The 72,089-nt window shown below is 33.7% G+C and overlaps 1 protein-coding gene across 1 annotated transcript; it reads right to left on the bottom strand.

Annotated features, from left to right (window-relative positions):
- Positions 1–17,107: 17,107 nt before the first annotated feature.
- On the bottom strand, positions 17,108–65,899 carry LOC127702793 (uncharacterized). Its single transcript, XM_052207097.1, has 5 exons — positions 65,710–65,899; positions 65,313–65,417; positions 58,206–58,418; positions 57,183–57,590; positions 17,108–19,154 (listed from the first exon to the last, which is right to left on the bottom strand). Exons 1-5 carry the CDS (start codon positions 65,897–65,899, stop codon positions 17,167–17,169), a joined length of 2,904 nt encoding a protein of 967 aa, XP_052063057.1. The 3' UTR covers positions 17,108–17,166.
- Positions 65,900–72,089: the final 6,190 nt, after the last annotated feature.

Here is a 72,089-nt window from a genome sequence, read left to right as displayed (position 1 = left end):
GTTTTTCATAGAAAATATCATGAGGCAATATATATCATTATGATAGGTATTCATTTCAAAATATCGAATTATTGATATTTAGTCAGCGTTTATATATCTGAATATCTATGCATGATCAAACATCAATTTATATTATCAGAAAAACTACATATAAATGGTTTGTTAATTAAAGCTTTCTGGCACGCAGAACTCATTTTTCTTTTTCTTTCTGCCTAAAAACGGGTCACGTATAATCCAAAGGCGACTTTAAATTAACGCATTTTCCAGTACATGACCGATACCACAATGCCTATGTCACACCAAGTATCGATTGTTCGGTTATTTCATGTGTTTTCAAATCTACAGTATTTCCGGAAATGCTATCTAAATTTTACATGTACATATAAGTATATTTCATACCTCAAAATTATACTGAAACGCAGAAATACGAATTTATGTACTCATTGGTGGCCCTTTTTGTTCACGATGAGTTGAAAAAAATGTGAAAATACCAAATAGTTATCATTCTTGATTAAAAGAGTATGAGGGTTATATCTCAGTGAGAAAAAACTACCCAACGACACAAAAAAGACATCTTAAGGCATATCTTTAATCATATTTACAATAGTTCCACAGATTGAACTGGAAAAGTTATGTCTGCAGTCTACAGACGTCCATCCGTTGAAAGAATATAAGGAATTTTAAAATGGCTGTTATATGTTCAACACATATGTTTGTATCAGCCGGCTGTGTTATAAACATATTTGTAGCTATAGGCGCTGCGAAAAGCTAAGTTTTCCGTTCCTCAAAAGTAAAAAAAAGATGCAAATCAAAAGAAAAAAATAGACACTCGAAAATTTTAAAGCACATACAAACTTTTTAAATATACTCTTTCCACACCAATAGTCAAGAAGATCCCAGACCTTAGAAAAAGACATACTTCTTTAATAACATAACCGATACTAATTTTTATGCACCGGATGGGCGTTTCGAAAATTAATTTCTTTTCAGTGATGCTCGAGGTCAAAATTTATGAATATCCAATATCTAAAACAAATGTTACGGAACACAAGACGCTTCAGAATTGAAACCGGGGCTAATCACGCATTATTTACGCCCATATACATTTGTCCATTAAAAAGAATAAGTCCCTGAAATTATCGACTTTGTTTTAGCTAGAATCGAGTTATGCTCCCGTACAAGACAAGACGGTGGTCCAAAATCAAGAGAAGCTGTTTAAGAGTACAGGTGACAGTGCGTTCCTGAACCAAACAATATAATCCACTATGCGCATGGGATTAGAGTATCTTGCTGCACAGAAAGATTATAGACAGTTAAGCCTTGAAGATAAACTTGATGACGAAGATTACATGACATTAACATTGCATGCATTACCAAGCATGGATTTGATGTCATGTCATACATTAAATCTTCAAAGTCAATAGTCCAGGAAATATCAGAAAAACCCTGCACAATATGGTAAAAGCATGAAACTTGGTATATAAGCTCCTAATACCATTCTAAGCAAAATAAGATATGGAGCCAACCTGAAAAAATCAACTTCCGGTTTTTTCCTAGATGGCGGATAAAATTGCAAAAATTCTAAGCTAAATATCAAAGAAATCATACACAAGGTGGTAAAACAAATAAACTTTATATATTATCTCTTTAGACCCTTCTTAACAAATAAAATTATGAAACCAATATGAAAAACTATCAACTTCCGGTTTTTTCCAAGATGGCGGCTGAAATAACAAAAAAAATAAAACAGGTCAATATGACGTTGCAATATTTACAATAAAAATATATCAGATGAGTACAATTGAAAGTAATATATATACAGTAGCTGTTATATGCAATAACACGTTCATTCATCTTGTTTGTGTCGGTAAACCCTATACTCTGCAGTCCATCAGGCACAATCCCCACCACACTTGCCTAAAGCTGTATTCGGAAGGGCGGATTTGAAACCCTTGCATTGTCCTCGACAACCTTTCTTGCATCCACAGTGAACATGTACCTGTAGTGAAGAGGTTGCCTCTGTCAATATTGTCCAGAACGGGTTCTTACATGCCGTTGTTTTGCTTCTTCCAACCATACAAGTCTGGGGATGGAAGAACAGGCTGTAAAAGCAAACACTGTATCCATATCAATCCAGAACGTTTGGCATGTTGGTAAAGCGCCTCTCTTGTTGGTGGTACAGACTCGATTGATCTACCTTTATGTGCAAAGAGTACTTTTCTAGCTTCATTTACACGGTTGGATTCACTTGTCCGATGGTACAAAAAAACAACATATCGCTCCAGCAATGGTAGAATTAAATCACGGTATATTGAACTTGGTTGGTCTGTCATCTGTCTAAAAGCAGCTGATACCTCGGGGAAAGTATTCCATGTATCCCATGCTGTTTTCTTTCCTCGTCCTGCAAATGAAGATACAGTGTCACAACCTGTAAAGGCGTGGAATATTGGTAAAAGCATGGATTCAAGAGGACCCAAAGATTGTGCAATATCATGAATAGGAATGTAACGGAAATGTTTCCCAGTTACAAATGCTATCCATATCTCATCAGCTTCTGTGTCCTTAAATACAGATATAGCGATCTCAATTACGTCTGTATCCACAGTTTTAATGCTGATCTTTTTAAAAACCATCCCTGACTGCATCTGCAACGTGAATCATGACTATCGTATCTGCTTCTTCGTGTTTGTACGGTTGCAGTTTTGACTTGTCTATGTGTGCCTGGTTTGAAATCCTATTCTCTCCAACTGTACAGATAACATTCTTTTCAGTATTTGCTACTTCTACCAACTTTTCCGATAGAAACTGAAACAGCTCCATTTTATTCTCATCAACCCGTAGAAAGTCATGCCAATTCTAAGGGATATTTGTTTGAGCTTGAACTCGCCTTCGAATTCCCTTCCCTTTATTTTGTCTGGTTGCACTTTTGAGGCTGTTTTCTACATATGTGTCCCATACTACATCAACGCGACCAACATCGCTATTTCGGTTTACTATGTAGGGAACAAACACTTTTACCGCATAAAAGAAATAGCATTGGTCCAACCTGACGCTTCCAGCCTATCGCCAATAGTTTTTTTTAAATGTCCATCGCGATATGGGGACCTCCAAACAAAATGAATAGTTTATCTTCGCCGTAACCAGAAGAATCCGCCATCATGAGTCAAAATGGGACCATACGTCAGTGTGATAAGTCAGATCTATCAAGAAAATGTCTTGAGCCGTTAATATCTAAAACAATAGTTAACCCTCAAGTGAATGCAACAATAATTGAATGTGCAGCAGTAGTCAATATGCTCAAGTCTGGTGCAGCATATCATTTCATGATTATGCGGTAAAAATGTTCTTCACTACTTAGTAAACCGAAATAGCGATGTTGGACGCGTTGATGTAGTATGGGACACATATGTAGAAAACAGCCTCAAAAGTGCAATCAGAGAAAAAAGAGGGAAGGGAATTCGAAGGCGAGTTTAAGCTCAAACAAATATCCCTAAGAACTGGCATGGCTTTCTACGGGTTGATGAGAATAAAAGGGAGTTGTTTCAGTTTCTATCAAAAAAGGTTGGCAGAAGCAGCAAATACTGAAAAGAATGTTATCTGTACAGTAAGAGAGAATATGATTTCAAACCAGGCACACATAGATATGTCAAAACTAAAACCGTGCAAACACGAAGAAACTGTTACGAGAGTTATGCTTCACGTTGCAGATGCATTTAGGGAAGGTTTTAAAAAGATCAGCATTAAAACTGTGGATACAGACGTAATTGTGATCGCTATATCTGTATTTAAGGACATAGAAGCTGATGAGATATGGATAACATTTGCAATCGGGAAACATTTCCGTTACATTCCTATTCATGATATTGCACAATCTTTGGGTTCTCTTAAATATAGGCTTTTACCAATATTCAATGCCTTTACAGGTTGCGACATTTTATCTTCATTTGCAGGACGAAGAAAGAAACAGCATGGGATACATGGAATACTTTCCTCGAGATATCAGCTGCTTTTAGACAGATGGCAGACCAACCAAGGACAATATGCCGTGATTCAATTCTACCATTGCTGGAGCGAAATGTTGTTCTTTTGTACCATCGGATAAGTGAATCAAACAGTGTAAATGAAGCTAGAAAAGTGCTCTTTGTACATAAAGGTAGATCAATCGAGTCTGTACCACCAAAAAAGGGGCACTTTTCCAACATGCCAAACGTTCTGTGTACCAAGCTGGATTGATTTGGATACAGTGTTATCTTTTACAGCCTGTTCTTCCATCCCCAGACTTGTATGGTTGGAAAAAGCAAGACAACGGCATGTAAGAACCCGTTCTGGACAATATTGGCAGAGGCAACCTCTTCACTACAGGAGCTTGTTCACTGTTGATGCAAGAAAGGTTGTCGAGGACAATGCAAGGGTTTCAAATCCGCCCTTCCGAATACAGCTTTAGGCAAGTGTGGTGGAGATTGTGCCTGATGGACTGCAGCGAGTATAGGGTTTACCGACACAAACAAGATGAATGAACGTATTATTGCATATAACAGCTACTGTATATATATTACTTTCAATTGTACTCATCTGATATAATTTTTTGGTATATATATATAATTAATTATCTAATTACTACCACAATTTGATATTAATAGTATTGTAATTTTCATTGTTATTAATGAATGTAATGTCAGTATTACAAATCTAATCTTGAATCAATCCTAATTCTATCTTATTTCTGGGAAATATTTTTACAAATTCAAATGTGACGTCACTTTATGTGTTTTTTTTTAGAATTTCAAATGTGACGTCACTTTGTGCGTTGAGGCTTTGGCTAACTCGGCTGTGTATTTTTATGTGTTGGATTAAGTTGTTTTATGTAATGTATCCGTTTTTATTCTGTAGTTAGTCCCCACTTCGGTTTTATCATGTATATCTATTATATAGTCATTTTATAAAATTTACTGTTTGCAAAAGTATAAATTATTCTAAATTATAAAGATGTTCTTGTCCCAGGCAGAAAACTCTAGCCGTGTTAGGCGCAACTTTTTGGAAGTTTTGGTCCTCGGTGCTCTTCAGCTTTGTACTTGTTTTGGCTTTCAAACTTTTTTCATCTGAGCGTCACTAGTTAGTCTTGTGTGGACGAGACGCACGTCTGGCGTATTAAATTTTAAACCTAGTACCTTTTGTTAGCTATTATTCATGTGTTTCTTTGTCCTATATGTTCTCCCATTTATATGTATTGTAGTCATGTCATGTAATGTTGTCATGTTAATGTTATATTTAACATTGCCATAAAAGCGGGAGGTTTGGCATGCCACAAAACCAGGTTCAACCCACCATTTTTCTTAAAATGTCCTGTACCAAGTCAGGAAAATGGCCATTGTTACATCATAGTTCGTTTCTGTGTGTGTTACATTTTAATGTTGTGTTTTTGTTGTGTCGTTGTTCTCCTCTTATATTTGATGCGTTTCCCTCAGTTTTAGTCTGTAACCCGGATTTGTTTTTATCTCTATCGATTTAAGAGTTTCGAACAGCGGTATACTACTGTTGCCTTTATTTGCAACTTCCTTTTGACTTGTTTTAACATTTTTGTTATTTCGGCCGCCATCTTGGAAAAAACGGAAGTTGATAGTTTTTTATATTGGTTTCATATCTTTATTTGTTAAGAAGGGTCTAAAGAGATAATATATAAAGTTTCATTGTTTTACCACCTTGTGTACGGTTTCTTTGATATTTAGTTGAGAATTTTTGCAATTTTGTCCGCCATCTTGGAAAAAAACCGGAAGTATATTTTTTTCAGGTTGGCTCCATATCTTCTTTTGCCTAGAATGGTGCTAGGAGCTTATATACCAAGTTTGATGCTTTTACCACATTTTGCAGAATTCTGATGAAAAATTGGACTTAGCTGCTTGACTACAAAGAATGTACGGGATTACATCGGAATTTTGTTGGTGAAGCCAAGATTTGGAACGATTAACAGAGATGAGTAAGAAAATATGTACGAAGATCAATTATTTTTACTTTTTTTTCCAAATATTTATCAAAACCAAACAAAGCCCAAGGACCCCTAAATGGGCATTGGCAAATTTAGAAATATAAAAAAGAAAAAGATGTGAATTTGTTGATTAAACATATAACCTCCAAAATAAAATCCGAGATAATTAAAGTATATATTTTGTATTAAAACGTACTTTTAAATAGCCTACTCCAACCAGTTCAGCCGCTAATCGTTTTGTCTTGAAAACTCTATTAGACAAACACACACAAAAAGGCTCAAAACCATAATATTCATGTTTTGTTGACTTTAGAAGAGCTTTTGATACTGTTAATCATACAGGACTGTTTTATAAACTTAATAAAATTGGAGAAGGAACCCATTTTTATTATATAATCAAAAGTATGTATTCTAATAACATACTATGTATAAAAACACGAAACATGTTAACAGCTGACTTTAGATCATGTATTGAAGTAAGACAAGGTGATAATCTGAGCCCGAGTCTCTTTAAAACATTTATTAATGATTTTAAATCTTTATTAGATGAAACCTGTGACCCAGTATTGCTATCAAATATTTCATTAAATTGTCTTCTTTATGCTGATGATCTTGTACTGCTTTCTGAATCTAAAAAAGGCTTTCAGACTGCATTAAATAAGCTGGAAATCCATTGTGAAAATTGGGGTTTAGAAGTTAATTTAAAAAAAACGAAATCTATAATTTTTAATACATCTGGCCGTATTAAAGATGCACAGCTTTCATATAAAGACACATACATCCAAAATACCCAACATTATACTTATCTTGGCATAACTTTTAGTGCATCTGGCAGCTTTTCAGAAGCCAAAAATATGTTATATAAAAAAGATTTAAAAGCTTTCTTTAAATATACTAAATATTTTACTAATTATAAACCTAATATCTCAACTCTAATGCACATTTCTGATCACACAGTGAAACCCGTATTATTATATGGTTCAGAAATATGGGGTTGTTTTAATTCAAAGAAGTTAAAAAATGACACAGAACTAAATTATTTCTATAGACTTCGTAAAGATCTAAAAATCTAGAAAGTGCATCTAAATTCTGCAGATTTACATTAGGAGTGAATAAGCATGCAACAAATTTGGCCATATTTGGTGAATTAGGTCGTTATCCTCTAATGTTAGATATTTTAACAAACATGATCAAATATTGGAAAAGAATTCATATTACAAATAATATTTTATTAACAAATGCATACTCTCTCTCAATACATGATCGAAAGCTGGGAAGAATTCTTGGACTAGTTGTTTTCATGCTATCCTGAAATTGCTTGATTTACAAGAGTATCAAGTACTCTCATCTAAGACAAACATTAAGAATATGGTGAAAAAGAAATTATATTTAAAATATTGTAACTTATGGAAGAAAGAATTATTCAATGATAACAGACAAAATAAGACCTCTGGAAATAAACTTCGAACTTATCGATTATTCAAACCAAACTTTAATTTTGAGCCATACTTATTGAAATTACCATATCTTCACAGAGGTGTCTTAACAAGATTTAGAATTGGAGCTAACAAACTTGAAATAGAAAAAGGTCGTTACTTTAATATAAAATTAGAAAATAGAATATGCAAACTCTGTAATGAGGAAGTAGAAGATGAGATGCATTTTATTTTAACATGTAAAGCTTTGGTTAATGTTAGAAATCCCTATCTTAGCAAAATATTTAGTAAAAATAAAAATATTTCAAAACTTGATAACAAATCTCTGTATATTTGGTTAATGGGAAATGAAGATAAAAATATTTTGATAATAATTTGTCAATTATTAGAGGTTTTAAATAAAAACAGGAATACAATACTAAATTAGAATACTTTATATAGAGTTATAGATATATATGATCATATATGCATTTACAATAGTTACTATTTACATTTAATTAATAATTGGTATGCTGTGAGGTGTACTGTCCAATAAAGGGTGGAGAATAACAAACAATGGGTCATATTATATATTTTTATTATAACAAATTACTGATTTCAGTTACTTTGATATTATATATTAATCAATTAAATCAAAATTAATCATGTTATGTACTTTGTTTAACCTATTTTTAATTTACTTTTATATTATGTTTGAAATTATATTGTAATTATTCTGCTCATTTTGGGCGCCGTGATTGGCAAATAAAAGATTTGTTTGTTTGTTTGTTTGTTTGTGTGAATAAATAAAAATCGTAACGAATTCACTGCTATTGCTGCTGTACATAAAATGTAAAAACTAATTCCGTTTAACAGTACATAACGGGGGGCAGAGCTAACTGCACTCTTCTATAGATGTTATTTCTTAATCTTGAATCAGCTTCTGCCTAAGTTTCATAACATTCCTTCAAGATTGACTAAGTTGTTGGATGTCTAAAAACTTAAAAACAAGACTGTATCTTCATGTTATCTACAAAAAGCTAAGTTCATTTATCTGTAATAAAAGGAAAATTACCAAAAAAATATCTTTTAAAATTGTGCAATGCCAAAATAAAAGTATCGACAGGCAGAAAGGATAGTAAGGATTTAACCTTTTATGATAAATATGTATCATGTTATATATAGATAAAGCCCATTAATCAGTTAAAGACAAGAAATGGGAAAAAGAAATTTGTTTTTTTGCTGTTGATGCTGTGTTTTGATAATGAAATTACGTCTGTTCAAGTTTTTCAAAATTCCGTTAAGGTTTGACAAAGTCATTTATGTTTGAAAATAAACAGCTGCGCCAATAGTGCATGATACGCCCTTATTGTGCATATTAAAATTGTTGCAAAAATGAAATTGGACATTTAATGGGATATTTAAGAAGCAAATAAAGTGGCTCTGTTGAAAAACATGCATGATGATACCATTACGCATGTAAGTATTGTGTCAATTATTTCTATTAAAAGTCTGGAGAACAAACCAGAACATTTTTAAAATCAGAAGGGTGTATTCACTTATCGCAACAAAAGTGTTAAGCTTGTTGTATTTTGATCTGAGCATACTATAACTACTGCATGACATTTAGAAAATTTATTTTATTTCATCTAAGGCCACACCAAATTAATTTCTAGTTCTTCGGACACTTTCCGTAAAAAGGGGTAGCGAGAGAGCGAAATTTTTTTATTTTGTTTTTTTTTTCGAAGTTTGATTTTTGGCAGGCGAACGTATTTTTTTTACTAGCGAGCGATATCTTTTTTGAAATATTAAAAAAGTAAAATTCATGAAAAGCATTTTATGCAAGCGAGCGATCAGAAATTTACACAGTTTTGGTGCTTTATATTTTATATATCTCGTATCCTACTTCTTATATTACCATAATTTGCTTCTTAATATGTTCTCAGACACCTTGTTTTCAGTACAAAAATGGTTAACTAGTAGCAAAGCCTACAACTTCGTGTAGTCTGCTCAAATAAAGATCCATGTGAAAATTTTACTTGTAGAGGAGAGGTGAAAGATTCAAAAGTGAAATTCAAACTTCAAAGTCGAAAATAAACTGACAAAAGCCATGGCAAAAAAGCTGAAGATCAAAAGACAAGCAACAGTAAAGAAATCACAACATAGAAATCCAGAGACTGACCAACACGAACCCCACGAAAAACTGGGTGTGATCTTAGGTGCTCCGGAAGGGTAAGCAGATCATGTTCCACATTAGGCTTTCGTCGATTGAATCTGACGATTCAAGTCCGGTACAAAAAAATAAAAAGAATTCAACGGAAGCTTTTTTTTATCAATCCCAATAATAATGTAAAGTTCTGAGAAGAAATGCGATCTTTGAAAAACTGCCTTGATTCAAACGCTTAAAGTCCCGTCACTCTGGTAATACAAAAATCAAAATTTTTAAAAATGGAATCCTTATGTTATGTTGAAATTACATGAAAATTTGGTAAAGCAAATTGAAGTAAACGTATGAAGTGTTGACGGACGGACAGACGGACGGACATTAGTATACAACAATACGTCCCGTCTTCGACCGGCTTATAAAAAATTGAACCACAGACTAAACCTAAATGTTGACACCATCGACGCCGACGACGACAGAATGTTTGATCGCTATGTCTCGCTTTCGCGACAAAATGTCGCAGGTTCAACAAAAAAGACATTTATATATATATATATATATATATATATATATATATATATATATATCAACAAATGTATTCATATTTCGTTACAAATTTTCAAATATCTATACATATCTACATAAAAGAGAAGCGAAAGATACCAAAGGGATATTCAAACTCATAAGTCGAAAATAAACTGACAATGCCATAGCAAAAAAGCAAATAAAGATCATCAAACAAACAACTACGGAAGCGTATTAGGGTCATCCTTTTTTTATTTTTTTTTAAATTGTCGACTTTAATCTTGGAATAATCATCTTTAATCTGGGAATTATCAACTTTAATCTTGAAATTTCCAACTTTTATCTTGTAACTATCAACTTTAATTTTGGAATTAATTTTGGGATTATCAACATTAGACTTGGAAATTCCAACTTTAATCTTGGAATCATCCCCTTTAATCTTGGAATTATCTACTTTAATCTTAAAATTCCAACATTAAACTTGGGAATTCAAATTTTAATCTGAGAATTATCAACTTTAAACTTGGAATTATCAACATTAAACTTGGAAATTCCAATTTTCATCTTGAAGTTCGAATATTAAACTTGGAAATTCCAACTTTAATCTTGGAATTATCAACTTTAAACTTTCAAAGTATATCTAAAGTCTTGTATAGCTTCGCGTAGACTAATATTCATGAAAAGGGAAGGCACTTCCTATTGATGGGTATACATAGATATGCCAAATATATGGGTCATTATTTTGCGAGATTTTATATAAATATGCCACTACTTTGTAATGACATTCTGCATTGTTCTTTCATAACTTTATATTGATTTGGGGCATGTTCTACATATATCGTATATAAATATGTTATCGGAAATCTTATATTAATTTTTGTGGTATTTGAATCAACAATCGACTTTATATTTATGTAGATATAAAGTCCCTGAATTTATGCATTTTAAAGTTCACCTTTGAAAATTTCCAAATAAACTCCGGAAATTATGAGTGATGATATACATTTAGTGCTTATATAAGCATGGGTCATAATTAAAATAATGACCGTACTTTGACCTATAGTGGTTTACTTTTAGAAATTGTGACTTGGATGGAGAGTTATCTCATTGGCACTCATATCACATCTTCTTATATATATATACATGTATAAGTAAAGGTCATTCTTTGTATATATTTACACCCCTACCAAAAATATCGAAGTTACCCCCCTCCCCCTACCCGATGCTTATGTCAAAATTGAAATATCCATTTGTAATTATGTTTGCAGTACATGCATTTAACATATCATATTGCTGAATAGGCGGATGTGCATCAATGTTTGCAAAAAGTAAAGTAATGCACATCAAACAGAGGAGCACTGTTTGGCAGAGGCGAGATTCAAGTGAGCCAAAATTCACAATGATCTCAATTCAGAAATTCACTTGATTAATGAAGTCAGAAAAAATCAGTGTCGGGGTAATAAGGGTCGGACTATAGAGTGTCGGACCAATGAGTGTCGGGCCGATAAGTGTCGGACTTATAAGTTTCGGACAATTGGGGCGACCCCTGCGTGGGACATTATGCAGAGTTATGGTCCTTTGATTTAGTAAATGTTTAATAATAATAGATTTTCATCATGCTTGAAGATATTGATTCGTTATCTGGTTTATTGTTTTATTCCGAAAAGTCATAGACTAAGCATGAATTTTGACAGTAATCGTTCTAATCGTAGTCATGTTTATTGACCATAACAACGATGAAAGCACATCATATAAGATTAAAGTTGATAATTCCAAGACTAAAGTTGAAGTTTCCAAGTTTAATGCTGATATTTCCAAGATGAAAGCTGGAATTTTCAAGATTAAAGTCGGAAATTCCAAGATTAAAGTTGGAAACCAAGATTAAAGTTGGAAATTCCAAGATTAAGGTTGGAAATTCAAAGATTAAAGTTGACAATTTAAAGATCAAAGTTGATAATTCTAAGATTAAAGTCGACAATTCCAAGATCAAAATTGATAATTCAAAGATTAAAGTTGACAATTTAAAGATCAAAGTTGATAATTCTAAGATTAAAGTCGACAATTCCAAGATCAAAATTGATAATTCAAAGATTAAAGTCAACAATTCCAAGGTGAAAGTTGATAATTCAAAGATTAAAGTTGGAAATTTCAAGATTAAAGTTGACAATTCCAAGATTAAAGTCGACAATTCTTCCTTAGAAGTTCCTGTCTAAAGTCAGCCTCATATAAATAAAGGAACAAGTCGGCAAGAAGAGGAGCACAGTTGGTTCCCATTGGAATACCGATTGTTTGTTGAAAAACACGTCCACCAAACGTAACAAATATGTTGTGAATAAAACAATCAAGCATCTTGATAATGTCAGTTTCAGAGAATTTTTTGTTTCAATCAGAGTGATTTTTTACAAGGTCAGATTATCTGTTTTCTTTCTTTGTCGTAAATTCCTCCGCTTTTTGGGGCACAACAGAATGTATGTATCTGTATAGCTGTATGCAACGGAATATATAAATATTTTGACAACATATTTGGTACGTTTGGAAGACATGTTTTTCAACAATCATTCAGCATCCCATGGGAACCAACTATTTGCTCCTCTTCTTGCTGCCTTGTTCCTTTACTCATATGAGGCTGACTTTATACAGGAACTTCTGAGGAAGAAAGAAAAGAAGTTAGCAGTATTCTTTAACTTTACTTTCCGCTATATAGAGGATGTTCGCTCACTAAATAATTCAAAATTTGGTGACTATATTGAACGTATCTATCCCATCGAACTTGAGATAAAGGATACAACAGATACAGTTAAGTCAGCCTCATATTTTGACTTACATCTAGAAATTGACAATGAGGGTCGGTTGAAAACAAAACTTTACGACAAAAGCGATAATAATTTAGCTTCCCAATTGTGAACAGGGGCGAATGCAGTATTTTGTCACGGGGAGGTCACCGTACGAACCCTTATAAAAAACAAATTTTGTTTTATTGATATTAATGTCAAGAAAATAGTAACAATAATGCATATGGTTAAACAGGACTAATAAAATTGATTCCAATTTCATTTTTTGTGGATTTCTGCGTACAAACGTGTCAACGATCATGTCAAGTTGTAAATGCAAATTATAATGCACGTGCATCCGCCAATTTCTATTAAACAGTCTGTTCTTTCCTGCGTATTTCTTTACGGGAAAGTTAGTTTGTTCCTGGCTGAAAATCATTCCATGTCAAATAAATTTTTTGTTCAATTGTTATTTGATGTGTTGATTGCTTCACAAGGCTAATGTCGGGGGTTGTTTCATCACAACAATCGCCATTATTGCTCGTATCAATGCTAGGTCTATTACGAGTCGTTGGTACTTCAGAAAGGGCTGATTTGTGGCGTTTCCTGAAGGACAGAGTGTAAAAGTTACAAAAAATGTAAAATGCCCGAATTTGTAGGATTAAGAATGTTAAAAGACTAAAAAAATCGGGTCTAGTGTAACATATCCAACACTCGCCATAAGATTCTAAAGAGGGTTTTTTCTTGAAGGGGCTTGGTTTTTTGGGGGGTATTTGAAGTAACTAAAACTTGCATAGGTGATTTATGTAAAAAATTGACCCAAAAACTAGTGTTTTCTTATCCAAAGAATGTTTGATTCCGGCTAGTGTACTTTATCCGAACTTGAAGGATGAAAATTCCTAGTGTTTAATATCCACAAACAAAAATTAAATTTTGAGTTTTGGCATCACAGTAGAAACCATCAATGGTCAGGAAAGTTGCCATACAAATTTTAAACTTTTAAAATTTAGATAAACGTAATATAAATAAAATTAATAATTACTTACTGAAAACATCTAAGATCTCTTCAGTTTCACTCCTACACATCAAAGGAACCGAAGAAATTAACGTTCGTTAAACCTGTATACAAGTACAAGGAACATATAATCAGCAATTAAGATGTCAACATACATGCAGATCTGAAATGTTATTCCCAGTGATAGACAAATTAATAACTTAATCAACATATAGTAATAAAGTATACATGTGCACCATTGTTGTACATGGTGCACCATTTTTGTCAGTTTAAGGGTATATATATACACATCCACGTTCATTTTTTCTATATAGAGGTTAACTCCTAACTATCTATTGCCTGTCGATACTTTTATTTTTGGCATTGCACAAGTCATGTCTCCTTTGAATACCCATGACGTTAAAATACTAAATCCCTGGGATGCGTTTTAGTTGATTTTAGTCTCTGATGCATGATTTTTTATTATTAATTGTTTTTGGCTTTTAACTAGCTTTCAGTAACTGCTAGAAATTATAAAATTATAACTATAAATTTTCACTTCTGTTCTCGTACTATGAACAACAAAATTATTTATTTTGTAAAAAATATTTCCGTTCTCCCATGTATACTGTATAACTCACAACAAAATTATTTTCATTAACCTGTGTTCATTATTCTATTTGGCGGCATTTTGTTCAAGGTTATGGTTGTTTTTCTGAAATTGTTTAACATCTAACCCCTTATTTTATTGATTTTATATTTACATTGTGTCATAGATCAAATTTATTCGTTCAGTGTATGTTCACTTGTGTTAATATGTCTTTTGGTTGAGTTGAGCCATTTCAATTGATATTTTATAATGTGTCTTCCTATGTTGTGATGTTACACTATTGTTTCAGAAAAAGGTGAAGGTTGGTACCTATTAAAACGTTTAAACCCGCTCCATTTGTTTGCACTTATCCTAAGTCAGGAATCTGATGTTCAGTAGTTGTCGTTTGTTGATGTGGTTCATAAGTGTTTCTCGTTTCCCGTTTTTTATATAGATTAGACCGTTGGTTTTCCCGTTTGAATGGTTTTACACTAGTCATTTTGGGGGCCCTTTATAGCTTGCTGTTCGGTGTGAGCCAAGGCTCCGTGTTGAAGACCGTACTTTGACCTATAATGGTTTACGTTTACAAATTGTGACTTGGATGGAGAGTTGTCTCATTGGCACTCATACCACATCTTCTTATATCTATAATGGGATCATGTGCACCGGGTGACTACCTCCTGGATTCGCCTTTAGTGAACTTTCGATTTCTATATACCAACATTCCAGCAGCGCCTGCATACGGAGTATATATCTCCCAGTAAATACGATATTCCAGCGCTTGTATTTCCTATCATGATTTCCTAGATATTCATATATATATACATTGCCTAAATTTTAATAATTCAATAATTTAAAATGAATAGCTATTATTATAACAAATGTTTCATCATAATATTTTCTATGAAATACGACTTCTTTTACAAGATTCGTTTAAATAATATGAATCTGCCTTTGTAACACATGTTGTATCTTAAATGTTAAGTATCTTGATATAAACAACTTAACCTCTGCAATATGTATTATGTCACTCAAACGTTCCATTTTCTTCAACGGCCATCTCCAGAAGTCGGCTGCCAAATTTTTAAGTAAGTTTTATGTCATATTTTGTGAAATACATAGTCATGGTGCTGTCTATTCATTTTGTTTTGTGGAGTAATCAATGGTCAGTCGAATGCTTTCAAAATTTCTGACTTTAAACTTGGTCAAGCGTCCTTGAAAGAGGGTTGCTGCTCACAAGGAAGCTATTAAACTAAGAGTTCCAAATTGTGAAGCTGAAATCATTCCTTCGTAAATTTTACGGACGCCATGACGAGTTGGTTGACCATTATGGAATATCCGTTACACAGATGACGACGAAAATTTTCCAATTGTCGTAATTATTTCCCCGGTCCCTTTTCCCCGAATTTGACCTACCGAATTAAGACTTATCATCGGGTTTGTACTTACATTTGCAACACGACGGTTGCCACATGTGGAGCAGGATCTGCTTACCCTTCCGGAGCACCTGAGATAAGTTTTTGATGGGGTTTGTGTTACTTAGTCTTTAGATTTCTATGTTGTGTTTTGTGTACTGTTTGTCTGTTTGTCTGTTTGTCTTTTTCTTTTTTAGCCATTGCGTTGTCAGTTTGTTTTCGACTTATGAGTTTGAATGTCCCTTTGGTCTCTTTCGCCTCTCTTGTACATATCTATAAGAAAAATTCAAATGAGTCAAATAAGTTACTTTAATCATCAAAGATGGCTTCCAATGTTATTGATTTTGTAACTCTCACTTAATCAGAAACATAACAATCTATTTTCTTTTCAGATGGTTGATTTTAGGTAAGGGTTGATAGAAGGGCGATATATTTTATAGACAGTTGCCTTTTAGACATGAGCAAAATCGCGAAATCATTGATCTGATTTAACACTGATTTATCATATGCATTAGCTGTTATGCATAAAGAAACACTTATATTATACAAAAACGAATTTTAAATGTAAGATAGTAGTCTGTGTTAATGAGATTTGATTCGTGGTTAAGTTCATAGTAAAACAAATATTCTAATAGAATCCTCTTTTTGTTACCTGTTAATTATTGTTGATGGATTTTTCTTATGGATTGGATGCATTTGCATTTCCGGTTCGATGTTTACTGTGTTTCAATTTTTGTTTTTATTTTATTTTAGCCTTCCATCGTGCAAATGGGAAGAGTTTAAATCCAACAAAACTTTCTAACCCTACTGCATTTTATTTGCGTTTTATTTGCACCTCTCCCAAGTCAGGAAACATGGTCACAGGTATGTGGTTGTCTCCTTACATTTTTTAGTTCCTCGACTATATCTTTAATTATTATATAAAGTATTATGTCCGCTATTTGTCATCTTGGTTATTCTGTCGGGATCATTTAGGGCTTGCTGTATGGTATGGGATTTCCTACTTTGATAAAGATCGTGTGGCGCCCCCTAGATGTGAAATTTAGGGCTGTTCAGTTTGGAAATGGGATGTTGTCTCCTTTACATGTACTCCATATCCGTTCTTTTTCATTCTCATTTGGCAGATTTGCCATATATCTACAGTTATTGAAAACCAAAGACCTTAAAAGGCTTAAAGGCCACACTCTGAAATAAAAGGGAAGTTGAGAATATAATTTCAAATCACTCTACAACAACGACGATTAGTAAATGTAAACTAGCATTAAAAATTTATACTAATAAACATGACACATGCATTCACCGTATGGTATTTATAATTTTTTTAAATCTTGGACAGATGACAGAGTCTTTTCCCAAGCTTGTATAAAGAGCAGGTCACCTATATCTATATATTTTCTGACATATAACTGTTCATACACTTCTCTGATCGTATTTAAATTCTTAGCCTCAGAACTGCTAAGAAACTCAATCAGCTGATTGCTTTTTTCGTATAAATCCATCTCAGCATTAAAATCTTTGAGTATGTTATGTGGATTTCGTTCCTGGAAAACACAAGGAGGTAAAAAGGCTAGATAAATATTTGTCTTATGAAGGAAAAACTGCGCAATGTAGCTTCTCCAAATATCACTAACACGTCCATTTACGCTTACTGGAAGAGGCATCAGATGAAATGATGATGAGAACCACAACGTAGCCTGTGCATTAAATGGTGTATACGAGTGTCTTGGAATTAACAGTGCCCTTTCATTGTTGTTTGTAATACTGAAATTAAAAGGAACTTTCCTTGTAAGTCTATAAATAGCATCGACATCTGGCTGTTCGTTTGCAAGTGCTTGCATTATTCCAACTTGTTGTTGTTTTTCTACATTACATTCTTTTGGTATTGTTCTGTAGTCTTTAATAAATTGCAATGGAAATCCTCTAGGCCACGAATATGTCTCGTTTACTCCAAAATATGGATATGGATTAACAATCTTAGTCACATATTTAGTGCATACCTCAGCATAATCGGTGGCAGTGCTGATGGAATTAAACTTTATTGTGTCTACTATTCCAATGTTATCGTCATCAAAATCCCATATAATTTTTGCTTTGTGCTGAATGGCATAGATATAACCAATATTCTTTCTACTAAAGTGATTAAATGGAATTGCATCGGCTAACATTGGGTAACGTTGTTTCTGCTCGACTATTGTTAAATATTTTGTGTTCTGATTTGACAAATGTTTAAGATAAATGTTTTTTGTTGGTGTTTTAATATCAGCAACAACTAGGAGACACCAATTACGTAGTTTATCTATAAATTGTACAGCTTTTGATGGAGGATATATCGTTGTGACTACTGCCCAGTTATCACATGGTTTCTCTTTCGGGTTAGGTGCCATGGACCAATAGTTTTTCAGAGGAACTACTGGTAAACTTCTGATCACATTGCCAGAAAAGAGGGAACCAGTAACAGCACCAGCTATCGTACCATTAAAATCATAGACTCTTGTCTTATGCGAGTCTTTTGTTTCAATGTAACTCGTTGGACCTATATTCTGTTGGAATTTTACTGGACTGGTTTGCTCTTGCAATTTGTACATTTCTAACGGGAGAGCTTTGTGAAGGAGCACATTATCTACACAAGAATCTTTATTAATATATTTTGCAAAAACGTGTTCTCGATCTTTACGTCTCCATACCATTACAATTCTTTTATCATCAGCATGTGTGTCAACGTCATTGTATATGGAAAGCCAATTATACAGCGCTACGTGGGCAAAGTTGTGGTCAACTAAATCGTTATGACTGTTGCATTCCGATTCACCGCAATATTTCCTTTCCACAATTCTTTTTATTAAGTCCATTCCAAGAACTACAAACATTTCATCAATTTCAGGTGCATTCGACGTTGTTCGTCTCCAACCATAGTATAATGTTGGTGATAAGAGTTCGTATAACCTCGCTGTCAGTTGCGGAATGCATAAAAACACATCATCATCCATCTTTGCTGCTATTAAAGCATCTGGGAAGTTTGTATGAAGATATTTCAACCATTTGAACAGTTTCTCACCGAATTTAACAGCCCATCCATGGTGAGTCACGTTCAGATACACAATATCGTTATATAAATAATTTTCATGAATTGAGGCATTAGACGGACGATCAAAAACAAACTTGTAAGCAATACGGAAAGGAAGCTTGTCTGCATATTGGACCATTGTCGAAATCCATGTCTTCCTTTGTGCCGCCCTCCGGTCAGCAGTGTAATCAGAGGTTAAAATTCCAATTACAAAAAGAGGCTTATGTTCTGTTTCTATATTGTACACAATTTGTTTTCTAACGGATATTCCTACTTTCCAACTTATTTGAAATAAAAACAAGATTACAAATAGAACGATGACACATTTGATATATATTAATTTCGTCCTCGTCTTGTGCAACATGGTCCCTGAAAAAGCAAAAAATATATATATCTTGATATGAGAATTTTGCAACGGAAAGATTGATAAATATTGTGTTGATTTAGCAGAAGATTAGTTTTAGCTATAGTTTGGTGCCACCACCAGCATATTAAGTTGAACGTTGAGTGCACCTCTAGGTGAAGATATTAATTTGCACGTAAACATTAAGCTCATACTCAGAAAAGGGATGCAGATCTAATGATAATTATTTAAACAGCCACAGTGTAGTTGTATGTTGGGACAGCAATATCTGGCGTTAACTGGGCTTACTACTGAGTATCTGACAATTATGTTAAACGAGTTAACCTTACTGTCCTGAGCAAAGGACGGTTCGCTTTTAGAGTTTTTTGGGGGTTTTTCTTTGCAACATGCTTTTTAACGAGATAGTCTTTGAATTGTTAGAGATAAATTTGTATTTCCATTTTGATTGATCTTATATATGATGAAATTTCTGCGAATGTGATCACATTACAAAATTCCACATTTTTTGTTATCATAAATTCTCTAGATCTTCTCTATTACGTATTAACATCTTATCATAACAATTGTTATCATTATATATTAAATTTTTGCTATATATTTTTTTATTGATTTAAACGTCACACACCTACTAGTCCTCACAAAAAAAATGAAATGGAATATATATACTGATAAAAACGTTCTTTTTTCTATAAATGAGAATCTTCTTATAACATTATGGCCTCGTCCCATGGAGTCAACTGCATTTAAGTTACCACCGATGCTACCTTTTATGATTATCATACAGATAGGAGAGAGACATTGCCACATATATATTTGGCCTGTCAGCCAGTCCCAAAGTGTAAAACTTCATGTCCGCCTCAATTTTTAATATCGTGAGCGGCTTAAAGATTAACTTAAGAATTAAAAACAAAATGGTTAAAATCACTGGGTTTTATAAAAGTGGCATTAGCTACGATTTAGACAAAAAGATGAAATATGATTTTTTTTTTGTTTCAACCTTATAATAAAGCGGTTTATTGAAATAATATTTCGTTATTAGCCGGCAGTTTGGTACGAAAACCTATTAGGGTCACACAAAAAAATATATTTATCTCGTAATAACGAGATAAATATCTCGTAATTTCGAGAAAACTATCGCGTAATTACGAGATAATTATCGCGTAATTACAAGAAAACAATCGCGTAATTACGAGATAAGAAGTTTTTTATCTCGTAATTACGAGATAATTGTCGCGTAATTATCGCGTTATTACGAGAAAACTATCTCGTAATTACGAGATAATCATTTTTTTATCTCGTCATTACGAGATAATCATCGCGTAATTACGAGAAAACTATCGCGTAATTACGAGATAAAATAAACTGCTTCGCTGAGTGCAGCTGGATACGCCCGCAGAGGTCCAACCCTGAACAGTTGGGGCAAAAATGGACACAATATTCAAGCTTGATACAGGTCTGAATTTGGATTGTAATTAAATATTTGATATACTATAGGTTTCTGAATAAATGTAGTCAAAGAACTTGAAATTGGTTATATGAATTGAATTTATATTCAATTGAAGATTTCTTGATGTTGTGCAATACACTGTGCTGTTGCGCAATACTTAGCAAATCTGTTGTCAGACTATAAACAAATAAAGTTCAATTAATTCTCAATGTCATATTAGAAATTTATGAAAACTGGAAAACCACCCCTTTTTTAATGAATAAAACCCAATAACTCAGAAATGATAAATGAAAAATTTTTAAAATTCTAAACAGATCTTACATCAGTAAATATAAACAATTCACAAAAGTTTTATAAGAACTGCTGAAAGCATTTTTAATTTTTGTCCGAAAACTGGAAAATCCCCCTTTTTTATGAATAAAACCCCATAACTCGGAAACGTAAAATCTCAAATTTATAAAAAACGAAAGGGAGCTCACGTCAATAGACATAAACAATTCACCAAAGTTTTATGCAAATTAGTTAAATGTCCGACCTGTTGACGACGGACGGACAGACAGACAGACGGACAACGGTATACCATAATCAACCCGTAAACAGGCGTATAAAAATGATTATCTCGTAAATAAAAAAAATGATTATCTCGTAATTACGCGATAGTTTTCTCGTAATTACGCGATGATTATCTCGTAATTACGAGATAAAAAAAATGATTATCTCGTAATTACGCGATAGTTTTCTCGAAATTACGCGATAATTATCTCGTAATTACGAGATAAAAAAGGATTATCTCGTAATTACGCGATAGTTTTCTCGTAATTACGCGATAATTATCTCGTAATTACGCGATAAATATTTTTTTTTTGTGACCCTAATAGGCTTTCGTAGTTTGATTCAATTTTGTCAAAATAAACTAAAAAAAATGTAAATGCTTGCAAGTCAATAATTTAACATCATTTGAATCCGTATTCATGCAATTTTTAATTTGACCCTGGGTTACGCATGAAAATGAAACACACAGCCATTTAAACATTTTCCACACTTTCCACACAGCCGAAATGTTCAATTTGGTTCTTAAGATTTGTTAGACGTAACAAAACAAAGTATGTCGTATGTCGTATGTCCTATCTTGGTCTGAAGGAACTTCATAACTGGTATACACTCAAAACAATTAAAGAGTTTGCCATATTTTTGAAAGTCACTGTTTAATGAATTCAAAACTTTTCTAGACGCGAGTAATTAAGAGATTGACACATTGAAATGGCAAGTATCTATCGTTGATTTTCGTTAATTATGAGGTACGGAAGGGAGTAGGAACTGAAATGTTTATCTGGCAACGACATTTTTATTTTAAGACTGCATGCTAATCTCTATTTTTTTTATGTTTTTGTGTTGTTGGGTTGTAGTCTCAATAGAAGTAAATTAAGAAAACAATAAATGTTTTCCATCAAATGTTTTTGCCAAGAGAATGAATAGCAACGGTATGACAATATCGCGGAAAAAAAATCCTCTGGAGAGGGAAATAAACACATTAGTGTACAAGGAGAAAGCCGAAAATAACCTGCAGACTTCATAAATACATTGGTGTACAAGGAGAAAGCCGAACATAACCTGCAGACTTCATAAATACATTGGTGTACAAGGAGAAAGCCGAAAATAACCTGCAGACTTCATAAACACATTGGTGTACAAGGAGAAAGCCGAAAATAACCTGCAGACTTCATAAATACTTCTGTAATAATCGTAAAACTTAAAATCACATATTAGAAAACAAATATTGTTTTTTTTTTCTGATTTTTATTGTACTTTTACGCGGTTGTTACAAAAAGGAGCTGTAAAATGATTTCGATATCTTTTGAATTCATGTAAATATATTTACCTTCAATGTAGACTATTCAAAGTTAATCCATTGAGTTGTTAATTTTCAATTCACACGACATAACAAAATAGGATATGAAATCAGATTTGACAACGATACCGGTTTACATTCACACATATTGCGGATTAAATGCGTATTTTTTAATCCGAAGTCAAGCCACTTGAGGAAGATAGTTTGACCGTTGACATCCTATTTCAGCTAACATCGGATTTGAGTGAGGAATAAAATATATGTGATCGTAAATGCATATCATAATATTATTTATACAGTTACTGTCTTTTATGGAGTAATTATGTGGTTGAATTGACAATGCGGCATGGGTCTTGCTCACTGTTGAAGGTCGTACGGTGACCTATAGTTGTTAATGTCTGTGTCATTTGGTCTCTTGTGGAGAATTGACTCATTGGCAATCATACCACATCTTCTTATATTTATATTTGAATATCTGTTTTTCAAAAGTTAATTAAACTACATATTTACTGAAACAGAAGATCGTTCTTTTTTTATTCCATATTTTGAGGGAAAACAATATAATTGATGACAATTATTTACCAAAAGCAGGAATACATCAAACCTTTTGAACTCAACTCCCTACTAGAACTAAGGACAGCTCCTGACCAGAACTAAGGACAGTTCCTGGTCAGACCTAAGGACAGTTCCTGACCAGAACTAAGGACAGTTCCTGACCAGAACTAAGGACATTTCCTGACCAGACCTAAGGACAGTTCCTGGTCAGAACTAAGGACAGCTCCTGACCAGACCTAAGGACAGTTCCTGACCACAACTAAGGACAGCTCCTGACCAGAACTAAGGACAGTTCCTGACCAGACTTAAGGAAAGCTCCTGACCAGACCTAAGGACAGTTCCTGACCAGACCTAAGGAAAGTTCCTGGTCAGAACTAAGACAGTTTCTGGTCAGAACTAAGGACAGCTCCTGACCAGAACTAAGGACAGTTCCTGGCCAGACCTAAGGACAGTTCCTGGCCAGACCTAAGGACAGTTCCTGACCAGAACTAAGGACAGTTCCTGACCAGAACTAAGGACATTTCCTGACCAGACCTAAGGACAGTTCCTGACTACAACTAAGGACAGCTCCTGACTAGAACTAAGGACAGTTCCTGACCAGACTTAAGGACAGCTCCTGACCAGACCTAAGGACAGTTCCTGACCAGACCTAAGGACAGTTCCTGGTCAGAACTAAGACAGCTCCTGGCCAGAACTAAGGACAGCTCCTGGCCAGACCTAAGGACAGATCCTGGTCAGAACTAAGGACAGTTCCAGGCCAGACATAAGGACAGTTCCTGGTCAGAACTAAGGACAGTTCCTGGTCAGAACTAAGGACAGTTCCTGGTCAGAACTAAGGACAGCTCCTGGCCAGAACTAAGGACAGCTCCTGACCAGACCTAAGGACATGTCTGCTTTTGACAGGATATCGCTTTTAACACATTTCAAATCAGACTTGACCTTTGTTGGTATTAACGATATTCGGACTGTTCTATTTTCCAGTACAGCAAAGTACTATACTCCTTACACTGTGACTCTATATTATATACATATCAAAATTTCTTTTTTTCATTTATAAATAAAATAATGATAATACAATTTAACATTTTTTTATTGACATGTATATACATGCAGGTGTCATAAAGGAAAGGAAAGTTTTTATTTTAATTTGAATGCGGATAAAAAGGTTATCCGATGCATTGGACAAATAAATGTATATGATTGGATTGTAACAACATTGTTTGTTTAAGTTCAACAGTCTTCTCCTAAATGTATATTTTAGAGGTAATATCACCATTAATGTTCCCCTATTACATGTATTAGTCTTTGCGAAATTGGCATTTTTCAAAATCTTGTGCAGAATGTATCTTAGTTTCAAATAAAGAAATACTTGGCATGAGTAAAGTTTTATACTGTCCAGTATTACAGTGAAAAATTCACATAACATTTCATTGCATTTAAAAAAAATAACCATCACTGGAAGTAAACGAAGCAACTTGACATCCCTTTTGTCCTGTTTACAAGCTTTAGTAACCATGTCACCTTACGTTTCCAAAATATTTGAAAGGAACATTAAATAAAAAAAGAATGTTGCTTCAAGTTGATAAATGCTTATGACTCAGAAAAAAGTTCTGCAATTAGTTAAAGCAATATTTATTCAGATAAATCATCAGATAACGATATAATACAATTGAAATAAATATTTAGGACTCAGAAACAAGCAAATTTGCTTTTACAAATCTGTCTCCTATTACACAAATAATACACTTATTGAACAATGCATAAATATAAATACTGGTATGCTCTGTAATAATTATATAAATATGAAAAAGGTAAAAAACACAATAGAGAAAAAAAAATAAACATGAATTTTTGTAATGTATGCAGTGTGAAATGCTTGGGTTCTTATTGAATGATGAAGCAGTAACATCAAGGGTTAAAACGTTTGCTTTTGATCATGTATTTCTGCACCAAATTAAATAAATGACTATTTTGCTCATCTGAGAGTACCATTGATCCAAAAAAGCAAAATGTTTGTGTCAACTTGGACAGAAAGAACTGAAACAGAAGCTAATTAATAGTTCATGTCTTAAATCGGTGTATATGGGACAAGATAACAGAAAGTGAGAATTTGTTTCTACATCACCACAACGACAAGAATATTTTAATCTAAGTTAACAAATAAAAAACAGAGGACAAAAACGAAAACAGACGTCAAGAACGAAAACAGACGTCAAGAACGAAAACAGACATAAGATTAAAAAACAGACATCAAAAACGAAAACAGACAAAAAGATCACACATTTCACCCTTATTTTTTAGTTCTGCAATTAAGGGAATAATTTTCTTACCCTTTTTAACATGAAACCGGATGTGACCTACTATGTTTTGGTGTTATTACACCGAAAGAAGACATTATTGTCGAATAAACTTAATGCAATTATTTTATTTTTTTTTAGTAAATACCGGTTTGTCATGATCAGTTTAATAGTTTTAGAAAATGATAGTATAATATACTATGACATCATTAGATAATACTGCGATTTTGGGCAAATTTCTTTTATAGAAAAATCCAAATCGCACCGCATCACGACAGAATATAGTGTGACCCAATTTTTCGAGCGAATATAATGAGGATCATATTTGCATAATGTGAATAAATAAAATGCGCAGCAGTTCAATATACCTCGTGTAGATGCGAAATGTCTTCAAAATTTGTAGCCGAATACAGTTGATATATAAGGGTTGTTAAATAATAAAAACTAATACATTTTTGTTTAAATTATCCAATAAATTTAAGCACACCTTTCTTCAATAATTTTTTTTTCTGCGAATATTCTTGAAAGAATGGAAAGAACTTAATATATACTCAATAACCCGTATAGTTGTTTCACGTATCCAATCTGAAGTGGATCAATCAAAACTAAGACTATAAATAAAAGAAGAAGTTGGGTAAACGTCAATGACAACGCAAATCCAACAACAAAAATAACCAAAGGACATCTAGAGGGTAAAAGTTTGCAACAATTGATAGGTGTCTACCTAATTTCAAGCTTTAAATCGTTCCAAAATTATATCAAAATTAACAACAAATTTAACAGAAACAATCAAATATCTGCCATCGAAACCCAATACCCCACTTAGGCATCGCCCGTCTATGGGTAGCCATTCGGGCAAAATTGAACAGTATAAAAACACAAGAATATTTTAATCTAAGTTAAAAAATTAAAACAGAGGACAAAAACGAAAATAGACGTCAAGAACGAAAACAGACATTAGATTAAAAACAGACATCAAGAACGATAACAGACATGAAGATCACACATTTCACTCTTATTTTTTTATCCCCCAAGTTTGGGTTTTTTAACTAACCATAAAAAACTTTGATATTAAGAATACAATATACACGATGCCACTGTTAGTCCGGATTTCCGTATAAATGTGATACAAATTAGATCTTATTCTTTAACGTTTCCTATTCAGATTTTATTTACATTTTCCCGTTGCCATAGCAACATATTACAAAAACATCATCACTGATAACTAGACATGTTTTATATGATTGGCAAAGGTTACTTTACTTTGTATTTGTAACAAAAAAAATCTTGTGAATCACAATTAATTGACTTCATCCAAGAACTAGCATCTAGTAATAATAGTTACATACAAACTGACCGTGAGCTCATCATTATGGACTTTGCTAACGCGTTTGATAAAGGTGTAATACCACCACATCCGGTTGCATACGAAAATAGGTCGAAAAAAAATATTCCCTTGAATTTGACAGTTGTAGGTAATTGATCCTACATTTCATTGCAGTAATAAAACATTTCTGAGTCATAAACATATATCTTGGGTATTTCAAAGCACCATTATTTCTTTATTTGGGGTTTCTATAGAATATTTTGGAAACTTGAGGTTACATGGTTACTAAAGCTTGTACACAGGTTAAAAAAGGTGGAAAATTTGATTGGTTAACTTCCAGTGATGGTTATTTTCTTATATGCAATGAAATGTTATGTGAAATTTTTTCTATAGTACTGGACAGAATAAAACTTTACTCATGCCAAGTATTTCTTTATTTGAAACAAAGATAAATTCTGCACAATTTTTTGAAAAGTGCAAATTTAACAAAGACTAATAGGGGAAAATCAATGGTGGTATTACACCTAATGTTCCTTACCAACGATTACTTTACAAACTAAATTACTATGGTATAAGAAAAAAATACACTTAACTGGATCCAAGCTTTCTTATCCAATAGAACACAAACAGTCGTAATAAATGGTATTTCCTCTACATCAGTGCCAGTCACATCTGGAGTTCCACAGGGTACTGTACTGGGCCTCATCTTATTCATTTATATCAATGGCTTCTCTGAATATCTAACACGTTGCAAATTGAGACTCTTTGCTGATGACAGCATCATTTATAGAGAAATCAAATCTCAATCGGACTGCAATAAATTACAAGAAGATCTAGACGCTGCAGCAAAGTTGGAAGCAAATTGGCTTATGGCTTTCCACCCAGACAAACGCACCAAACTGACAATTTCTCATAAAAATAACCACATACATGTATATCTGCTAAATATATGGGCGTTACTCTACAATCAAATTTAAAATGGAACCTACATTATGACAACATTATATCAAACGGAAATAAATCCTTATGATTCCTTAAAAGAAATTTAAAAATATTAAACACAGACATATCAACCAAAAGTCAGGCCCAAATTATATTACAGCTGCAGATTATGGGACCCTCACACAAAAGATGCTACTCAAAAAATAGAAATGGTTCAGAGACGAACAACTAGGTACATCAGTAATAACTACCATAACACCAGTAGTGTTACAAATATGATGAACAACTTAAAATTACCTACATATTAGCTGAACACCGCCTTAAAACACGTCTTATAATATTTTATAAAGTTATTCATGGCCTTATTGCCATACAATCTGAAATATTATTACCAACAGACAGTAGAACAAGACAAACCACCCAAATATATATACTTATAAACGTATACGAACCACATAGGAAACTTATAAATGGTCTTTTTTTTCACACACCATCATTCAATGGAACATGCTACCAATAGCCACAGTTCAGTTGACAGCTTAAAAGCACACCTTACACAAGTTGTTCTCTGTCAACCGATTTAATCCAGATGCTAAATTTTGGATTTCCTATAATATTTATATAATTTACATATTACCCCGCCTGCTCTACAGTCTCGAAGTTTTACCTCTTACCACCGGCCAAATCAACGCCTTGGGTGACTTCCACTTATCCTTCTTAAAAAAATATCCAGGCTCTACCCACAAGAACAGCTTCAGTTGCAGTATACTCACTACTAGGTGCCATCTCTATAGAGGCCGAGCTCAACAAAAGACAATTAAGCCTTCTGCACTCAATTCTTGCGTCAGAAAATCTAAATCTAAGGGATATCTTGTTGCGCCAGTACCGACTAGAAATTTGCAATGGAACTTTTCTACACAGAACAGAAAATGTCTTGCTTCAATATAGCCTACCAAGCATTGAAGAGCTTCTAGCAATTCTTCCAACAAAAATAAAATGGAAACAAACCGTCACATATACTATTAATACATTTTGGAGCAATAAATGTATGGCCCATTAAAACAGGCTGTAATCAATAAAATTGAGATTGATCAACGGAAAACTAATTTTCAAAATAGGGAAACACTAAGCCAATTATTGTTGACTGCAGAAAACTAGTGGGTTCTACACTTCCAAATGACAGTAATTTCTTGATTAAAGTTGAATCAATTTCTAGGAATTTGTGTGATAAATTACATCAACATAGTAACTCAGATCAGTGCTCTATCATTATAAAATTTCATCATTCATCACATGGAGTTGAACTTTTTTTCAATACTTTTCAGAGTACAAAATAGTGGTGTGTATAAAGAAGTTAGAAGTGAGAAGTACATAGAGGACAGTTGAGATGTAGATGTACTTAGGAATACGTTGATATAGGGAAATTGATAGATATACAGACAATTTTTATATCAAAGTGGTAGCTGATGTATTGAATATAGAGACATACAGATACTTAATAGTGTCAGACCACGGTTTTACTATCGTCATAAAATGAATCAGTGACATTTTAGATTTTAGACAATTAGTAACGAAATAACAAAGTGAATAACTTTTAATATATTCCGTGTAATATAAGCCCATCGTCTTTTAAATATGCAAAAGCGTTTTATACTTTAAAATAACAAAGTGAATTAACTATTTTCGACCGTGTAATATAAGCCCATTGTGAATAATCAAACAATTGATGTGCTCCTAACCACAGGAGGAAGTTACTGAAAGAAGAAGACTGAATCTTTTTTTTAGCACATTCAAGGTTTGAACAGTATGAAGCTCAATGCTTATTGATCAATTACAAAATAAAACTAGATTTGCCATTGCAAGCAATAGCGGATGTCACCCTTCCCCTCATTGCCACTAAGTGGTAGCCTTTTCAAAAGTTTTAAACAGTGAATGCACATATATGCATGGCAATACATCTTTCTGTAAATTTTCAGAAAATTTGGAGCAATTTTTCACATTTTTTCTGTTTCCATGGCAATGGCGGCCATTTTGAAAATTCCATAAAGAAATAGCAACTCTGCATATATCAGTTAACATTTCTGTAAAGTTTTATCAAGTTTGGAGCATTTTGAAATTTTTGAACATTTTTGTATTTATGCTGTTTCCATGGTAACAGTGACCGATTCCAAAATTTTAAAGACAGATTCCACATTGGCAGATGACCAGGAATATATCATGAAAGCATCATGGAATTTGACCTACCATTATAAGTGAGTAAATGCTACTTTTAAGAATTTCCCATAGGGGCTAATGGTAAACGTTTATCCAGTTTCCATAATAATGGCAGCCATTTTGGAAATTCTAAATATGGTCAACACATCTTGGCATGCCAGGCTACATTCCACTAAAGTTTCATCCAGTTGGGTCTCATAATGAAAGATTTAATGGATTTGCAATTTTTATTTTTTTCTCACATTTTTGCTGTTTCCATGGTAACGGCAGCCAAAGTTGCACTGCAACTCGAAAGTCAGGGTTCCTTGTTATAGTGCCTCATCATTTAGATTGGTTCCTTTGGCTCTGAGAAAACTACCGGACAAAAGTAGGTGGAAGAAAAATAATAATAATAATAATAATAATAATAATAGGGAAAAAGAAACAGAGGAAAAGCAATATGTCACCCGACATTGTCGATCGGGTGACATAATAACAATTACATTTTCAATATAACACAATCATGATAACAAAATATTGGGTACGAGTTGGTAGAAGTACGAGTTTGTAAAAATAGGGTACGAGTTGTCGTGTACCCCATTTCTTGACACATGGCGGGAAATATCTATACGGACTCCAAGTGAAGGTGGGTCTCATTGGGGTCTAAGCGTGACGCGGGATTGCCGATTTTTGTAAGCGTGACACGTGAAAGTCAAATTATTGTGCCGTGAAAACGGAAAATTACAAAAAAATGAGAATTGCTTACGTACATAGTGTAAGCGGGATACGAGAATCTGTCAAAACAGTAAGCGGGATCCGGGATCACAACCCCCCAATGAGACCCCCGTTAAGGTTTGGCTTGGATACCAGGCAAATCTAACGATGTCGAAAGACTTGATTAATCAATTTAAGGTGGAATTTACAAAAGGTTCTCGCAGATTTGTCTATGATTATGTTAAACAAGAGTTTGATCACCTTATTTTACGTTATTGCAACGGCACGGGGTCGTGGTCTTTCGGCGACGCAATGGTTGAATATGTTAAAGGAAAAACATTTCCTGTACATGTGTGGTTTAGAAGTGTTTATTTGGATATTGCCCGCAAATTGTTGATTCCAGAGAGCATATATACAACAGAGGAGAAGCAAATGTTCAAGTGTTTCACCGAAGCCAATAAGTATAAATATACAAGTAATAGCTTTTCTAAAAAGCTTGCCGTATTTTAGCTGCTTATACATGTATTGAGATCGGTGGTTTGTGGGTATAGGTCTTTTTATTGGAATCTTGCACTCCAAGCATTAGAATATATAGTGTCTTTTTTCTCCTGGTTTTTATACGCGCGTCAAAATTTTGATACAAATGTCGTCTGTCCGTCTGTCTGTCCGGCGTAAACATGTCGCACCGTAACTTGAGAACGACTTATCCAAATTTCATGAAACTTAACATAGTTGTTTCTTATGATGGTCAAACGATCTGTATACTTTTTTGGTGAAAATAAGATTAAAACTTTTTGAGTTACGGGACTTAGTAACTAAAACAGGTGTGTGTTTTTTTTCACATGTCGCGCCGTATCTCAAAATCAATTTATGATTATTGTTTAAAACTTTACACACTTCTTAGTTATATTAATCTTAAGATCTGTATACTTTTTGGTGATGATTCAAAATTTTATTTTAGAGATATTGAGTATTTTGTTAAAAAAGGGGGAGGGGTTTTTCACATGTCCCGCTGTATCTCAAACAGTTTATGATTATTGCTTAAAACTTTACACACTTCTTAGTTATATTAATCTCAAGATCTGTATACTTTTTGGTGATGATTCAAAATTTTATTTTTGAGTTATTGAGTATTTTGTAAAAAAAGGGGGAGGAGTTTTTCACATGTCGCGCTGTATCTCAAAAACAGTTAATGATTATTGCTTAAAACTTAACACACTTCTGAGTTATATTAAACTCAAGATCTGTATACTTTTTGGTTTTGATTTCAAAATTTATTTTAGAGATATTGAGTTTTTTTGTAAAAAAAAAAGGGGGGGGGGGTTTCGCATGTCAGGCCGTATGTCAGAAACTATTTATGATTATTGCATAAAAATTCAAACACAGGACGACGGGCGTATCATGCGCTCTTGGCGCAGCTGTTTATTGATTTTAGTTGTAGTATTGGTGAATCAGGGTTATCATTGAAGGAGGCTTGATAGTCACATATGATAATATATATATATGGTTTGTAATAGCTAGAGTAAGGATATAAACACTTTTTTGTTTGTTTTGTGGAATATGATTGTTTACTCTTTATTACAATGCAAGTAGTTTTAACATGCATACTGTGTCTTGACAGTTATGTAATAGTTAGCAAGGTTATAATCAAGTTGATAAGAAAAACGTATTATTTACTTTTTAAGAAGCTACGATTTTTCGTTAGAGTAATTAGTAACATTCTTAAAAAGTCCCTTTTGCAGATATCAAGGCGATCAGAAAATCGGAAAAAAATCATTTGAAATGTGTTTTTCTGAAACTGTACGCACACAAATTACCCAAAAATCGGACTTAAATACATTTTAATCTTATGAAAATAGATGTAAATCGTGTTTATATTAATGTTCTGAATCATAAATCCTACAAGCTTTCATTTAAACAATTACAACTGAAATTTCCATTAGAAATAAAAAAATTAGCATGGGTGTACTGAAAATTCGACATTTTTTTAAAATGACCCAGGTAATAAAGTCATTAATGATAGTATTAAAAGTACTCGAAGTAAGGAAGAAGGTTTAAGCATAACATAAACAGTATCAGTATTAAATTCATCATAATTAATTAAATAATTTGAGTTCATATATAATTATTTATTTTAATGTAATTTTGATTTTAGATTTGTGCTATTGAAAAAGAGACATAATTTGATATTGTATTCAAAAAATTTGATATTAAATAATTAACACTTGATAAATTGTATCAGAGTTCATTTATTTGATAGTTTCATAATGGGTTTCTATTGAATATACACCTGTCTCGGAGACATAATTTCACAGTGTGACATGTATATTTGGCTTGAATTATTCGATGGTCAGGTAAATCACAACATGTTGTAATGAATTTTAATTGACACCTGGTAAACAAGACGTTGTTACACCACAAGTGTCCACACTCTTTCCAAAACTACTATTTACAAAATGTAAAATTAATGTGTAAACAAAACTTAATTTGTTTGTTTATTTATCGTTAATCATGATCGACTTTTTCTTATATTCATGATTTGTATAGATCATTAAAAATTGATTACTTTTTGTGTTCATTATTAATTGGGCTTGTATTGGGTTGTTTTTATTTAGGATTGTCGGTAAATTGTTGTTTTCTAATTGTGTTTTTCGAAATTTACATTATGAGCTTTCATTGAGTTGTTTTTTTATGATTGTCGGTAAATGTATGGTTTCTCCTTTTCACGGATTGTGTATTTAGGACTTTATCTTTAATAGAAAATGGCAGTTAATGTCTCATGCGCACTTCTGAGAACATGTCAGGTAAAGAGATAAATTTAATATAAAAATATTAGTCTTCATCTTTTGCTTTATGCATTTTATAAAGCACTCAACTTTCCACCAAAATTTTACTATAGTCAAGCAGCTAAGTCCAATTTTTCATCAGAATTCTGCAAAATGTGGTAAAAGCATCAAACTTGGTATATAAGCTCCTAGCACCATTCTAGGCAAAAGAAGATATGGAGCCAACCTGAAAAAAATATACTTCCGGTTTTTTTCCAAGATGGCGGACAAAATTGCAAAAATTCTCAACTAAATATCAAAGAAACCGTACACAAGGTGGTAAAACAATGAAACTTTATATATTATCTCTTTAGACCCTTCTTAACAAATAAAGATATGAAACCAATATAAAAAACTATCAACTTCCGTTTTTTCCAAGATGGCGGCCGAAATAACAAAAATGTTAAAACAAGTCAAAAGGAAGTTGCAAATAAAGGCAACAGTAGTATACCGCTGTTCGAAACTCTTAAATCGATAGAGATAAAAACAAATCCGGGTTACAGACTAAAACTGAGGGAAACGCATCAAATATAAGAGGAGAACAACGACACAGCAAAAACACAACATTAAAATGTAACACACACAGAAACGAACTATGATGTAACAATGGCCATTTTCCTGACTTGGTACAGGACATTTTAAGAAAAATGGTGGGTTGAACCTGGTTTTGTGGCATGCCAAACCTCCCGCTTTTATGGCAATGTTAAATATAACATTAAAATGACAACATTACATGACATGACTACAATACATATAAATGGGAGAACATATAGGACAAAGAAACACATGAATAATAGCTAACAAAAGGTACTAGGTTTAAAATTTAATACGCCAGACGTGCGTCTCGTCCACACAAGACTAACTAGTGACGCTCAGATGAAAAAAGTTTGAAAGCCAAAACAAGTACAAAGCTGAAGAGCACCGAGGACCAAAACTTCCAAAAAGTTGCGCCTAACACGGCTAGAGTTTTCTGCCTGGGACAAGAACATCTTTATAATTTAGAATAATTTATACTTTTGCAAACAGTAAATTTTATAAAATGACTATATAATAGATATACATGATAAAACCGAAGTGGGGACTAACTACAGAATAAAAACGGATACATTACATAAAACAACTTAATCCAACACATAAAAATACACAGCCGAGTTAGCCAAAGCCTCAACGCACAAAGTGACGTCACATTTGAGATTCTAAAAAAAAACACATAAAGTGACGTCACATTTGAATTTGTAAAAATATTTCCCAGAAATAAGATAGAATTAGGATTGATTCAAGATTAGATTTGTAATACTGACATTACATTCATTAATAACAATGAAAATTACAATACTATTAATATCAAATTGTGGTAGTAATTAGATAATTAATTATATATATATACCAAAAAATTATATCAGATGAGTACAATTGAAAGTAATATATATACAGTAGCTGTTATATGCAATAATACGTTCATTCATCTTGTTTGTGTCGGTAAACCCTATACTCGCTGCAGTCCATCAGGCACAATCTCCACCACACTTGCCTAAAGCTGTATTCGGAAGGGCGGATTTGAAACCCTTGCATTGTCCTCGACAACCTTTCTTGCATCAACAGTGAACAAGCTCCTGTAGTGAAGAGGTTGCCTCTGCCAATATTGTCCAGAACGGGTTCTTACATGCCGTTGTCTTGCTTTTTCCAACCATACAAGTCTGGGGATGGAAGAACAGGCTGTAAAAGATAACACTGTATCCAAATCAATCCAGCTTGGTACACAGAACGTTTGGCATGTTGGAAAAGTGCCCCTTTTTTGGTGGTACAGACTCGATTGATCTACCTTTATGTACAAAGAGCACTTTTCTAGCTTCATTTACACTGTTTGATTCACTTATCCGATGGTACAAAAGAACAACATTTCGCTCCAGCAATGGTAGAATTGAATCACGGCATATTGTCCTTGGTTGGTCTGCCATCTGTCTAAAAGCAGCTGATATCTCGAGGAAAGTATTCCATGTATCCCATGCTGTTTCTTTCTTCGTCCTGCAAATGAAGATACAATGTCGCAACCTGTAAAGGCATTGAATATTGGTAAAAGCCTATATTTAAGAGAACCCAAAGATTGTGCAATATCATGAATAGGAATGTAACGGAAATGTTTCCCGATTGCAAATGTTATCCATATCTCATCAGCTTCTATGTCCTTAAATACAGATATAGCGATCACAATTACGTCTGTATCCACAGTTTTAATGCTGATCTTTTTAAAACCTTCCCTAAATGCATCTGCAACGTGAAGCATAACTCTCGTAACAGTTTCTTCGTGTTTGCACGGTTTTAGTTTTGACATATCTATGTGTGCCTGGTTTGAAATCATATTCTCTCTTACTGTACAGATAACATTCTTTTCAGTATTTGCTGCTTCTGCCAACCTTTTTTGATAGAAACTGAAACAACTCCCTTTTATTCTCATCAACCCGTAGAAAGCCATGCCAGTTCTTAGGGATATTTGTTTGAGCTTAAACTCGCCTTCGAATTCCCTTCCCTCTTTTTTCTCTGATTGCACTTTTGAGGCTGTTTTCTACATATGTGTCCCATACTACATCAACGCGTCCAACATCGCTATTTCGGTTTACTAAGTAGTGAAGAACATTTTTACCGCATAATCATGAAATGATATGCTGCACCAGACTTGAGCATATTGACTACTGCTGCACATTCAATTATTGTTGCATTCACTTGAGGGTTAACTATTGTTTTAGATATTAACGGCTCAAGACATTTTCTTGATAGATCTGACTTATCACACTGACGTATGGTCCCATTTTGACTCATGATGGCGGATTCTTCTGGTTACGGCGAAGATAAACTATTCATTTTGTTTGGAGGTCCCCATATCGCGATGGACATTTAAAAAAACTATTGGCGATAGGCTGGAAGCGTCAGGTTGGACCAATGCTATTTCTTTTATGCGGTAAAAGTGTTTGTTCCCTACATAGTAAACCGAAATAGCGATGTTGGTCGCGTTGATGTAGTATGGGACACATATGTAGAAAACAGCCTCAAAAGTGCAACCAGACAAAATAAAGGGAAGGGAATTCGAAGGCGAGTTCAAGCTCAAACAAATATCCCTTAGAATTGGCATGACTTTCTACGGGTTGATGAGAATAAAATGGAGCTGTTTCAGTTTCTATCGGAAAAGTTGGTAGAAGTAGCAAATACTGAAAAGAATGTTATCTGTACAGTTGGAGAGAATAGGATTTCAAACCAGGCACACATAGACAAGTCAAAACTGCAACCGTACAAACACGAAGAAGCAGATACGATAGTCATGATTCACGTTGCAGATGCAGTCAGGGATGGTTTTTAAAAAGATCAGCATTAAAACTGTGGATACAGACGTAATTGTGATCGCTATATCTGTATTTAAGGACACAGAAGCTGATGAGATATGGATAGCATTTGCAACTGGGAAACATTTCCGTTACATTCCTATTCATGATATTGCACAATCTTTGGGTCCTCTTGAATCCATGCTTTTACCAATATTCCACGCCTTTACAGGTTGTGACACTGTATCTTCATTTGCAGGACGAGGAAAGAAAACAGCATGGGATACATGGAATACTTTCCCCGAGGTATCAGCTGCTTTTAGACAGATGACAGACCAACCAAGTTCAATATACCGTGATTTAATTCTACCATTGCTGGAGCGATATGTTGTTTTTTTGTACCATCGGACAAGTGAATCCAACCGTGTAAATGAAGCTAGAAAAGTACTCTTTGCACATAAAGGTAGATCAATCGAGTCTGTACCACCAACAAGAGAGGCGCTTTACCAACATGCCAAACGTTCTGGATTGATATGGATACAGTGTTTGCTTTTACAGCCTGTTCTTCCATCCCCAGACTTGTATGGTTGGAAGAAGCAAAACAACGGCATGTAAGAACCCGTTCTGGACAATATTGACAGAGGCAACCTCTTCACTACAGGTACATGTTCACTGTGGATGCAAGAAAGGTTGTCGAGGACAATGCAAGGGTTTCAAATCCGCCCTTCCGAATACAGCTTTAGGCAAGTGTGGTGGGGATTGTGCCTGATGGACTGCAGAGTATAGGGTTTACCGACACAAACAAGATGAATGAACGTGTTATTGCATATAACAGCTACTGTATATATATTACTTTCAATTGTACTCATCTGATATATTTTTATTGTAAATATTGCAACGTCATATTGACCTGTTTTATTTTTTTTGTTATTTCAGCCGCCATCTTGGAAAAAACCGGAAGTTGATAGTTTTTCATATTGGTTTCATAATTTTATTTGTTAAGAAGGGTCTAAAGAGATAATATATAAAGTTTATTTGTTTTACCACCTTGTGTATGATTTCTTTGATATTTAGCTTAGAATTTTTGCAATTTTATCCGCCATCTAGGAAAAAACCGGAAGTTGATTTTTTCAGGTTGGCTCCATATCTTATTTTGCTTAGAATGGTATTAGGAGCTTATATACCAAGTTTCATGCTTTTACCATATTGTGCAGGGTTTTTCTGATATTTCCTGGACTAGTAAAACAAATAAACTTTATATATTATCTCTTTAGACCCTTCTTAACAAATAAAATTATGAAACCAATATGAAAAACTATCAACTTCCGGTTTTTTCCAAGATGGCGGCTGAAATAACAAAAAAAATAAAACAGGTCAATATGACGTTGCAATATTTACAATAAAAATATATCAGATGAGTACAATTGAAAGTAATATATATACAGTAGCTGTTATATGCAATAACACGTTCATTCATCTTGTTTGTGTCGGTAAACCCTATACTCTGCAGTCCATCAGGCACAATCCCCACCACACTTGCCTAAAGCTGTATTCGGAAGGGCGGATTTGAAACCCTTGCATTGTCCTCGACAACCTTTCTTGCATCCACAGTGAACATGTACCTGTAGTGAAGAGGTTGCCTCTGTCAATATTGTCCAGAACGGGTTCTTACATGCCGTTGTTTTGCTTCTTCCAACCATACAAGTCTGGGGATGGAAGAACAGGCTGTAAAAGCAAACACTGTATCCATATCAATCCAGAACGTTTGGCATGTTGGTAAAGCGCCTCTCTTGTTGGTGGTACAGACTCGATTGATCTACCTTTATGTGCAAAGAGTACTTTTCTAGCTTCATTTACACGGTTGGATTCACTTGTCCGATGGTACAAAAAAACAACATATCGCTCCAGCAATGGTAGAATTAAATCACGGTATATTGAACTTGGTTGGTCTGTCATCTGTCTAAAAGCAGCTGATACCTCGGGGAAAGTATTCCATGTATCCCATGCTGTTTTCTTTCCTCGTCCTGCAAATGAAGATACAGTGTCACAACCTGTAAAGGCGTGGAATATTGGTAAAAGCATGGATTCAAGAGGACCCAAAGATTGTGCAATATCATGAATAGGAATGTAACGGAAATGTTTCCCAGTTGCAAATGCTATCCATATCTCATCAGCTTCTGTGTCCTTAAATACAGATATAGCGATCACAATTACGTCTGTATCCACAGTTTTAATGCTGATCTTTTTAAAAAACCATCCCTGACTGCATCTGCAACGTGAATCATGACTATCGTATCTGCTTCTTCGTGTTTGTACGGTTGCAGTTTTGACTTGTCTATGTGTGCCTGGTTTGAAATCCTATTCTCTCCAACTGTACAGATAACATTCTTTTCAGTATTTGCTACTTCTACCAACTTTTCCGATAGAAACTGAAACAGCTCCATTTTATTCTCATCAACCCGTAGAAAGTCATGCCAATTCTAAGGGATATTTGTTTGAGCTTGAACTCGCCTTCGAATTCCCTTCCCTTTATTTTGTCTGGTTGCACTTTTGAGGCTGTTTTCTACATATGTGTCCCATACTACATCAACGCGACCAACATCGCTATTTCGGTTTACTATGTAGGGAACAAACACTTTTACCGCATAAAAGAAATAGCATTGGTCCAACCTGACGCTTCCAGCCTATCGCCAATAGTTTTTTTAAATGTCCATCGCGATATGGGGACCTCCAAACAAAATGAATAGTTTATCTTCGCCGTAACCAGAAGAATCCGCCATCATGAGTCAAAATGGGACCATACGTCAGTGTGATAAGTCAGATCTATCAAGAAAATGTCTTGAGCCGTTAATATCTAAAACAATAGTTAACCCTCAAGTGAATGCAACAATAATTGAATGTGCAGCAGTAGTCAATATGCTCAAGTCTGGTGCAGCATATCATTTCATGATTATGCGGTAAAAATGTTCTTCACTACTTAGTAAACCGAAATAGCGATGTTGGACGCGTTGATGTAGTATGGGACACATATGTAGAAAACAGCCTCAAAAGTGCAATCAGAGAAAAAAGAGGGAAGGGAATTCGAAGGCGAGTTTAAGCTCAAACAAATATCCCTAAGAACTGGCATGGCTTTCTACGGGTTGATGAGAATAAAAGGGAGTTGTTTCAGTTTCTATCAAAAAAGGTTGGCAGAAGCAGCAAATACTGAAAAGAATGTTATCTGTACAGTAAGAGAGAATATGATTTCAAACCAGGCACACATAGATATGTCAAAACTAAAACCGTGCAAACACGAAGAAACTGTTACGAGAGTTATGCTTCACGTTGCAGATGCATTTAGGGAAGGTTTTAAAAAGATCAGCATTAAAACTGTGGATACAGACGTAATTGTGATCGCTATATCTGTATTTAAGGACATAGAAGCTGATGTGATATGGATAACATTTGCAATCGGGAAACATTTCCGTTACATTCCTATTCATGATATTGCACAATCTTTGGGTTCTCTTAAATATAGGCTTTTACCAATATTCCATGCCTTTACAGGTTGCGACATTGTATCTTCATTTGCAGGACGAAGAAAGAAACAGCATGGGATACATGGAATACTTTCCTCGAGATATCAGCTGCTTTTAGACAGATGGCAGACCAACCAAGGACAATATGCCGTGATTCAATTCTACCATTGCTGGAGCGATATGTTGTTCTTTTGTACCATCGGATAAGTGAATCAAACAGTGTAAATGAAGCTAGAAAAGTGCTCTTTGTACATAAAGGTAGATCAATCGAGTCTGTACCACCAAAAAAGGGGCACTTTTCCAACATGCCAAACGTTCTGTGTACCAAGCTGGATTGATTTGGATACAGTGTTATCTTTTACAGCCTGTTCTTCCATCCCCAGACTTGTATGGTTGGAAAAAGCAAGACAACGGCATGTAAGAACCCGTTCTGGACAATATTGGCAGAGGCAACCTCTTCACTACAGGAGCTTGTTCACTGTTGATGCAAGAAAGGTTGTCGAGGACAATGCAAGGGTTTCAAATCCGCCCTTCCGAATACAGCTTTAGGCAAGTGTGGTGGAGATTGTGCCTGATGGACTGCAGCGAGTATAGGGTTTACCGACACAAACAAGATGAATGAACGTATTATTGCATATAACAGCTACTGTATATATATTACTTTCAATTGTACTCATCTGATATAATTTTTTGGTATATATATATGATTAATTATCTAATTACTACCACAATTTGATATTAATAGTATTGTAATTTTCATTGTTATTAATGAATGTAATGTCAGTATTACAAATCTAATCTTGAATCAATCCTAATTCTATCTTATTTTTGGGAAATATTTTTACAAATTCAAATGTGACGTCACTTTATGTGTTTTTTTTTAGAATTTCAAATGTGACGTCACTTTGTGCGTTGAGGCTTTGGCTAACTCGGCTGTGTATTTTTATGTGTTGGATTAAGTTGTTTTATGTAATGTATCCGTTTTTATTCTGTAGTTAGTCCCCACTTCGGTTTTATCATGTATATCTATTATATAGTCATTTTATAAAATTTACTGTTTGCAAAAGTATAAATTATTCTAAATTATAAAGATGTTCTTGTCCCAGGCAGAAAACTCTAGCCGTGTTAGGCGCAACTTTTTGGAAGTTTTGGTCCTCGGTGCTCTTCAGCTTTGTACTTGTTTTGGCTTTCAAACTTTTTTCATCTGAGCGTCACTAGTTAGTCTTGTGTGGACGAGACGCACGTCTGGCGTATTAAATTTTAAACCTAGTACCTTTTGTTAGCTATTATTCATGTGTTTCTTTGTCCTATATGTTCTCCCATTTATATGTATTGTAGTCATGTCATGTAATGTTGTCATGTTAATGTTATATTTAACATTGCCATAAAAGCGGGAGGTTTGGCATGCCACAAAACCAGGTTCAACCCACCATTTTTCTTAAAATGTCCTGTACCAAGTCAGGAAAATGGCCATTGTTACATCATAGTTCGTTTCTGTGTGTGTTACATTTTAATGTTGTGTTTTTGTTGTGTCGTTGTTCTCCTCTTATATTTGATGCGTTTCCCTCAGTTTTAGTCTGTAACCCGGATTTGTTTTTATCTCTATCGATTTAAGAGTTTCGAACAGCGGTATACTACTGTTGCCTTTATTTGCAACTTCCTTTTGACTTGTTTTAACATTTTTGTTATTTCGGCCGCCATCTTGGAAAAAACGGAAGTTGATAGTTTTTTATATTGGTTTCATATCTTTATTTGTTAAGAAGGGTCTAAAGAGATAATATATAAAGTTTCATTGTTTTACCACCTTGTGTACGGTTTCTTTGATATTTAGTTGAGAATTTTTGCAATTTTGTCCGCCATCTTGGAAAAAAACCGGAAGTATATTTTTTTCAGGTTGGCTCCATATCTTCTTTTGCCTAGAATGGTGCTAGGAGCTTATATACCAAGTTTGATGCTTTTACCACATTTTGCAGAATTCTGATGAAAAATTGGACTTAGCTGCTTGACTATACCACCTTGTGTATGATTTCTTTGATATTTAGCTTAGAATTTTTGCAATTTTGTCCGCCATCTAGGAAAAAACCGGAAGTTGATTTTTTCAGGTTGGCTCCATATCTTATTTTGCTTAGAATGGTATTAGGAGCTTATATACCAAGTTTCATGCTTTTACCATATTGTGCAGGGTTTTTCTGATATTTCCTAGACTACTAATTCAATCATATCAATAATTGATCAATTTGAAGCTTTTAACATATTTACTATTTTCCACTATTTTTATCTCAGATAATTAACTCTTCATAAATCATTAAATATACTTAAAGTAATACTCTGATACTTTTATTAACCAATTAATCGGTACGACTCAATGGATTAAGGGAAAAAAAAGAAAAAAAAACTCACAAACAACTACAAGAAATTTCTTTTTTTACACTAAGTATTTGTAAACATGAAAATTAAATTTAATAATTTTTATATTATAAGATAATCTGGCGCAGTTCCCTACAGGGTAGTCGTCATTAACCCAAATTTAGATTAGAATGTCTCATTTGAAATAAACTACATTCATGTGCACGCAATATGGCGAAGTCCGACTTTATTTCGTGGGATGAAGATCTCAATAATTACGACTTAGATATACTCCTAGTTGAATACACTGATAACGAACTTATCGTTGATAGCAATAGTGAAGAAGATATAGATGAGATACCTGCTAAAAAACAAAAACCAAAAAAAGTGAACAATAGTGCAACTGTAAATGGATATGTGTGTCCCCTTTGCAACAAAAATCTACAAACTTTAAGTGGGTTCCGTGGTCACACATCGAAGCAACACGGAAGACACGACTTAAAAGGTACAGTGTATTTACTTTTCTTTGCATTATCATAAATATAAATTTCATAGCCCTCGTCCTGAATGTAGGACAGAAAGTCACAATTCAGCTTTGAACAGGAAAACACTGATTAAAAAAAAAAATTTTAGGTTTTTTTTCTTAAACTGTTTATTTAAGTTATAAAGCAATTTTGTAATTAATATATATTCAATAATGATCAATAATGATCAAATAATAGTTGTGTAAACAAAATGCCAAAGAGGCTTAAACCTGAAATGGCTGCATGGTGTCAAGAAACATATCCATTACACGATTAAAATTTAATAAATTTGCATTTATGAAGGCTTATGAACAATTTCCTAAACTAAAACATGAATATATGTTATAAAAAGAAAATATGTCAAGATCTTTCTCTTATATATTCGAACAATTGTCAACAAACTATTTGTGACTTTTTGTCCTATCAAATTGGTGACTTTATGTCCTGTGACTTTCTGTCCATTAACCTGTCATGAACATGCGTGAAATATCTGCCACTGGACGTCAATTAACCAACAATCACACATTATGACAGTTGAAGACTTTTGACCTCAAAGATAAAGAGATTAAACCATATTTTAATTGTAAGAAACTGCTAATTATACGATAAAAACCCACAGTAGCAGGTATTGCTACCTTTTCATGTAACATTTTTGTATGAAGAAACATTTTATTATGTTATAATACTGTTAACTTGGCAAGTTGACTTCAAAGCATACATCAATTTAAATGTCATTTTGATCTTAAAATGTTTCGAAATGTACCCTACACGTTTCTTTTTTTTCCTTTTGGACTAGTTAAAATCACCTTTTAATTTTGAAACAGACATACATATGTATATATAGTTTTACTTCTATTTGACTTTTGAGTCTTTTTTCTTTTACTTTGTACAAACTGCACGAAAAGGTGTGTCTACCTTTGTTGTTGATCGGGCTGATTTAATTGATGGTTGCATAACGTCCAGTAGCAAATATTTCATAATTTTTATACGACCGCAAAAAACATTTGCGGTCGTATATTGGTATGACGTTGGCGTCGTCGTCGTCGTCGTCGTTGTCGTCCGAAGACACATTGGTTTTCGCATTATATCTTTAGTTTAAGTGAATGGATCTCTATGAAATTTTACCATAAGGTTAAATACCACAAAAGGAAGGTTGGGATTGATTTTGGGGGTTATGGTACCAACAGTTAAGGAATTAGGTGTAAAAAAAGGGGCCAAAAATAAGGATTTTCTAGTTTGCAGACAATAACTTGTGGAACGGTGTATGGATCTCTCTGAAATTATACCACAAGTTTCCATACCAAAAAGGGATGGTTAGGATTTGCTTTGAGGGGTTAGGGCTCAAACCGTTTAGGAATTAGGGGCTAAAAAGGGTGAAAACAAGGTTGTCCTGGTTAATGGACAAATACTTTAGTACAAAACATAATTTAAAGCAGTGTAAGGGAGATAAATCAAATACATCATTTGAATTACCTCCCTTACACTGCTTTTAAATTATGTATAAAGTAATGGTTAATGAACAATTAAAACAATTTAAAACAGTGTAAGGGAGGTAATCCAAATACAACGTTTTGATTACTTCCCTTACACTACTTTTAAATTATGTTTAAAGAAATGCATATGTATAAAGGAAGACCAGTAAAAATATCTGAAAATGTTGCATCTTTTTTTTTTTTACAAAAAAATCCATATGAAAGATTTGACACCATATTCTAAATTCTATTATGAAATAGATTAAGTTAGCACTATGGTAAATTTAAATGGGTAATTATGGTTGCAAATTCCATTGGAAATTTTAATTGAGATTATGACCATATCTTGAGGGAAATAATTTTTTGTAGGGAAAAAGGGGGGGGGGGGGGGGGGGGTGGGGGGTGTAAAAAGAAATTGTGGGGGGGGGGGTCAATTTTCTTATTCAGATTTCAGAAATTAAAAAGAATTATTCTTCTTTTTTTTTTTTTTTTTTTCAAATTTCAAATATTGAAAAATTTCAAAAAGTAATCTTTGATTGCACAGTATGGCGCACTAGATTTGTAAAATCTTTGACCACATTTATTCATTTGTTATGCCAAATCTGACCGTGTATTTAGATTTTTAATTTGGGTCCAGTTTTCAAATTGGTCTACATTAAGGTCCAAAGGGTCTAAAATAAAACTTAGTTAGATTTTAACAAAAATTGAATATATGGGGTTCTTTGATATGCTGAATCTAAACATGTATTTAGATTTTTTTAATTTTGGGCCTAGTTTTCAAGTTGGTCCAAATTGGGGTCCAAAATTAAACTATGTTTGATTTCAACAAAAATAGAATATATGGGGTTCTTTGATATGCTGAATCTAACCATGTTTTTAGATTTTTTATTTGTGGGCCCCGCTATCAAATTGGTTCATATTGAGGTCAAAAGGGTCCAAAATTAAACTTTGTTTGATTTCATCAAAAATTGAATTATTGGGGTTCTTTGATATGCCAAATCTAACCGTGTATTTAGATTTTTAATTTTGGGTCCCTTTTTTAAATTGGTCTACATTAAGGTCCAAAGGGTATAAAATAAAACTTAGTTTGATTTTAACAAAAAATGAATATATGGGGTTCTTTGATATGCTGAATCTAAACATGTGTTTAGATTTTTGATTATGGGCTCAGTTTTCAAGTTGGTCTAAGTTGGGGTCCAAAATTAAACTTTGTTTGATTTCAACAAAAATTGAATATATGGGGTTCTTTGATATGCTGAATCTAACCATGTATTTTGATTTTGGGCCCCGTTATCAAATTGGTCCACATTGAGATCAAAAGTTTCAGTTTCTATCGGAAAAGTTGGTAGAAGTAGCAAATACTGAAAAGAATGTTATCTGTACAGTTGGAGAGAATAGGATTTCAAACCAGGCACACATAGACAAGTCAAAACTGCAACCGTACAAACACGAAGAAGCAGATACGATAGTCATGATTCACGTTGCAGATGCAGTCAGGGATGGTTTTTAAAAAGATCAGCATTAAAACTGTGGATACAGACGTAATTGTGATCGCTATATCTGTATTTAAGGACACAGAAGCTGATGAGATATGGATAGCATTTGCAACTGGGAAACATTTCCGTTACATTCCTATTCATGATATTGCACAATCTTTGGGTCCTCTTGAATCCATGCTTTTACCAATATTCCACGCCTTTACAGGTTGTGACACTGTATCTTCATTTGCAGGACGAGGAAAGAAAACAGCATGGGATACATGGAATACTTTCCCCGAGGTATCAGCTGCTTTTAGACAGATGACAGACCAACCAAGTTCAATATACCGTGATTTAATTCTACCATTGCTGGAGCGATATGTTGTTTTTTTGTACCATCGGACAAGTGAATCCAACCGTGTAAATGAAGCTAGAAAAGTACTCTTTGCACATAAAGGTAGATCAATCGAGTCTGTACCACCAACAAGAGAGGCGCTTTACCAACATGCCAAACGTTCTGGATTGATATGGATACAGTGTTTGCTTTTACAGCCTGTTCTTCCATCCCCAGACTTGTATGGTTGGAAGAAGCAAAACAACGGCATGTAAGAACCCGTTCTGGACAATATTGACAGAGGCAACCTCTTCACTACAGGTACATGTTCACTGTGGATGCAAGAAAGGTTGTCGAGGACAATGCAAGGGTTTCAAATCCGCCCTTCCGAATACAGCTTTAGGCAAGTGTGGTGGGGATTGTGCCTGATGGACTGCAGAGTATAGGGTTTACCGACACAAACAAGATGAATGAACGTGTTATTGCATATAACAGCTACTGTATATATATTACTTTCAATTGTACTCATCTGATATATTTTTATTGTAAATATTGCAACGTCATATTGACCTGTTTTATTTTTTTTGTTATTTCAGCCGCCATCTTGGAAAAAACCGGAAGTTGATAGTTTTTCATATTGGTTTCATAATTTTATTTGTTAAGAAGGGTCTAAAGAGATAATATATAAAGTTTATTTGTTTTACCACCTTGTGTATGATTTCTTTGATATTTAGCTTAGAATTTTTGCAATTTTGTCCACCATCTAGGAAAAAACCGGAAGTTGATTTTTTCAGGTTGGCTCCATATCTTATTTTGCTTAGAATGGTATTAGGAGCTTATATACCAAGTTTCATGCTTTTACCATATTGTGCAGGGTTTTTCTGATATTTCCTAGACTACTAATTCAATCATATCAATAATTGATCAATTTGAAGCTTTTAACATATTTACTATTTTCCACTATTTTTATCTCAGATAATTAACTCTTCATAAATCATTAAATATACTTAAAGTAATACTCTGATACTTTTATTAACCAATTAATCGGTACGACTCAATGGATTAAGGGAAAAAAAAGAAAAAAAAACTCACAAACAACTACAAGAAATTTCTTTTTTTACACTAAGTATTTGTAAACATGAAAATTAAATTTAATAATTTTTATATTATAAGATAATCTGGCGCAGTTCCCTACAGGGTAGTCGTCATTAACCCAAATTTAGATTAGAATGTCTCATTTGAAATAAACTACATTCATGTGCACGCAATATGGCGAAGTCCGACTTTATTTCGTGGGATGAAGATCTCAATAATTACGACTTAGATATACTCCTAGTTGAATACACTGATAACGAACTTTTCGTTGATAGCAATAGTGAAGAAGATATAGATGAGATACCTGCTAAAAAACAAAAACCAAAAAAAGTGAACAATAGTGCAACTGTATATGGATATGTGTGTCCCCTTTGCAACAAAAATCTACAAACTTTAAGTGGGTTCCGTGGTCACACATCGAAGCAACACGGAAGACACGACTTAAAAGGTACAGTGTATTTACTTTTCTTTGCATTATCATAAATATAAATTTCATAGCCCTCGTCCTGAATGTAGGACAGAAAGTCACAATTCAGCTTTGAACAGGAAAACACTGATTAAAAAAAAAAAAATTTAGGTTTTTTTTCTTAAACTGTTTATTTAAGTTATAAAGCAATTTTGTAATTAATATATATTCAATAAATATCAATAATGATCAAATAATAGTTATGTAAACAAAATGCCAAAGAGGCTTAAACCTGAAATGGCTGCATGGTGTCAAGAAACATATCCATAACACGATTAAAATTTAATAAATTTGCATTTATGAAGGCTTATGAACAATTTCCTAAACTAAAACATGAATATATGTTATAAAAAGAAAATATGTCAAGATCTTTCTCTTATATATTCGAACAATTGTCAACAAACTATTTGTGACTTTTTGTCCTATCAAATTGGTGACTTTATGTCCTGTGACTTTCTGTCCATTAACCTGTCATGAACATGCGTGAAATATCTGCCACTGGACGTCAATTAACCAACAATCACACATTATGACAGTTGAAGACTTTTGACCTCAAAGATAAAGAGATTAAACCATATTTTAATTGTAAGAAACTGCTAATTATACGATAAAAACCCACAGTAGCAGGTATTGCTACCTTTTCATGTAACATTTTTGTATGAAGAAACATTTTATTAACCTATAGCTGTACAATGTAACCTATGGGAATGCAACAAGAGTATAAATCTCAATAACCGAAAATTATACCATAGCTATCTATGGTATAATTTTCACAATTATACCATGGTTTTGTTGAATTTGGTATTCGAAAAGAAAAAAAGGAAGACAGCAAGGCCTATCCGAGGCCGCCTGAATTTTTTTAAATAGGAAAAACAGAGTCAGTGTGGGGCCACTAAGCTAAACTGCCCGCTTTGCACCAGCCGATATAAATGAATGCCTAGGGTGGGAATCGAACCCACATACACCAACTCCGTTGTCCTATATTTTTAAATGAACGAAAATTCGATTCAAGAACAAAGTTTAAAAAAAAAAAGTATATATAAATATATTATTATATTATACTTGAAAATATAATTCGATTTTCGGTTATTGAGATGTATACTTGGATTGTAGGCCCTTAGGCTCAACTGTATAGCTACATGTAAAGGTTGAAATTTGCCGTGGCGGCTTTTTAAGGGGGAGGGAGGGGGAAGGCATGCCCCTTTCAAGAAGCTTTATATATGGTAAATGCATAGATATTTCGTATTATTACTCCAAATATTGGATGGCTAGACCCCCCCCCCCCCCTCCTTTTCAAAATCCTGGATCCGTATCCGATTTTATATACATCTTGATTTAACGATTTGCTTAAGTAATAACTATAATGTTGGGCCGTTAAGAATAGAAAGCGTCTGGTTACTCTAAATAAAGGTGAACTTTTGTTTAAATTATCTATAGTCGTCATGTGATTTTTAATGATCTTTAATCGTGATCATTTTGAAATCCTTTTTAATTAGATTAGATTAAATTAAATGTACAACTTGGACTTCTGGTACAAATTAAAACATGGAATGATTCATCCAAACTCTCAGAAAGATTCTTGTGAATTAAATTTCCACAGAATTATAAATTAATACCAAAAACTTAAAAACATTTCAAATATTTTGATAAAATAAAAAAAAAACTAACCCTTTGCAGTTCAACTTTAAATCTGGGTTCCAGAAATCTTTCAAACTATATCTTGCGTCCATATACATACAGAACATATAATTCCTTCAACAGTTTTTAGTCTGTAACGTTACCCGTCACCAATGTAGATGTGCATCCATCGCTGTCGAAAAATCTTGTCCAACTGATTTCCCCGCTGTTTCAGAAGCCCGTGCGTATTTTATAAAGTAGGCGGAGCTTAATGTGTAAGGTCCTAAAAGGGTAATTTGACCGATTCTTATCAAAATTATTTTTGAAGTTAATAAACAAAAATATATGAAATATACATTTTTAAACAACAACATATGCAATAGGTTAAAACAGATATTTCATATATTTTGGTTAGTTTTGTGGTGTTTCGTAAATTATACCATAGTTTTTTGTTGAAACCCCTCGGCAACCTCACTCGACTTCGTCTCGTGAGGTTATTGCCGGGGGTTTCAACAAAAGCTATGGTATAATTTATGAAACACCACAAAACTATTCAAAAGATATGAAATATCTATAACTTATGTTATAATACTGTTAACTTGGCAAGTTGACTTCAAAGCATACATCAATTTAAATGTCATTTTGATCTTAAAATGTTTCGAAATGTACCCTACACGTTTCTTTTTTTTTCCTTTTGGACTAGTTAAAATCACCTTTTAATTTTGAAACAGACATACATATGTATATATAGTTTTACTTCTATTTGACTTGATTTGTGAGTCTTTTTTCTTTTACTTTGTACAAACTGCACGAAAAGGTGTGTCTACCTTTGTTGTTGATCGGGCTGATTTAATTGATGGTTGCATAACGTCCAGTAGCAAATATTTCATAATTTTTATACGACCGCAAAAAACATTTGCGGTCGTATATTGGTATGACGTTGGCGTCGTCGTCGTCGTCGTCGTTGTCGTCCGAAGACACATTGGTTTTCGCACTATATATTTAGTTTAAGTGAATGGATCTCTATGAAATTTTACCATAAGGTTAAATACCACAAAAGGAAGGTTGGGATTGATTTTGGGGGTTATGGTACCAACAGTTAAGGAATTAGGTGTAAAAAAAGGGGCCAAAAATAAGGATTTTCTAGTTTGCAGACAATAACTTGTGGAACGGTGTATGGATCTCTCTGAAATTATACCACAAGTTTCCATACCAAAAAGGGATGGTTAGGATTTGCTTTGAGGGGTTAGGGCTCAAACCGTTTAGGAATTAGGGGCTAAAAAGGGTGAAAACAAGGTTGTCCTGGTTAATGGACAAATACTTTAGTACAAAACATAATTTAAAGCAGTGTAAGGGAGATAAATCAAATACATCATTTGAATTACCTCCCTTACACTGCTTTTAAATTATGTATAAAGTAATGGTTGATGAACAATTAAAACAATTTAAAACAGTGTAAGGGAGGTAATCCAAATACAACGTTTTGATTACTTCCCTTACACTACTTTTTAATTATGTTTAAAGAAATGCATATTTATAAAGGAAGACCAGTAAAAATATCTGAAAATGTTGCATCTTTTTTTTTTTTTACAAAAAAATCCATATGAAAGATTTGACACCATATTCTAAATTCTATTATGAAATAGATTAAGTTAGCACTATGGTAAATTTAAATGGGTAATTATGGTTGCAAATTCCATTGGAAATTTTAATTGAGATTATGACCATATCTTGAGGGAAATAATTTTTTTAGGGAAAAAGGGGGGGGGGGGGTGTAAAAAGAAATTGTGGGGGGGGGGGGTCAATTTTCTTATTCAGATTTCAGAAATTAAAAAGAATTATTCTTCAAATATTTTTTTTTTTTTCAAATTTCAAATATTGAAAAATTTCAAAAAGTAATCTTTGATTGCACAGTATGGCGCACTAGATTTGTAAAATCTTTGACCACATTTATTCATTTGTTATGCCAAATCTGACCGTGTATTTAGATTTTTAATTTGGGTCCAGTTTTCAAATTGGTCTACATTAAGGTCCAAAGGGTCTAAAATAAAACTTAGTCAGATTTTAACAAAAATTGAATATATGGGGTTCTTTGATATGCTGAATCTAAACATGTATTTAGATTTTTTAATTTTGGGCCTAGTTTTCAAGTTGGTCCAAATTGGGGTCCAAAATTAAACTATGTTTGATTTCAACAAAAATAGAATATATGGGGTTCTTTGATATGCTGAATCTAACCATGTTTTTAGATTTTTTTTTTGTGGGCCCCGCTATCAAATTGGTTCATATTGAGGTCAAAAGGGTCCAAAATTAAACTTTGTTTGATTTCATCAAAAATTGAATTATTGGGGTTCTTTGATATGCCAAATCTAACCGTGTATTTAGATTTTTAATTTTGGGTCCCTTTTTTAAATTGGTCTACATTAAGGTCCAAAGGGTATAAAATAAAACTTAGTTTGATTTTAACAAAAAATGAATATATGGGGTTCTTTGATATGCTGAATCTAAACATGTGTTTAGATTTTTGATTATGGGCTCAGTTTTCAAGTTGGTCTAAGTTGGGGTCCAAAATTAAACTTTGTTTGATTTCAACAAAAATTGAATATATGGGGTTCTTTGATATGCTGAATCTAACCATGTATTTTGATTTTTGGGCCCCGTTATCAAATTGGTCCACATTGAGATCAAAAGGGTCCAAAATTAAACTTTGTTTGATTTCATCAAAAATTAAATTCTTTGGATTCTTTGATATGCTGAATCTAACCATGCATTTAGATTTTGGATTTTGGACCATAATAGGTAAATTAAAAATTTTTGTAAGTTCTTAGACCACATTCATTCTGTATCAGAAACCTATGCTGTGTCAAATATTTAATCACAATCCAAATTCAGAGCTGTATCAAGCCTGAATGTTGTGTCCATACTTGCCCCAACTGTTCAGGGTTCGACCTCTAAGGTCGTATCAAGCTGCGCCCAGCGGAGCATTTTATTTATATTGAGGTGTGAGTGTTTGACATTTCTTTTTCTGTACAGTATATGCAATATAATATTTAACTCTCCACAAGAAACCAAATGACACAGAAATTAACAACTATAGGTAACCATAAGGCTTTCAACAGTGAGTAAAATCCATACTGCAATGTCAACAATACAAGGTCCATTTATGAAAAGGGTTTAACAATTCAAACAAGAAATCTAATGGCCTGATTGATGTACAAAATAATAACAAAAAAAACAAATATGATATACAGCAACAAACGACAAGTGAATTACAGGCTCCTAACTTGGGAAAGGCACATACATAATAAAGGCATGATAATAGATTTCATCATTATCACAAGCCCTACAATTTTATGTTCTTGTTTGTTTTTTGTTATGTTTTTCCCCACAGTAAGCAAATCTATAAAACCAAATTACATTTGTAAAAAAACACCGGAATACATCCGACTATTCTGAATTGAAAAGGACCAGTCAGACTGAGAATCAGAACATGTATTTATGTATACAATGTATCTAAATTATCACTGCACATGATTCCATCCTTTTTCAATCTTTAAACCAAGCTATAAGAGAACAAAAATCATTCCAAGTATAAATAATATTTTTATTATCACACATTTATTTATAATGTCATGAATGTACATGCATATTCAATAATTTCTTTTCTTACAGCATATGACCATAGGGTTACAAATTCTACATCTAACCTGTCTAAAGAGAAATCCAACAAAATTGAAGTAAAAAAAGAAAAAATTACAGATGGTAAATGCAATTTCAGTAACACATATGACACAATATTTCACACTGCCTACATAAATACTGCAGACAGCATCATATCAGATCCTATTTAAAATCTATTTGGAGATTCAGCTATAACCGAAATTACAAATCAATGTAAGACAAACAATGCAGTTGAACAATTTTTCCAAAGCTTATTCAGTGACTTGTTCAAATTTAATGCCAATTTATGCCTGTCTCATGACAGAGAAATGTTTTTCTCCAAATTCCATAAAAAAAAATTAAGTAAATCAGTGACAGAGGCATACAGCACCCTGTTTAGTAGTACGTCCCAAGAGAAAATAAATCTTGGATCCCACTGGAATTCCGATGGGATTCAGATTGGAATCTCACTGGGATATTGTGGGATTTTGATTGGAATATACTGGGATTCCCGGAAAAAATAGGGATCCTGAAATAAATCCCAGCAGGATATACTGGAATTCCATGTACGTACTTGACTCTACTGGGATTCCTGGTTTATTTATTTATTATCATTGCGTAAGTTGCGAAAGGATACATGATGTAAAGTTCTCCTTTCTGTAAATAAATTTGCTGTCTCTGTACTTCCAACTAGTATTGCTGAGTAAAGGTAACTGGAATCTCAGGCAATCTGTTTACTATCAAAATTTGCAGCTTCATTTAATCAAATCATTAAATCCCCTAAAAGTATAAAAAAAAATCCACAAAGAATCAATTGTTCAAGACGTTTTGAAGCAATAAATTCAATAGAAATATTATTGCATGTTTATACAGTAGATTGGAAGCCATTTGGAATCAAATTAATTACCCTCCCCTTTTTTATCTCCTGAAGATAAACAACTAGCGACTTATCATTTTCACCAAATAACCATTCACACAACTCATTAAATGTTTACATATCTACCAGTAATGCCTGTTATGTGACAACAAGATAATTCATTGTTTTATGTTAAAAATAAATATTTTCAGTTCATGCTTTCAAACTTTCTGATGTTGATTTGCTAAAAAAAAACCATAAAAAAATCATAGTTCTTCAATGAATTTTTTTTTATAATCATTATATACACATATACACATGTTAACTTTAATTGTTAATGCACTTATCTGAAAACATCTGCATCGTATTCCTCCATATTCAGCGTAATCAGATTTTGATGACGTATTTATCCAGTACACTAACGTCGATGTGACAATCTCGCCCCATATTATACCGACCAGAAGTTGATCTGTCCCCGTAACGGTATTATAAAAATAAATCAAGGGTGTCGCATAAAAAAATTATTACTAGCCATTTTTAAATATTAGAAAAAAAACAACTTCAATTTAATCGGCACAGGCTGCATGCGAATGAACTAGTGGCCGCATTATCTAGGACGGTATTTTCTAGGGTCGGACTGTTCAGTACAATTACAAAAAAAAGACACGTGGTCATGACTTGTTTACATTTTACATAAGTTGAGAAACCAACGTGTTACGATGTCAATCATTGGCCTATCACTGATATATGCCGGACAACAATTAATAGAACACTAATGTGAACCTTGGGGAAAATCAGAAACGCCCCAGCGTGTCTGGCAAAACAGCCGTTGACGTTTCTCGGACGCCCTGCTATTTTTATCGCGAAAATCTCGGCATTTTTCTTACTTGGAAATACTAAGTCCAATAAATTATGACGTCTTGAAAGGCTATTATATTTTTTTCTTTGACGCCTTACATCGTCGCAGATAGGCGTCAAAGCAAAAATTTAAAATAGCCTTCCATTGTTCCAAGACGTCATAATTATTTGGACTAAGAAATACTTTCAAACTGAAATTCGTAATTCATCCATGAACAAGAAGTTCAGCTACATGTAGCTGTGTAAACTGTCAAATTAAGTGACCCATTAAGTGATTGGCTTCACCTGACAGCTTTGGTGTCATACACATTGTTAATTAACCCCAATAACCTTTGCTTTATGTCATAAATAATTGTGTATTTCAAAAATGTTTGACAAAAAAGGAAGGCGTCCCAGAAAAAAATTAAAATACTAGACTTGCCAGACGTCATAATTATTTGGACTACTTACATGGTGTAAATGGATTAAAAACATATTTGTTAAAACAACCATGCTATTTGAATAGATCCATATGTATTTCAGATTCTTCACTCAACAACTTCCTGTTTACCAAACACTTACATATTTTTCCACACAAAATTCTGGTTTATGTTTTCCCGTTTCAACTAGAATGGGATCCCGGCTTCAGACAGTTATCCCGAATGGGATCTCAGTTTCAGATATTTATCCCCTTTCAACTAGAATGGGATCCCGGCTTCAGACAGTTATCCCAAATGGGATCCCAGTTTCAGATATTTATCCCGAATGGGATTCCGACTTCAGATGCTTATCCCGGCTTATCCCGCCAATTTCACCGGGATTTCATTGGGATCCCGCTTGGTCCCGTTTTCATTTTCTCTCGGATTTCCTGAATCCGAATCCAAAACTTCACGCAAGTGTTCATGCTTGAGCTCATAAATCATCTTCTTAATCAACAATGTTTACATGAAAGACAGAAATCTGAAATTCAACAATCTGAACTTTCTGACAAAGACCAGAGCATTCTATTTTATATTAGTGGCTACATCATAAGAGCTTGCAGCAAAAAAGTGTGGTAAATTAACAGGTGAAAAAAAGTTTCAAAAATGACTTGTATAGACAGATTGAGGTCGCAATCGAGCACCTCTTCATTCCTCACCAGATTTACTAAATATACCATTAAGAATGACCGTGGAGGGCTCATTGTGCCATGTGACAACTTTTACCTCCTAATCCGTGATTTGGAGATGGTTGTGAAGAAAAATATTTCATCTAACATATGTGCTTCATCGTTCTTGTGTAAAAAAATACAGGAGAATATAATGGAATCCTATATGGTTAAATACTATTCGGAAAAGGTGTTTACAGAGTTCGATTTTTCTCAATACATACTTGTTTTTGGGGATATAATCAAACTGTTTATAACCATTCGTGGAAATGCTTTCACTCGTGTCAATCGAAATAACATTAGACAGAACAAAAAAGTTGCGAAAAAAAGCTCAAGCAGTCTGAGACAAGCATTGAAAGAAAGACATGTTAATAAATAAGTATGAAAGACAATAGTTAATTTAAAGTATGAATGACAATACAAATACAAAATATATGTACACAAATTACTTATATTATTTCTTAATAATTACAGTATTTAAAAGGTTTTATATGAACAGATGAAAATGTACATTACCTTACATGTAGATGACTATGTATGCATGTATATATATGTTTTAAATATGAATTATGGCTATCTATATATATAGCTACAGACTACAGTGTACATCATTATATTCATAAATGAAATTTGTCAAACATATGTTCTTTGTTTTAGTTACTTGATTTTAAGCAAATATATACAACAGTGAAAATGCATAGTCCGATTAAATTAGTCACATGAGCTTGTTATGAAATTACCTGTGTATCTAACATGTATCAAATATGAAAAAAAATAATACTTCATTATAAATATTACAATGTATTACATTATGGACTCTGATGCTTTTTAAATTTAAGTTAAAACTGACAGATTTATATAAATACCTTCTATATATTATACATGTATGTTATACCTTTTATAGAATGTACGTATGAATTTAATATTAAAGTACATGTGAATTCATAATAAAAGTAGAAAAGTTATACTAGTTGTTTGTCATTTCCCTCACAATTCAGCAGTCAACATACTTTCCCCAGTCTATTTTCTTCTTGGTAGCTTAGTATTGTCTATTGGTATATTTTCCTTGTTTACACTGATATTACCTCTCTTTGGTTGGAGAGCCTGGGAACTAACGGCACGGAGCGTTGTCATCATATTTCTTACGTCATAAACTGTCGGATTATTGTTGGCTCCTGATTTGTGTCTATAATGTCCAAAGTGTTGTTCCAGAGGATCTTGGTTAAAGTGATGAGCTAGTATAAAGTCAGCACCAGACCCAAGCATAAATTTAACACATTCAGTAATGGATTTTACACTGATTTTCAGTCCATCTAATGTTTGTCTACTCAATGTCATGGCTGCCTTTTGTGTAGCGGTTGCAGCAATGTTTCTATTTTCAATATTTTGTCGCCACTCCTCAAAGTATCCAAGAAAAGTTGTTGTCAGCCACTCCAAACGGTTGTCATTCACCACTGTATATGGGTCCAAATCTGGATTTCGTTTGTTGCGACCTTCAAACAGACTCCTCACATTAAGACAATAAAAAAATCTTCTAAAATGTCTTAATGAAACATACAGTTTCTGAAACACTTTCGTCGTAAAAATGTTTTAACGCATTTGCCACAGTTCCACTTAATATCTGAGCGGCCAGATTGACTTTCATATAACTGAAAGCTGTGAGATCAATATGCGGTCTGGATGATTTTGGACATGGACTATGAATGTCCTGTTCACAATGTTCTAAAAACAAACGGACCAAGTGCATCCAAGAAATGTCTTTTTCCCTTTTTCATAGCTGACGAGTTTTCTAGTGGGATTACGAATTGCTTAAACAATTTCTGGCTGTCTTTAACAGATGTGGCACATCAGAAATAAAATATAAGTTACGGTTCTCATCATGGGGGTTCTTGGTGAAATACACAGGTTCTCGACTGTTGTCTAATTTGTGCAACTGGAAAAATTTTCTGTTTGCAGAGGCTCCGTCACAAGTACAAAATAGGACTTTAAGTTTAACTTAGCATTCAAGGATTGATACAGCTTTCCAAAAGATCTGATATATAAAAAGTCTGCAGTTATACTGTTTGTTGCAAAGCCTGCGAAAGGAAACTTTAGATTCGTAGTTATACCTCGGACCATTATCACTAGCATGAACTTTGCCACTTGTGTTGGTTTGCTGTCATTTACAGCTTTCTGTAAGTTCATGATTTGGTTGCTTATCGAGTCTAAATCACAGTATCCAATTAATTCTCCTGTGTGCTTGTCATAAATAAGGTCCTCTTTAATCCGGATCTCATCAAACAATAATCCTACATAATTTTTGTAATTCTCTTCAAACATACCTACAATAATAATAAAATCTCAAATTATTTTGTCACATTATTGTACAAATATATATGTATACATGCAGGGCTCACGCTAGCAGGCGACTGGGGCGACAAAGTCGCTTTCCCGTCCGTCACTTTGCTTTGCCCGACCGTCAAAAGCGAAATCTAGTCGCTCTGTTGTTCACGATACTCGCTTTCAGTCGCTTTCGTCATCGGCAATATTCAACATTTAGCAAGTCGATGACCCAGCAATTTTTCATTTGAAAGTAAAAAAATTCAAAGTCATAAACGATTTATTTTCTTTAGAAAAGAGGTTAAAGCATTGATTTTAAAGTTGGTTGCATGTTAATTTCATAAAGACATTGTTTTATCACTTCCGGTACTTGTTACTGAAAGCGTATATCAAATCATTCTAACTTTCGGCAAAAAAAGCTTGTTACTTCATTAGAACGTGATGAAATTTGCCTGAAGTAAATTGGTTATCCTTATATTGCATTAAAAACGTCATATTCCCTTCCAAATAGCGTGTCAAACATCGTTTATTTTTGTAAATTTTTCTTCGTCCGCCATTTAAATTTTTGGGCAAATTATTGTTCAACTACGGATCGGAGTTTGGATTTCATCTGAAACGGACCAGCTATGACAGAAATCCGGATTCTTGCGATAATGAATTAAGGCATTAGACGGACGATCAAAAACAAATTTGTAAGCAATACGGAAAGGTAGCTTGTCTGCATATTGGACCATTGTCGAAATCCATGTCTTCCTTTGAGCCGTCCTCCTGTCAGCAGTGTTATCCGAGGTTAAAATTCCAATTACAAAAAGAGGCTTATATTCTGTATCTCTATTGTAAACAATTTGTTTTCCCGGGAATATTTCTACTTTTCGGCTTATTTGAAGTAAAAAAAAAAGGTCACAAAGAGAACGATGGCACATTTGATATATATTAAGTTCTTCCTCGGTTCCAACATGGTCCCTGAAAAAGCGGAAAAAACATGATCTTGATATGAGAATTTTGCAACGTATTATTTGACAAATGTTGTGTTGGTTTAGCAGAAGATTTGTTTTTAGCTATGTTTTCTGCCACCACCAGTATATATAGTTAAACGCTAAGTGCACCACTAGGTGAATCTATTAATTTGCATTTAATCTTTAAGCTCATACTCATAAAAGGGATGCAGGTCCATTGATTATTATTTAAACAGCCACAGAGTAGTTGTCTGTTAGGACGCTTTCCCGTTGCTAAGTTCATCAAAAATTTTGAATCATTCTTAAAAAAAAACCACAGGTCCAATTGGACCATTATCACATCCATTGCGAATAAGATTCAAACGTTTAATGCTGACTTTATCTTCAGTATGCTCGAGAATTTTAGCGATTGCAAATACTGCACAAACACTTGCAGGACTATTAACTTTGTTATTTAACTTTAATAGTACTAGACCATACCCGCGACATCGCGGGTCCGTGACTGAGGTAAAGAACCTACGCCTTATTTTTAGCCTGGATTTTTAGAATTCGTATTGTCATTGGGTAAAGTCACGCTGATTATAAGGTGCACAGTTATTCCCTGTATAATGACGAATTTCAGGTGTCATTATTACCCGTGTTTATAGCAAATACTGAATACATCGTTTGGTTGTGAGCCTGACAGAGGCGGAACCTACAGATTAGGTAACAGGGATCAGGTAGTTTTGTAACATATACTATTGAAATCGGTATCGGATTCAACTCGGAATTTGTTAATTATTGGCAATATTAATTATGTGGAAAACAAAAATGCCTGGAATAGTGTAATTTTTAATCTACACCATTGTCCTATATTGTTTATATATAAAGTTAAATTCTGCGGGCAGTACGTCGACTGAGCAAGCGCGAAAGCGTATAAGAGACGGATCGATAACGGTCTCCGAATTTGGATATTTTCTCAAAAAATTGTCGTTTTCTGTGGAAAAAAGATTGTTTCAAAGACAAATTTAGGAAGTACAAAACACTACATTTATACGTCATATCACAAATATTTCCAATTTTGTATGGTTTCAGAGGAGTTGCGGCTCAATGAAATCGGTCTCTTCCTTTAGTAGTATAGATATCAAAATTATTCTTTAATCGACGACTATTGACTATTGATCATAGACCATACAAAGACTTAATGCTCGACAAAATGCATTCCTAAAACCGTGGAATATTTACATGTCAAATACGACTCGAACTCTTTGTGACGCGGTCGATGTTCATAGATCCATAGATTGAAGCCTTGAAACATGACATCATACAACTCCCAATGGTGATCATTCCAATATGGTTTAAAGGGAAAATTCGCGGTTTTTGACTTATCATCTTATTATGTTTATAATATCATAAAAACATATTTACCAAGTTTTATCTAGATATGGACACTTATAAAAAAGAAAATTGGAAATTATTAATTTTATTTATGAGAATTTCCTGTCTATTGGGACGTACTTTTAAAATATTGCATGCCGGGAGTGGAATTAATTTCATTTTAAAGTCTTGTTCGTTAATCATCTAATAACGCAATTTAAAGCGCGTCGATGACTATTTTGCACAGCTATTAACCAACTAATAATTAAAAAAATAAAGCGAACAGCCGTGCAACTTTTTAAATTCTTAAGGTACATGCAGATATATTTTATGGAATTCTGATATGCTTTAAGTAATAAAAGTGATTCGTACAATAATATATTTTTGTAAAATATTATTTCCGACGGCTTTGTTGAACAAACATATATAACTGATAATGTAATGACAATGAATGAATGTTTTCTGACGTTTAATTAAGTCTAGCAAACATGCCCACTAGGACTGTGTAAATATAATGTGTGTATTATACTCTGACACTACCTGGTGAAGGCGTGGTTTAATTCACGATAATTAAAAGATTAGCATTTTGTAATTCTATTCTTTTGATCTTCACTCGAGTGTATTTTAGTCTCCAGGGTTCACCGCTCCAGGTGTGAACAACATCTCGTATGGATGATAAAAGAGAAGTGCGAGTTTGAGACACAAAAATAAAGAAAATAAATTAAAATGAAAAACCAATTGTTCACAGAACAATTTAAGGTCTTTCCACCAGTAAAGATCTATTTTGATATTAAAATATAAAAAATCAGTCTAAAATATCAGTTCCTATGGCTTTATGATGAATAAATATGAATTTAAAGCAAAGGTCAAAATCTAAAACGTCCTATTAACCTATCCCCTTGACTACAATTTCAAGGTCACAAACCAAGGACCTCAAATCAAAAGACCCTAGGTCTTTAATATGTTTGGTTAATGAGTTATACCACTTAACGCATAATTCTAAATATAAGATGGGCGAAAACTCCCATTTATTGTCTACGCACCCTTTCAACCAAAATTTATAAGTTACGACATGTCGCAACTAACAATTTAGTAAAAATAAGATGTCGATATGTTATACGGTTTTTGAAAAGAAGTGAGAATAAGCCAAAATCAAAATTTAGAATATGACCTTGACCTTTGACCTTGACCTAATTTTTTTTTTTTGGACCAAGGACCTTAAATCCAAAGATCCAAGGCCAGTATCACTTATGGTTTACCAGTTAGAAACGCATATCACTTATATCAAATACATAAGGGGGAATAACTCTCATATGGAGTCTCCGGATAGCTTCGGTCAAAATAAAAATCCCAATCCTGAAGATGTACCGAGCAATTTGGTAAAATAAATTTGTCGTAATATTTTACGGTTGCGAAGGAGTAGTGGTCACAAGAAAAGCAGTGTTTGGGGAGATAACTCTTACAACGTAAGGTATTTGGTTACGCGGTTGTCAGTTTTAAAAGCGTATAAACTATACGATATCATATTCCAAATATCTAAGAGACATCTTATGAAACAACAAAACTAATGTGGAAAGTGGAAAGACCTAATTATATGGGGAGGAAGATGGTGGCAAAATACCTGAATTGCCGAGGTATATTTTTTTTTATATTTTTCGTTAGCTCAGTTTAAAATAAATTTCGCCAGATGATTTTTTTTTGTAACAATGAAATACTGAATTAATTTTAATTGAATAATTTTATAAATATAATGGCCCAAAAAAGCGAGTGTATAAACAAAAAAAATGTACTATTTTAAAATTAGCAGCGGTAACTTTCAATATTTTAATGTGCATAGAAAATTATCAATTGAATTAATATAATTTGGACCGTCCAAAGCGATTTTCATTTACCTAATCGGTAATGCCCTTATCAAAATATTGCATATCTCACAACGTATACATACTTTAGAGGCTATTTGACCAAAGATGTTCAAAAAGTTAACAGAATCAATCTAAGGTCAACTTTGCCTTATTGGAATGGAGACAGATCGGAGGAATCAGATTTTTAATGTGCTTTATCATTTATCAGTGACTTATCATTTATTCATAAACCCACTCTAAACTGACAAGAATACTCCTTTATAGCGGACAAGCAGTATTTTTTTTTAATTTTTGTGATTTAATACCAAGAAAAAAAAATACTGAAATTAATATGATACTCAATATGTTTCCTGGAAAATATTCACATCCTCGTTCGGTCCGAAAATAAAATATGAATTTGGTATACAGAACATTCAGAAGTGTGAATGTCATAACCCTTGTTATATCAGAAATATGTATTGAACGCCATTATAAATGTGAACATGTATACGTAAGACCTCATGGGACGTCACATAACCACATACAGGTAATATACATGTAGCTCTGTAATACCCGGAAATGTCAAGGTAAATCACTACCTATACAGAATGTACCATGTCAAAGATATTCTGACGATCGTAAAGCATGACCATTCATGATCTAAGAGGAGTCTTGGGTGAGGGAACGATTTAAATTCCGAGTAGATTTTATTTATCAATTTGAATCACTAAACTAAAAAAATATTTTTTTACATCCAGGAACAGAATTCTTTTTGTAAATTCATGAATACAACGACCTTATTTTGTAACTTTCGATAGAAGTGACCTTTTTTTCAATTCTCTATTGAACCAATGCCTTATTAGTAAAGTTAGAATACAAAATTGACACTACAATCAAACAATTTATAACCCCCACCCCCCAAATAAATAGAAAAATAGAAAAAAAGAGATGAACGGTAAGTCACACCAGATTCAAATATTTAAATAGTTGATTGTTGTTAACCAGAGATGTGTACATGTATCTGCGGTTACTTATAAAAATGGCAGGAATATATATACTGCGGCACATATACATGTTCTAGGGAGTTGAATAATCCCTTCCTATCACAGCGTACATGCACGTATTTTAATGACTCTTGGTCAATAAGAGTTAATAAATAATAAGATGATAAACTTGGTCCGTCATTTCGATTAAGAATGACAATTGTATGTGAAATTCTGTAGTTGGTGAGCCATTCTCTGCCAGAAGTGCGACATTTCGTTTGTATATTTTCTCTTATTACTCTCATTTCGGGAATGGTTTATTCCCCCACAAGCTAAATAAATTAATCAATTGAATTGGCAACCATAACTGATAAAAAAACAAAAACAAAAAAAAGCATCCGTCACACTTCTAGCTGATCAGACGTTAATACACCTACTATCAGTCTATTCGAACTGAAGTTTCTTTATTTCTTCAAATAGGCTTTTTGGGGATCATTAGTGTACGTCCAGTGGTAAATATTACATGCATGTCGGGACAGGAAAATTAACAATAGGTATTATTAGAACCAGTGCTATTTCACCAGGTTCACATTATTATACATTATAACTAACAATTGTGAAGACGAATTTCTTAAACTGTTCTAGAACAATCTAAATGAAATATAAATTGTGATTTCACTATGTTCATAACTTCGACCAAAGCAAGTTAGATATAGATCTAAATTTAAATCAGATTGGTTCTGGATGTTTTTCTCTTTTATTCAATATATATTATACAGTTATTTAATATGTAACTATGCAATAGATCAAAATATATTTCCCGAGGTATGAAGATCAGCTCATTGTTCTATTGCCCGAAGCCAACGGCTGGGGGCAATAGAACAATGAGCTGATCTTCATACCGAGGGAAATATATTTTGATCTATTGCACTGTTACACATTCAATAACTGTTTTATTACCTAATACATACTGAGTCAGTTCTAACAAATTCTTAGATTCTTAGAAATAAAACACATGAAAGTAACAACCGTATTAATAATAATGTGTAAGGAGCATACATGTACAACCAATTCTTTAGAAATTCAATAAAACGAACATGAAATCAGAGTAATTTAAATAACAAGAAATCATTAAAGTCAACATATTAAATATTCTTCAAAATTTAACGGCTATACACATTTAATGGTAATAAATGTGGAAATCATTCACATTATGAAACACCAAATTATTGGGAACATTGAGTCTCCTCTCAGTTAATACTCTTGAGGTACTTTCACATCTTGACGCTATCGTTTTGACTGAATTGTCACTTAAAGTAGTTTTGTTATTTGTTGTAACTTCGGAAAGTGATTGCATTAATACATGTTCCTGTGAAGAAGACAACTCTAGGAAGTCCATGTCAGCTAGGTCTGTTTCAAGGTCAACAGGTCCTCTTTGGTCTTGCAGAACTGAAAGTAAGATACATTTGATGGTTAATGAAATGTAAAGGAACAACGCTATTCTAAATTTGTAAGCGACAAATGAGACAACCATCCAACCGAGATGAAAAATCCAACAGCCGAAGGCGACCCATGGGGAAGACTAACCCACACCACAGAGCAGGTTGTAACTGACCCCAAAATAATGTTACATGTTCCTTTTCAACAATTTTCTTGTGATTTATCATGTTAATGTGAATTTTGTTCTTTTTTTGTTTTTTTTCCTGGGTTACTTTATGACTATACATGTACTAAGATTCTACTGTAATATTATTAAGTACCTGGATTGATATTGTTCTGTTCAGCGTTATCCAAACGCGGGACTGCTAGATGGAGGTCTGCATGGTCATCTTTGGAAACCTTTGTTGTTGGTGCTTCAACATTTCCTGTAAAAGATTTATCAATTATTAGAAATATTTGTTTTTAAATTGCATTTCTAACATGATAACAAAGTAGTACATACAAGTATTCAACCTTATACAACTTGTTTACGACAATACAATGTATAATTCTAAATACCCCCGTCCTTGATTAATTGATTTTTATTTATTTGTCAGCTGTGATTTTTGTCACATTCTCTCATATCCATTTATTACCCTACATTTACATGTATAATAAGTTTCATTGTAATTACTGTACATTGTCACTCAAAGAAATGAAATTTTAAATTTTACATACCCACAGATTTTGAAATAGCATCACTGATACAACTTGACATTTTTCTTTTCTTTCCTTCATCTGTTCTCGAATAGCTTCTTATACTGTTCTCTGATCTATGTTCAGATACTGCCATTATGTCCCTAGCTTCAAAGCCATCTTGATCTAGTAATGTTATCGCTGTTGCTCGTAAACAATGATTTGTATACATTTTAGATAGTCCAAACTGTTCTCACATATCCTTCATTTTGTTACCTAGCGTGTTCCTTCCAACCGGAATCTTTTCATACCATATGTCATCTCCAGGTTTCAATTTATCTGAGTGTCTAGGACGCTGCCAAAAACAGTCCAATTCTATGTGTAAATGTGACATATATTTTTCGAGTGACTTGACTGGACAAAGCGGGTTCGACGGCGTAACAAACAGTCAGCCTCCCTGACTCTCTGTATCATAAGCTGAGTCACCTTTGTGATTTTTGGTAGAGTGGTCCCGTAATTGTACATACTTGGATGGCCCATAACCATAGAATTTAAAATCTGACTTCTTCAATTCTCTAAGGTTCTCCCGGCCACGATTGCAAAAGCATATCAAATAGTCTAAAAATACCTTGTTTTGTAAGCCACAAGGTGTATTAACATCCAGATATGTGTACATCTTCCCAAGATCTTCTTCACTAACCGGAGATTTATGGTTTGGTGCAGCAAGTCCCATTCCTTTCATTTTTACAAGCATAGCATCAAAAATAACATTTGCTGGTTTAAAAGCTGGATCATTGACAACATCAAACTCCCGGATCTCATCAATATGTTTCTGTATCCCGTAACGAATGCTTATCATGGATTTTTTTGAATAGTATTCTCCTTTCTTGTTTCTTACCGATGCGTAGAAATCTTTCAACGTCGAACACATTTCTTCCTTGGAGAACCTTTCGAAGTCATTGCATAATATGTGCTTTTGGTAACAGTAATCTCTGAGAACATTCATCGACATTTTTATCACATTTTTGTATTTCTAGCGTCCCTATTCTCAAGTAAATCATTTAGGTCTCCATCATCAACATTTGCAAACCGCTCCATCGCAGAAGTTATTTGCAGACGATCAAAACAATAAACCCAAGAACGCTTAAAAGACCCAATTTGTTTGGACAACATGAATACCTTTCAACTAATCAGATTTCAGAATAAGAGGTCATAACAGGTCAGTGCAATAGATTGCACACAGGTGCAATAGAACGATAATTTCCAGTGCAATAGACCATGGAACAAAAAATGGCAGAAAAATAGCAAATAATATAGAAATATTCATAAAACAGTAAATTACTCTTTATTAGGTAATAAATATATATATTAAATTGCGACTATCTATAGTTCTGTAACTTTCTATCTGTATAAACCAATGATCGACAAGTGCGTACATTTTTGTGTAATTAATATGTTATCAAAATTATATGTTTCAAAATGTCCATAATTATCGACATCGAGTATATACTTACTTTTCCCCAATTATACCATTGGAACATATCTGAATAGATTTTTATTTCATCAAATCTTTAGCTGGAATTATTTAGATTTTCATAAATATCATTCTTTACACCATAAATGTTATTCATAAACAAGTGTGTAAATGCGTAAAAACACATAAGAGTTTATTAGTGACTAGTATATCACTGTCGTACTCAAGACAAACAATATGTACACATGATGTATATTACACCTAATGGTTTTTAAATGGAAAGTTACCGGCCGTGTACACTGATACGCTAAGAAGTGAAGCGATGTATGAAACTGCATTATGTAATTGTGTAATAAGAGTTTTTAAGATCTTTTAAGCCCGAAAGAAAATCGCTTGAATACCTGGACATGTCACCTCACAATACCTGTGGGAATAATCCCTTTATCCATGCTGGTGATCAAATTAGGGAAGGATCGAATTTATTTAAATAAGTGTATTACAAAAAGGAATTATGAACAAATTAGATTTTCGAAAACAATTTTGCACGGAACACCTAATTATGACTTTAATAAACTTTGAGAGAACCCATAAAAGTAAATGCCCTTAACTAATTCCCCTATATATTTAATTGTTTCATAAACTTGGTAAAAAATTGAAAACGACAGTCCATAGTTATTTAAAAAAAAAATAGATATCAAATTGGCCGACTTTTCCGACTCTTAAACCTTTTTTAAAACATTTTTCCGTATCAAGTTAGTTAAAAAAAGTTTGCCGATGGGTAGCACAACCATGTCTGAAATCATTGTTTTTTTTTATGATGCTGGAAACTGTTTATACTTTTGTCATTACCTTATCGGATAAAACAACCATACGCTTGACACTCATTTACGACTACGTTAGTCCCTGCTTGTTTTGCTACTTTGTGGTTTATAGATATCACGTGGTTCCTTAAAACGGGAGGATGGCTACATGTAGAGAATTAATATTCTCAATTTAAAATCGATGGTGATCTCTTATTTAGGAGAATAAAACGTTAATATTTATGAATTGGTGCTTTTCTATACTTAATGAACATAATATCAATTTTTGATTTTTTTCGAAGTTTCCCTTTAAGTGTATTCTATGCTTGACGACGAGAAGGGTATCTCTTGTAGCTAGAACTAGACCCTTGGCAACTCCAAAATATTATTTTTTCCATGTCAGTTTGATTCGTATCTACTGTCCATAGGTTTTAAGGAACAACAGAAGCATAATCGGTTAAACCATCATTTGATAAAGCTTTGTTCAAAGATAGGCTATATAAATTTAGACGAGTAAGTGATTCATCTAGATAAAGGGTGCAAATACTAGGGAAATGATTTAAAAAGTTAAGCCCATGATCATCAAGAACATTTACATTTTTTTTTCAAGTTTGAAAGACATGTTATATGCTGAACAATTATATGATCTATTGTTGAAAAAGGACTATTTCAGCCCTGAAAAGTGTAAATAGGTCCTTTACAAAAGTCTCCGTGTTTTATTAAATCAAGGTTATCACATCTAAAACTCTTCGCAAAATTTTGCTTCGATCATTTGGAACACCGCTGAAACGTGGTCCTCGAATTTTTGCTTTAAAATCACAGGCAAAAATCACAATGTCATTCTGACTATATGGGTTAATATCCATAAGGCGCCTCAAAGTGAGGTACTAAACTATACATAGAAATAAAAAACCTCTATGCAATGAAATTGGACATGATGCTATTTTTAGTAATTAACTGATCTTAATCATTTGTGCTTTTTTTAACAGCAGAAGACTCTACTATACAGTTGTTAAAACTTTTGTAATATTAAATGTTTGTGCAGAACTGAATTACCAGAGAATTTATCTGTGTGAGAATAAGGACTTTTCGCTTACTGAATCGGCATCACGTGGGGCCTTTCGGGGTTGCCCAATTTGTGAAAAATTTTATCTCACTTCGTACCCCGAAAATTGTGTGAAAATGTCTCAGCTTCATAACAAGCCATCATACATATCCAAGTTTACGATATGGACAGAAGAATGGAAGAAAAGGCTACCATTGTCGCCTATGGGATATGAATTGCGCATCTTGACCCATATACGGAATACAGTTCATGCAGTAAATGGTCACATTCTTTAAACAATTCAACGGAGAGAGTAGAAGCAGGTATGCATACACAATTTCTTAATTTTGGTGTATACATATTTGCATGCGCCTGGAATAATTCAATTTCCTAACATATAAATCTTTTTGATTTCGCGTCATTCCTTCGTCGACATAAATTTACTGATCAGAAATTATATGTATTGCCCTACTTACTATGAGTGAACCAGAACCAGAATCGTCTTTACGAATTGAATGCAGTGAAGAACGTGAAGGGTTTACTCGATTTTTTTCATAAGGATTCATTAGTGTTGTTCACCCTGACATCGAAAAAACATGACGAAGAGTTCTTAAAGGAGATATACACAAGAAATGAAGCTGAAAGTTTTCCTCCGGTAAAACAGATTCCTTAATTCAGGTTCGACCCTAATGAAAGACAATATAAATTCAACGGGGAACATATCGTTCAAGTACAAAAGACCCTTAAATTCATGAAGAAAGACTACTCGGCTATAGCCATTGAGTATTTAGAAAACAGTACCGAGCCAATAAATGACGGGAGCGATGACGCAACCAAGTTATGACAAGCTGAATACAGGACTAAAGCAAAGAGAAGAGACAAAGCAAGAACTCGTTTTGATCCTTATAATCAAGAACAAGAGAGTTCTCCGTTAGTGACTGAAGATGAGCCGTTTCCGAATGGATTAAGGCTGTGAGGTTGTTGATACAAATCCGAATAAAAATACTGAATAGGTCTATGAATACCCATGCTACCTAAATCCATAAGTGTCCTTAAAACAACGTTATATTGCTGGGTCTTCCAAGTGCTCCACGAAACCTTTTCCTAAATCATTAACATCAATGTCATCAGCAATCAAAGCCGGGCTTCAAAGTTATTGTGAAACTATTCTAGAGGTGGCGTAAATCAGATGTGGATACTAAAAAATTCCAAAGATCCGTCAAGTGAGAGGTTTAGCTAGCTATAAAACCAGGTTTAATCCACCATTTTCTACATAAGGAAATGCCTTTACCAAGTCATGAATATGACAGTTGTTTTCCATTCGTTTGATGTGTTTGAGCTTTTGATTTTTCCATTTGATAAAAGACTTTCCGTTTTGATTTTTCCTTGGACTTCGATATTTTTGTTATTTTATTTTTTACATACAATCTAAGACTCTTTCATCTTGCAATAGTATTAAAACATTTGACTTTTCTACACTTTACACAAGTATTCCCTATTAAAAACTAAAAGACAAATTGAAAGAATTGGTCCTGCTTTGTTTCACAAAAAAGAATGACCAACGTAGATACAAGTATCTTGTCTTAGGGAGGGATAAATCGTACTTTGTAAAATACCACTCTGATTCAAACAAAAAATTCTCTGAAACTGACTGGGGTCCTCTTCTTGCCGACTTGTTCCTTTATTCATATGAGGCTGACTTTATACAGGAACTTCTAAGGAAGAAAGAAAAGAAGTTACCAGTATCCTTTAACTTTTCTTTCTGCTATATAGATGATGTTCTTTCACTAGGTAATGCAAAATTTGGTGACTATGTTGAATGCTTCTATCCCATCAAACTTGAGATAAAGGATACAACAGATACAGTTAAGTCTGCCTCATATCTTGAATTACATCTAGAAATTGACAATGAGGTTCGGTTGAAAACAAAACCTTACGACAAAAGAGACGATTTCAGCTTCCCAATTGTGAAATTTCCATTTTAATGTAGCAACATTCCAGCAGTAGTAGTATATATCTCCCGGTTGATCCGATATTCCAGGGCTTGTATTTTCTATCGTGATTTCCTTGATAAAGGGGTTGCTGATCACAAGGAAGTAATCAAACCGATATTGCCAAGTGGTGAAGTTGAAATCATTCCTTCGTAAATTTTACAGACGTCATCACGAGTTGGTTGACTGTTATGGAATATCCGTCTCACAGATGGTAACGGATATGTTCCTATTGTCGTAACTACAATCCCATCCCCTTTTCCCCGAATGTGACTTACCGAATAAGACTTATCACCGGGTTTGTACTAGCATGAATTACACAACGGGTGCCACATGTGGAGCAGGATCTGCTAAACCTTCCAGAGTACCCGAGACCACCCCCCCCCCCCCGTTTTTTGGTGGGGTTCGTGTTTCTCAGTCCTTAATTTTCTGTGTTGGTAGCCATTGCGTTGTCGGTATGTTTTCGACTTATGAGTTTGAATATCCTTTGGTATCTTTCGCCTTTCTTCTTGTAAAACTCGCACATCATCTTCAAGCAAAGCACATAGAGCCAACAAATACTCTTCTGGATAAGGCACACAAGCCAACACAGGAGCTCCTCGCACTGTTATCTACAACTAGAACGACTTCTTAAACAGTTCTCAACCCACAAACAGGTGTTTACGACTGTAGTGGTGAGGGTTACTGGATCTATCACTGCCCGAAGATACGTAGGTTTCAACCAGCCGAGACCAGTAGTTCCACAGGAGCAAAGTGATGAATCAGTTAAGTACAATTTATCTCCTTTCATTAGTCATGAGCAAGATTTTGAATTTGAGTGATCTTTATTTAGTTCGTTAAGAGTTGATAACTGATGAAGAAATTCAGATTTTTGGAAATACACATTAAACACAAATAATTGTGTTCTAAACGTTGTTGAATTTAGATACCGATTTCCTTTTTACAAATACCTACGTCAGTCTTTTTAAAGAACAATGGTTCAGCTATAAAAAAAATGCATCTTTTGTTGAGTCGTCAATCAAAGAACTATTGTCAGGTGTGATTCGTCAGCTAAAAGATCATATTCCTTTTATCGTAAATCCGTTATCGGTGTCAGTTAATGACACAGATAA

The sequence above is a fragment of the Mytilus californianus genome, unplaced genomic scaffold, assembly GCF_021869535.1.
Source record: "Mytilus californianus isolate M0D057914Y unplaced genomic scaffold, xbMytCali1.0.p SCAF_5, whole genome shotgun sequence".
NCBI lineage: Eukaryota > Metazoa > Mollusca > Bivalvia > Mytilida > Mytilidae > Mytilus > Mytilus californianus.
This window is presented reverse-complemented; position numbering and strand designations above follow the sequence as displayed.

Coding starts and splice junctions, on each gene's coding strand:
- LOC127702793 (XM_052207097.1), bottom strand. CDS start 65,899: ATGTATACAAATCATTGTTTACGAGCAACAGCGATAACATTACTAGAT. Junction 65,418..65,709: donor TGCTATTTCAAAATCTGTGG/GTATGTAAAATT, acceptor AATCTTTTACAG/GAAATGTTGAAGCACCAACA. Junction 58,419..65,312: donor ACAGAACAATATCAATCCAG/GTACTTAATAAT, acceptor TTATTATTGTAG/GTATGTTTGAAGAGAATTAC.